Below are 72,089 nucleotides of genomic sequence, written 5' to 3' on the forward strand. Positions count from 1 at the left end.
TGACTCTTAGAGCAGCTCCAGGGAAAGCCTGTCTTCAGATCAGCCCTCTGATCATCCCTGTGGCTAAGAGAGTTGGGGTTGTTTAGAATCATAGAATCAAGAAGGCTTGAAGAGACCTCAAAGATCATCGAGTCCAACCTGTCACCCTAAACCTCATGACTATCTAAACCATGGCACCAAGTGCCACGTCCAATCCCCTCTTGAACACCTCCAGGGATGGTGACTCCACCACCTCCCTGGGCAGCCTGGAGAAGAGAAGGCTCCGGAGAGACCTTAGAGCAGCCTTCCAGGATTTGAAGGGGGCTACAGGACAGCTGGAGAGGGACTTGTTACAAAGACACGGAGTGACAGGGAGAGGGATAATGGCTTCAAACTGAAGGAAGATTGATTTAATTAGACATTAGGAAGAAATTCTTCCCCATGTGGGTGGTGAGACACTGGAACAGGTTGCCCAGAGACGTTGCGGAAACTCTTAACTCTGGAGTGTTCAAGCCAGGCTGAAAGCAGTCTGGAGCAGTCTGGTCTCAGTAGCAGGTGTGCCTGCCCAAGGCAGGAAATTGTAACTAGATGATCTTTAAGATCATTTCCAACCCAAACCGTTGTATGATCACTGTGATAAGAGTATCATCCTTGTGGCTGAGCATATTCTAGTTAGAACCTGGGCTATTGGTAGAGCTGTGGCATGTGGTTTCCAAAACAGATAATCTTGCAAAGATCATCTGAACACCCATCCTTCTGTGCCTGAATGGGCAGACAACCTCTAGTGCTTTTTAGATTTGATTCATAAGTTCACTAATTATTGTTACAAAGACAAGTAGTGGCAGGAGAATATTCAAAGTAGTCAAGCCTGAGTGTCGTGTTGGTTGCTGGTGGACATCCATTGCTCATGCCTGAGTGCATTAGATGTTGGCCATCCACAACTCCCTTTTGTTTTCACAAGACTTGGAGAGTTTAAGGCTTTTGGTATGTGTTAGAGTACACCACAGTTCAGAGCTTGGGAGCAGGGGAAAGATGCATGTTACCTGGAGACACAGGTCGTCACTCTCTGTGCAATCTAATCTCTGTTCTCCAGCCACACATACGTGTGCCCTGTGCATGCTGCATCACTGTGAGAAGGATCTACCTCATTCTCACCTTCTTTCTGCTGTGAAAGTATTTCTGGTGAAGCCTTCAGAATCCCAACCCTAAACCTTCAAACTCTGTGGGAAAATGAAGAAATGAAGGTTATGTCTGGGAATTAATGTCAAATATTAAGACATACTGGGGTAGCCAACAGATTTTTGGATGTCTTGGTCTAATCTTGGAGTTTTTCAGCCAGTTACTCTGTGAAACATCCCCTGGCGTGTTGTTTGTAACTGCGGGACAAGAAAGGAAATTTTTTCAAGCTGGTCTTAAGGATACTGAAATGAGTGTCTGTGTGACAACGTGAGTCTCCTGGAAGTGGTGGTGTTTGTGAGAATGTGTGCATCGTCCAGGCTTGCCATTGTCTTCTGGATTGGGAGAAACTTCACCAGAGTGCTGCAGAGGGGTGGGTAATTGGGCAAAACAATGGCAAGGCCACAGAAACAAGCAACTCGTGCTCTTGGGAAGCACAAGTCAAGTCATTCTTGTCATCAGACATCCCAGTCACCTGCTGGGATACCTGGGGGAAAAATTAGGGCAGCAAAACACATATTGTTTCTTTTGTTGGAAGTGCCAAGCTGAGTGGAGATGAATTGGCCATCTGTTCCACTCCCAGCCACGTTCTGGCAAGCCGTAAAGCTCGTTTTTATACGTTGCCACTTTCCATCAGTGCTAACAAAAGTCAGAGGGAATTGTTTGGTTTTTTCCTTAGAACATTCTTCCTTTTGACAATGTGCAACCAAGAGCCTTTTCCACAAAGTTTTGTTCTCCCTCTGGCCTCTCCGTGTTTGCACAAGACGTTCAGGTACCTTATCTCCAAGGGAGAGAGTAATCAGACACCTATTTAGGCTTGAAACTAAAACCCCTCAACGGACTGCCTAACAAAGAGCTCTTGTCCAAGCAAACACTGTTCATCCTGGTGTCAGACCTTTAGCTGATATAGTCCCTGTGCACACTTCATCCTGTAGGACAGTCCACGTCTCTCCATTGTGGTTGGGGTCATGGCCTTCTCCCACTGTTTTCCTTTCATGGCCCAGATGACACACTGCAGTCATTAGTTACCCTCTGATTGACTGCTGTGGGCTGCAGAGGTATCCTCTAACATACTTTGAAGCTGCAGGTTCCCCCAGTGTCTGGATTCTCAAGCTCTTCCTCAGTCTGAAAAAGTCTGTCTGATTTCATGCACTAATCATCATTACCCAAGGTGGCTTTATTGGGCTGGGAGCATGGAGTTCAGCCTGTGTGCAGGGCATCTTATATAGCATGGGATATCACATATGAGACATGAATCATCGATATTAAATAGGACCTTGCTTGGCTGAGCTCATGTTTGTGGTGTCCAAGACAGTAACAGGTAGCTCAGGCACCCGGAAATGTTTCACTGAGGTCCCGCCTTCCCCTTGGCTGCTCAGGGGTAGCGATGAGGCACAGGGGAGGGAGTCATCAAGTGCTTTGAGTTGGAAGGGAACCCCAAAGGTCATCTAGTCCAACCCCCTGCAGTCAGCAGTGACATTCCTAACTAGATCAGGTCATTCAGAGGCCCATCAAGCCTGACCTTGATTGTCTCTAGGGACAGGGCCTCCCCCTCTGGACATCCTCTTACAGTGTTCCACCACCCTCATAGCAAAGAACTTCTTCCTAACATCCAACCTAAATATACTCTTCTCTAGTTCAAAGCCGTTGCCCCTTGTTCTATCACAACAAGCCCTTGTAAAAAGCTTTCTTACATCCTACTCCCCTTCAGGTCCTAGAAGCCTGCCATAAGATCTCCCTGGAGCCTTCTCTAGTCTGAACAACCTCAACTCTCCCAGCCTATCTTCATAGGAGAGGTGCTCTAGCCCTCTGATCATCTTCCTGGCCTCCTCTGGACCTGTTCTATCAAGGCTCATGTCCTTGTGTTGAGGGCCCCAGAGTTGCTGACTGTAGTCTCTGAGAAGATGAAGCTCCTATTTGGATTTGTCTATATTCTGTCTTTTCACATACCTGTAAACAGTTTTAATAATAAATCTTTATTCTTCCCTTCCTGAATGACTGCTACTGAATGCAGGCCAGCCAGTGAATTCTCCTGTCAGGTTTCTGTATGTGCATACTTTGAAATTCCATTTTACTAAACAAAACCACACCTTTCCAAGATATTTCTGAGCTTTGAAAACTCGTTGATGAAGTCTTGCTCCCTTCAGTTTGATGTTCTTTTTGTGCTGCAGACAGTGAATGACACCAAACACCTCTGGGTCCAGAGTGATTCTTTGCTGTTGTGAAAAATAGTGATAAAATTGCATTTGACTTTTCCCTCCACGTAGTTCCCTTTGATGTAAGGAAGACCTTTTGGAATTGCCTCCTTTTCAAGAACTCCTTCAGCATCTGCAGGCTTGTGTTCTGTCAAAATCTTTGAGGAGTTCCTATTCCAGCTTCCTGCCCCGGCAGAGCTGCCCTGTGTCCTGGCTGCAGTGCTCAGGGGCGACAGCCAGGTGAGCTCTGGAGACCCACCTTCTCTAAGAGAAGTCCTTTATTTCTACCCTGATGGGAGCTTTAAGGAGGCTAAAGCCTCCCAAAAGCCTGCCTTGCTCTATCCTCTGAACCATGACAGCAGCAGAGCACGGGCTGCTGTCAGAAGGCCATAAAATTAAATAAGCAGCATCAAACAAATGTCCTGTGACAACTGTGAGGCCAATAAATTATACGATTAATAATCCCAGTCTATTTAGATACCTAATTAGCTTCTGTATGATTACTAGAGGATGAAATAGTACTCGGGTGCTGGAAAGGAGCCAGGGAATGTTTACTTACCCCTCCCACTGCTGCATGGATTGCTGCTGGCAGGTAACTAAATCCAATAATTACTAGGGATGGGGGGAGGGGGTGAAGCATGTCTGCTGTTCTCTCTCTGAATTGATGACAATTCCCCAGAAGAAGGGAGGTGAAAGAAAGACTTGGAAAGCAGAGGAATTGGAAGCTCTCTCTTTTGGGCATGGAGGGCTGGGGGAGGTGTGCTGTGGGAAGAAGGGGACTGTGCCACCTGCAGCCCAGGATCTTACAGCCTGAGGCAGCAGAGCTGGACAACCTTCAGGAGCATTTTATCTAAAGACAGCCAATCAACTCTGAAAAGAATTACAAACTGTTGTGGTTTAGCCTTTCCCCTCATACTCTTGTGGCTCTGTGGCTTCGATGATATTTACACTTGGTACCAGGGAAGGAAAGGTAATTGAGCCCCTTCAGCTTTGTTTTGTGATCTGGGTTTGTGTGTGTGTAACAAAACAAGGAGATAAACTGTGATTCGTGCTTTGCATCTACCCACAAGTTAAAAGGCAGCCTGGGACACTTGAAACTTGCTTGGCATTAGTGAACATCAACAATTCATGCCAGAGCTCTGCTGGTAATGCACCAAAACTACCCAGTTTTGTGTTTCACCCTGGAAGTTTCCTAGAGCAGATCACAAGGAGCTGAACCCAGCCAGCAGCTGGAGTGCAAATCTCTCAGCTGAAATTCAACACTGACAGCAAAATAAAGCCTGATGGGTGGTAAAGAAAATCACTGTGGAGGAGCAGGCCTCCTCTAAAAAGTTTGCTGGTGCGTAAGAGGGACATGTCCTCTGGGATCAGGGGCTTTGACATCAGGGCAGGGCTGTGAAGAGCTGCTGGTGCTGTGATCCCTCCTGTCCTCTGTGCCTCTTCTAGGAGGGAATTTCCTTTTCTGTAGCCAGGAGAGGAGTTGCATTCAGCCTGCCTTGGACCATGGTGGGCTAGTACCTACTGTGATGGGCTGTTCTCCTTGTCCCTGATCCAGGTGAACAGGAGAGCATCTTGGGCACCACATTTCCCTGAGTCCTGGTGTTACTGTGTCTCTATTTTCAGAACCTGGTTTTGCCGAAACGATCTGTGTGACAGTCCCGAGGAGCGCTTGAGGAGGCTAAGAGAGGGCTTGGGAGGAAAATATCTGGCTTGGGTTTGGCAGTGTTGCTGTCTGCTGCCAGCTGAGGTCAGGAATGCCAGAACTGAGCTGCTTCCCTGGAGGTCACATCCCTTCAGGGGCTTCGTTGCCTCTCTGCCCCTTCCTGCCCTGAGCTATCACCTGTCTGACAGGGCTTCACCCTGCCTATTTTTCTCTGCGCCTCCTAATAAGCAAACACAATGCTTGGAGTGGCCAACAAAAAAGTCAGGAAGGGACTTTTTACAAGGACCTGAAGTAATAGGATGAGAAGAAATGGCTTTGAGCTTGAGGAGGGGAGATTTAGACTGGAGATTTGGAAGAAATTCTTTACTATGAGGGTGGTGAGACACTGGAACAGGTGGCCCAGGGAGGTTGTGGATGCCCCCTCCCTGGAGGTGTTCAAGGCCAGATTGGATGAGGTTTGGAGAAACCTGGTCTAATGGAAGGTGTCCCTGCCCATGGCAGGGCAGTTGGAATTAGATGATCTCTAAGGTCCCTTCCCAAACCATTCTATGAATTTATGAATGAATACGAATGATGGGAAGGAGTTGAGGAGTGCAAAGAATTGACTCTCCTGTTCATCACTCCTCAGTGTAGGTACAGATAAATGCACATTTCCATACTTTGTAAGGAAACAAGCCCTACACATGAATTCTCTCTCTCAAATCTATCAAAAGCAGCCTTCAACTGGGGTAGTAAATCACAAGCAGACACATGGCACAGATATATTGTAGGGCCAGGATTTTTCCACTCTGTGCATTTAATTTGACTCAACAGTGTCGCTCCATTTTCTGGAGATTACTGAGTCCACACTCTCAATCATTTCTATTGCTCCCATAAGGAGAGAATTTTGCTTTATTTCTTTCTGGTGTGCTTGCACCTGCTGTGTTTTATTGTCCTCTGTAACCCTTTCAGGTTACACTCTTGCCCTGCTGCAGTATGTGAGGGGAGTTTGGTGGCTTGCATGGAAGGTGCAGCAGGAAGGGTGGGCTTGGGAGGAAGAGGAGGGGAGGCAGAGTGATCTGTGGCATTTTGTACATGGTTGCTTTTCTGTAATCTAACCCTGCAGTCCAGAAAAGTGTTTTCAAATTTTCCTTTGAAATATGTGACGAGATGCATTGCCAGTAGGTGCTGCGCTCCTCTGCTGTCAGGTGCCAGAGCCATCCTCCCAAGGTCCAGCAGCTCAAAGAGTTCTGTCTTCTGGCTGTGGCCATTTGACAGTGTGCTTGCAAATGGGATTTGTAGTTTGAAGCCAATAAGGAAGTAGGTTGGGGGCTGGTCACTGCATCAGCTTTTTCATCTTCTTTTCTGGTATTTTGTCTGCTTTGCCATCCAATGGGAAAATCATTTCGATAACTCATGTTTGACGTTGTTTCCTTGCTAATGAATCTAGAAAGCTGTGCAAACAACTTCCTGAGACTTCCTTTGAGGCCTTACCTGATGGCCCCAGCAAGAAGAGACTCTTCTGTGGGCCTTGACTTCTTTTTCAAGGTCTGAAATGTGTGAGCTTGGCTGGGTTTGATGACCCAAAGGAATTGTAACTTCATGTTCCTGTTACTCTGCTGAAAGCATCCACTGTGCCCTGGCTTTGAATCTCTGGGAGATCACCAGCTCTGGAGGTCCCTGTTTGAAATTTAGAATTATCATCTCTTGTGTGTTTCCTCAGAAGACTTCAGCACATTTGGCAAATTTACTTACTGCTCATCCATCTCAACATGTGAAAAATGGAGCCATAGAAAGCTTAGCCTAGCTGCTTTAGTTTAGAGTGTGATAGGAGCTGTAACCAAAGCAGAGCTTAGCACTTAGGAGGCTCAGTGCTCATATTTCTTCCATTTTACTGACAGATCACACTTCTTCCCACTTCTTATCAACATCTGTTCTTGGTCCTTCCCCTCCATTTGTATTGCTTTTCAGGGAAACCAAAAGTTTTACAAAAGTGAAGTTTATGCTTAATCTTTTCAGCTCAGTGTGGATGCTTAAAGGTTTTGAGAAGAGGAAGAAATGGTAAAATGGAAATGGTTTATCAGGAATTGTCAGGCACCTTCAGTCCTCCCTCCCAGCTTTCAGTGAGTTTTGTGTGCTCTTTAGAACTCTAAAATATGATCCCCACAGGTCCAGGTTTCAGAGCATTATATTCAGCATCTTGTTGCTACAAACCTTTGCTTAATGTGTCTGACATACAGCCAGTAGGGTTTGGTATGTGTTGGGAGCAAGTGCTTGCCCTACTCTGGTTCCCTGGGACTGATAGATGTGAGGGATCTCAAGCAACCTGCCCTGGACAAGCACAGCTTTTTAGCTTGAACATAGACCTCTGAGGCTGTGGTGGGGTGGGATCCCTGTTTGGGAGGATGAATCAAGACAGAGAATGGGGAATGTGCTTTTATCAGTCATGAGGAGAGGACGGGAGTTAGTGGTGAGCAGAGGAAACATATAATGGAACAGGCCGGGGAGAAAAGGAGGCCCACAGTCCAGATCCAAGATGTACAGGCAGAACCAGCAGTACCCACATGAGATGATGCTCTGGTGGTGTGGAAATTCAAAATATGCCTTGTCTGTGCTCCCCATGTTTTTGGAGCATTGCTCAGATCTTCTTGGGATCCAGAAGTGAACAGCTTGAGCGCGCTTGCTTAGGCTCAGGTTCCTGTATCTCTGTGCCACATTAGGATTCACTACTTGTCCTAGCATTTTTGGGTGGCAAGTGGTTTAATTAGCTGTGAATGTCCATCTTGTTACCTGTAGGTCCCCAGCCTTGGCTTTGTTATGGCTGCTGCAGATCACACATCAGAGCTTCTGCTTTCTGTGTTGTAGACTGATCATGGCATCACCTAAACCAGCCAGTGGTTTTCTTTAAGCTAGCTCAGCAACTGCTGTGGCTAGAAGAAGGTTAGATTGTTGGAAGACAGCATGAAAGCAGGAGCTCAGGAGCTGAAACCTGCTTTAGAAAGATGGAAATGGTGATAGTGGCTGTAGAGGTGTAAACTGGTCTCCTCTTTGCAGGTACAGCTTCCCCACAAGTGATTGTGTTGATGTAAAGAGAAGGAAACAGAGGTTTTTCTGGGGTGTGTATAATCCTTCCCTGATTTCCCTGCCTAACTTAGCATCACCTGGCCTCCAGCTTCTCCTTAGTATATCTTTTATTGAAAGTCCCTCAGTCCCAGTCTCATGCAACCTTTACTGCTGCTGATGACTTCAGTGTTGTTCCTGTAGCTCATCCCAAACCTGGTCAAATATTTCCAGAGAAGGGTTTAATTATAGAGCATTCTTCCCATGTTTTATGCCATTAGCTAAGAGTGAGTTCCCATCCAAGAACAGAAGAGCCTGCACTTGTTTGATTATCCACTGTAATGTTTGTTTTTCTTCCCCTCAGACAGAAATGGACTTGTCACAGCACATGTCACTGTAGGGGCAGGGAGGTGTGGGTGAGAGGAGCATGTTAGCACGTCACTCTATGAATGAGTTGAAACACTGTTAATAATCCTATGCTCAATCCTGAAGACCTTCCTGGAAACTCTTTCCAAGCCCCAGTTTCCTTCTTAGTATCCAATATTCCATCAGTGGGTAAGGAAAATGATGTCTGCAAAGGCGCTAATTGCTCATGTTTATCAAAAGTCCAAGAGTCTGCAAGAAGGTGGGGGAGCTTTTACAGCTAGGAAACTTCTCCTTGCCCAGTTGCTCCTGAGAACCTGGCCAAGATGATTTATGGCCCCAGTCAGCAGTGAATGCTTCACATGGGGCTGGGCTTTTCTCCTAAGCAGTTGAATGTTTAGTATAGAGATGATTAGAAGTGACTAGGCTAATACACGACTCAGAAGCTGTAATAATGAACAAAACATGGAAATAGCTGTTTATAAATTACAAAAGCTGCAACAAATTAACGAGTTAATGCTTCACAGCTTGGCTCTAGAAAAGTTAGAAGGCAAAGAGCAGACCGCTTCGGTGAAGGAGTTTAGGAGAGAGTGCTAAGCTAGCTGAAGTTTGTATATCAGTGCTTGTAGCATTGCAAGATGTTAGAGAGAAATTAACCAGTGGCAGGAGGCTGATAGTTGTGAAACTTCATCATCCATGTCTGGCATGATCAGAGTCCTTTTTCTGCCACACCAGTGCCTGACCAGTTCCCTTTAAAGGTAATAGCCACTCTGAATTCAGTTACAAAAGTAAAAGGAATAAAAACCCCAGTCCACAAAAAGTTACTCTCTAGGTTCTAGGGGGTTTGGCTGAAAGAGCTCCTGTAGGACTCACCTCTTGCTTGAGGATACAGTCCTGGACCCAGCTACTAAACTCTCCTTTGACTAATGCTGGCTTAAAAGCACTCCCTATGCAAATAAACAGAAGGAGGAAAGTGGTGACTTCTTGTTGCTGGAAAGGTCAGGAAAACTTTCAGGATTATGAAAATGCTTGACCATCAAAGGTCATTGCCAAAGGCACAATGCAGGAAATACACTTACAAGTCACTCAGACAAGTGTTAATGGGGCTTTTTAATAGCTGGGAGTGTAGCTTATTGTCTTCCAAGTAACATTTCAGTTGCTTATGATCCACATGAAATGTTTCTGTTGGGTAGTTTATAATTTCTCCAGAAGGATGTGAAGGTTGTTTGGCTAAAAGGAAGATGTTCTCCTTTGGTACTGCTGAGCCAACCTGTGGGCTAATAGGTGGTGAATGGGGTATCCAGGTTTAGAGAGTGAGCATCCTCCTTTGGAAGCAGTCAGGGTTGCCCTGTGCTGGACTCACTCATTTCTACATTCTTCCAGCTGGCTCCACAGAGCCCAACTGAGCCCAGCAGCTATGCTGGTAGCACCTCTGGAAAAGAATATTTAAGAAAGGGCAAAACCACCAGACAGGCAGAGGAGGAGCGAAAAAGAGACTGCCTGTTTTAACAGGTAATAACTTAAATTCATTTTCTCCAAGTTGAGTCTGTTTTGCCTGTGACAGTCATTGGGAAGGGATCTCTTTATCTCACCCCATGGTTCAGCTGGTGGCAGCCACATAATCACTGAAGGTAGCTTTTGATGTGCAAAGTCCTCCTGTTTTCTTCCTCATGAAAAGATCAAGTGTCCAATGGGTCATTCCAGAACTTATTCTAAATACAGAAGAAAAAAAAAAAAGATCATCATGCTTGAAACTGATGCTGGAGAGCACAGGTTAATCCAGAACTTTACAGCTTCTCTGGGTATCCCAGGGAATCCACCTCTCTGCTCCTCCACCTTTCTGTTCCTGCGCCACATGATTCCTTGTTAGTGCTCTAGAAAATGACCTTAGTAGAGGAAAGGTCCCCAAAGGATTTAATCAGTTTTCCAGTGTTTTCTGTAAGCCTTCAAGCAGGGATTTGCCTTAGTCAGCAAATTACTGGCTTAGTGACTTTGAATGCCATGATCATATTCTGGCACTGTCACCCTCCTTACCTCTAATGACAATTAAATTGTAGCTATGAACTCCTTTAGCTGCAGAAATAAATGCAGAACTTTCCAAATTGCTGGGATGGGAGAGAAAAATCTTTGGTTTTGAAGAAAGATGCAGTGCTGAGTGCTTGGCAAACTTGTTTTTGAAGCATTAAAGACATGTCAGTTTTATGTGAATTGAGACTTAAAAGATTCTAGTGACCCTGCCAGGGCACAGCAGATAACAATATCAAATACTGACTTGAGAAGCAGTTCTTGTAAAAGACAGCAAATGTGACACATAGTGAGAAGGGGTAAAATGGTACTCAGATTGCTCTTCTCCAAGGTTTTTTCCCCTCCATTTTATGCTGTGTAACCACAAGTATTATATTGTAGGACAGCATAAAAATAATGGCACTCAGACCAGGTTGCTTATCTTTTCTGGCATCACCTTCTTGCAAGCCTCTTACTCAGATTAAATAGCCACATCTGGGCAAAGAAAAGAGTCAAGTTCTGTTGCATCACAGCATAGAATCATACAATTGTCTGGGTTGGAAAAGACCTCTAAGATCATCAGGTCTAACCATTCTCTAACTCTACCAAGTCTGATGCTAAACCATATCCCTCAGCACATCTCCATGTCTTTTAAACACCTCCAGGGATGGGGATTCGTCTCCTTGGGGAGCCTGTTCCAGTGGTTGAGAACCCTTTCAGTGAAGAAGTTTATTCTAATGTCCAACGTGAACCTCCCCTGGTGCAACTCAAGGCCATTTCCTCTTGTCCTATTGCTTGTTAATAGGGAAAAGAAACCAACCCCTACCTGGCTCAAGCCTCTCTTCAGGGAGTTGTAGAGAGTAAGATCTCCCGTCAGCTTCCTTATCTCCAGTACGGTTCTATGAGCCAAATCGTGCAAATCATTGAGTGTCCCTGACTCCTGTGGGTGGCAAAATGATGCATCATGTTCAGATCCTCTTTACTCAGGCAAGAGAAGCTGACTCAGCAGAATTGTACAAGGGAGAGATGCCTTCTCCAGCCAGAACCCTTCTTGTTCCCCAGGCTGCAGCTCATAGTAGCTAATTTTGGTCAGAGCATCAGACATGCTTGTGAAGGCTGGTGGACACCATGCAAAGGGCAGGGTGGGGTTCATTTGAGACCATCTGGGGCCAAATTTGGGGCCCTACACCCTCGTCCTGCACACTGCATTCCTTGTGTGCTCTCTGTGATCACTGTTGGGAAGAACTTCTTCCTGAGCATGGGTATGCCAGTCTGGCCAAGGGAGGGCAGAGACCATATGTGTACAGAAATATCTTCGTGCTAGTCATGCTCAGAATTGGTTTCCAAACTTCTTTCATTAAGAAAGGTTTCATGGGGGCCAGTTGTGCTAAGCACCCCTCTGACATTTCCACAGGATGCAGAGGGTAATGCAAATTTTCTTCTCTTTCAATCCCCATTCTTCTTTGGTCTGAATGGGGAAGATTCATGGAATTGAGAGGTGGAAGATACCCCTTAGGTGATCTTGTCCACCCTCCTGCCAGAGAAGGACTTTTCCTAAAGTATCTTCCTAAGAATATTAATGTGTCTAGTAATAAACCAACTGGACTGGTGGAACTGTGCTGCTTCCTGGGGGAGGCTGCTCCCCAGTCTCATCACCTTTGCCCTGAGGTAACCTTCCTTGTCTCACAGCTTGTTCTGTCATTTTTATTAATGAGTTTTTGCTTTAGTGCTATGACACTTTTTTGATTCTCACCGATCTACACATCTGAGGGTCACTAGGGACCACTGTCCTTAGAGCCTGGCTCTTTGCTAATGTTAAATCAGTTTCTGCAGATTTCATGTGAGGAAAACCTACTGTGTTTGCAGCTAAAGCAAAATATCTCTTGAATTCCCTTAATACCAACTGGGAAAAGGCTTTGGTGCATGACCTCAGAGAAGCTCTGACTCATCCTGGTGCCCAGCATTTAGCTCTTGTGGGGCCCAGCAGGTCCTGCCAACTAGGCATTCTTGCTTGAATGGGCAGTCTGCATCACACTGCCTGGGAAAGTTCTGGGCTCCCTAGTTAAGAGAGATAAGAAACTACTGGAGAGACACCAGTGGAACTGGAGCATCTCTGTGAGGAGGAAAGGCTGAGAGACTTGGGGCTATTTAGCCCAGAGAAGAGCAGACAGATCATCGATCTCAATGCCCATCAGGATCTAAAGTGTAGGGGGCAAGGGGATGGGGCCAGACTTTTTGTATTGGTGCCCAGTGACAGGACAAGAGGCAACAGGTACAAACTGGAACCCAGAAGGTTCCGTCTGAAAACTCCTTTGTTGTGCTAGAGTCCTGGTGCAGACTGCCCATAGGGGTTGTGGAGTCTCCTTCTGGAGAGATTCTAAACGGACCTGGACATTCTGAGTAAGCTGTTGTGGGTGCTCTTGCTTTAGCAGCAGGGTTGGGCTGGGTGACCTCCAGAGGTCCCTACCACTCTCAGATTCTGTGAAATCTCTCTTACAGCACAACTTTTTCCTCTTGCATGTGTGCACAGGGATTACATAGGCAGCTGATCTCCTGCAAAATGTTCAGTGCCCAGTGTGCTGAGATCTGCAGTGCTTGAGGAACAAGACTTGCAGGGCACGCCTGACTAAGCTGCATGGACACAAGCTCAGTGTCAGCAGAGCTCCAGGCCTATGCGCTCAAGCATCTGCTTCCCAGCCAGCCATGCATGTCAGCATTAGAGATGACGTGAGGCACAGAGCAGAGCCCAAGTGCAAAAGCAGGGTGAGGTCCAACTGCAAAGTCCAAACTGCCGTGCCAGTGGACTGCAGAGGCTCCGGCCCTAAGTACATATTGCTGGCAGGACAACAGCAGTGAGAAAAACAATCCCCAAGCAGTAAATATGGGCAAAGCTCTCGATATAATGGAAAAATACAGATGCATCTGTATTAGAGCTGAAGACCTCTCCACAAGAGCTGTTTCTAACCCCCACATTTCCTGTTAGCGTGGCTTTCCTAGAAATGGATACCACGTCCTCCTTAAAGGACCCAACTGGGGCTTCTGGCTCTGCTGCCTTCCCCTCACCTGCTTGGATGCCCGTTTATTCCTGGAACTACAGCATCCGGAAAATAGCACTTGACAGAGCTCTCACTACATTTTTCAAGCAGTAAATGTGGTTGGAAAGCCACGCAGAAGGAGCTGTGGTGTACGAGATACTCACTGCTTTCAGTGCACATGTAATAAATGGGCTCGCTTGGGAACCAGCTCTGCAGAGTGATCTTCTGCATGTTCTTTGTCTACTATCTGCATTTTTATGGAGGGTGTTTTCTTGGTGTAGAGCAGAGCTGGAGGAGAAATTTTTAATGCGGCTCTTCTGAAAAATGCTGGTCTTTAAGTATTTCTAAAAATCTCCATTTGACAGATTTTCCTATTCTAGCAAAATATTTGGGGCTCTTTTTTAAATAGCCAGAGGCTTAAAGTACTTAAAATATTAGATTTTTTTTTAACACTTTTTGTTTCTTTCAACTGGATTTTTTTTTTAAATGAAAGCTGCAGATTTACAAGAGCACTCAGCTTTTGAAAATTATCACCATTTCAAAGTAGCTTCAGACATTTTGCCCTTCTCCCATTGACATTTGAACCATTTGGCTCATTCCAGCCAAGGTGGAGAGAGAACTTATGGAGATAACTCCCAAGTTCATCAAAACAGGCCACAGCTAGAAGTTAGACATCAGAGAGCCTGGAGAGTGAGTGAGCAGGAGACTGAGCATGAACTGTGTTCAGTTTTGGGCTGCTCACTGCAAGGACATTGAGATGCTGGAGCATGTCCAAAGAAGCTGGTGAAGGGTCTAGAGCACAGATATTGTGAGGAGTGTCTGAGGGATCTGGGGTTTAGGCTGGCGGTAAGGAGGCTGTGGAGAGACCTCTTGGCTCTATACAGCTCCCTGAAAGAAGGTTTGAGCCAGGTCCGGGTTGGTCTCTTCTCCCAAGTAATAAGCAACAGGACAAGAGGAAACACCTCAAGTTGTGCCAGGGAAGGTTTAGGTTGGACATGAACAATTTCTTTCCCAAAAGGGTTGGTAAGTCCTGGAACAGGCTGCCTAAGAAAGCGATAAGTCCTCTGGAGGGCTCTGGATGGATTTAAGTCATGTAGAAGTGGAACTGGGGGACATAGTTTAGTGGTAACCTGCCAGTCCCGGGTTGATGCTTGGACTTGATGTTCTTAAAGGTCTGTTCCAACCAAAATAACTTTATGATTTTATGGCTGTGACTGCTGCCCATAGCATGGCACAGTGGGTGGACTTCAGAGATGTATTTCTGTGAGTCTCAATCCTTCACTAATCCTTCACCACTTTGTTTCGTTTCTTGGTTTCCTTCTTGTCCTCTACTTCAATACAAAACATCAAGGTTTTCTGGACAGAGACACTTTTTCTCAGTGCACCATTACAGCACCCAGTTTCCCACACTGATTTCAAGTGACTACTACAACAAATAACTCACAGAGCACTGGCCAGATCCATTCTCCTCTGTCAGGGTTTTTCTTGGTTTGTCTTCTGTTTTCCTTTTTGCTACTGGTCATTCAGAAAGAGGCTTCCCCAGAACTGCTGTGATCACTGAAGATGACAGATCTGTCCTTGTCAGTGGTTCTTTCCCAGCTCCTTTCTGAACACTTCTCTCTGTTGTGCTGGTAACACTCAGCTGTGTGCAACTTCCCTTACATTTTGGCAGGCACTGGGAATTTCAGCAGCAATAAATTTAAATGGATAGAATTAAGGAAGAAGACAGCTTTTTGGAACAGAGAGCAAGGCTTTTTTGGTGGTTTTTTTGGGTTTTGTTGTTGTTTTTAATTTTTTTTTCCTAGATATATTATCTATAATCTCTCACCTGGGACTGCTTTTATATATAAAAAAAATAAAGTACCTTGTGCCTAAATATCTACAGACTGCACCTGGAATTGAAAGTAGATGTCAGGTCTGGTCATTTTTGTGAGTTATCTATCCCTGAAAGGAGCTCTCATGATCAAACTTTGACTCGGCATATTTACTTGGCCTTTTGTTTGCAATTAACGCAGTAGTTAGCATTCTATTTGCAGTAAACACTTGTGACATGGGAAACAGCCATTTCTTACTTCTGCCTGACAGCTAGAAGCCATCCTTCAAGGGTGCCACTAGCACGGAGCCACTTGGTGTTACCCTGCTTGGTGCCAGCAGAACTGGTGACCCCCTCTTGCACCCCAAACCAGAGTGCATGCACCACGCTGCCTTTTGTTCCTCACCATTCTTCAGATGAGCTTTCTTGACAGGGAAACCATACATATCCCTGTGCACCAGGTCAGGAAAATGCTGTTGGCAGCTTTCTAATCTCCCAGCAAAGGTGGAGATGGCACCTACTATGTCAAACAGCCACAGCTCCCTCCCAGCTCTGGCCTCATCCAGTTTATGCCAACGCCGCCACCCGTAGGTCACCTCTTGCTCCTTGGGGAGCCCCTTCACTGCTCCAGCAGATCCCACCAGTAGGAATATTTTCCAGATGTGCAGCCTGAGCTGGCCTCCCTTTGCTCCTAGCTGTGCCCATTGCTTTGAGTATGGTTTTTGCCAAAGATGCGTTTAAGCAAGTGTTGCAACCTGCTAGGACCACAAGAAATATTTTCAGTGGTTCTGAAAAGAATTAATGGCTGAAGGAGATTTTTAAAAAGCCCTTGAGAGGCATTGCTATCCATAAGGACTTGGAAGCACTTGGAGACTGGCTTCTCCTCCCATACAGGAACTCCACTCATCTGGCTCCTAAATCCGATGAGAAAGTAGAAACCTCCTTCTGGGGTTTGTCCTTACTTTGCACTCTGTGTACGACTGGATCTTCCCAATGTGACCCAGTACAAGTGCCCTGACCTCACTGAGCTCAGCTTGGTTATACCAGGGGTCTTTTATCTGTATCAAGAGTCCATTATTGGTCCCTGCAAGTGCTAGGAAGATACTGCCTGGAAAGAGACCAATGGACCAACAAATGCTTTTCCATCTGATCTAGTCTGGCTGTTTCCATGTTGTAGTGATGAGTATGGTCCAGAGCTTCAACATGATGGTGGTTGTCACCTACATGTGAACTTTCATGATGTCTTATTTTTCCTGGATTGCAGTGTATACTCTGTGCTGGGGTGGGCTGTTCTCATGGTTCAGGTGACGGACTAGGTCGAGATGTAGGTTCCTGCCCCAGTGTCTCTGTTTTTGTCTACTGATTCCCCTTTGGGTTCCCTCAAAAAGGAAACAAGAACATCACTCACTGCATTACCAGATGCATTTCAATCCTAAGCCTCTTAGGGCTGGGTGTACCTATTCCTTTGTGTTCAGAGGTCAATTGCAACATGGGTTTGACTGGGAAATCTGACCAGTTTGACCCTTCCAGTGGAGGACTGTAGAGTGCCAGTGGTGACACTGAAAGTTTGTGGGCAAAAGAGCTGCAAGGATGAAAATGACAATGTTGCTTTGAGCACAGGATAGCAAAGAAGAGACCAGTTCTACAAGTTTGTCATTGTTGCCTTGAATGCCAGAAGGGTGGGCTGAGGACCGCTGAGATCCTTGTCTCTCAGGGAAGCACTTTGCTTTGTTTGATCTTGGTTTCATCCCAAGTAATCTTTAATCACATCAGCGTATTTAATTAAGCATTATCCTAAACACTGTATTCAGTTCTTTCCTCATCTGAGGATACTGAATCTGTAACTTTACGAGAAGAAAATGGTTGTCTGGTTCTTTGGTATTAGTCCACGTTAAAACTACCCTCTGAAGAAGAGCAAAACGTGTGCTGGAATGTGAGGAGAGAGGAGCAAGGCTGTGATGCAATCCCCAGGAGCTCCACGTCGGGTCTGCAGGCTGCATCTGCAAACAGCAGCAGTGAAAACAACAGACCAGCTCTTTTTGTGATATGTGAAGTGCAATTATGAGGTGAAATATGAAGCTGGTATCTTAATATCTTAACGATACTGAATTTATTTTCAAAGTTAAGCTGTGCAGAATGAATCATTTATCAGTGGGCCATATGGAAAGGCACTTATCTAAACCCCCTCTTCAGTCCCAGGTGTGCTTCTCTGGCAAGAACAAATCACACACAGCATTTGGAAGGGAACTTAAATTCCAGATGCGCAATTCTAAAAGATGCATTTGCAAAAAATAAAATAAGGCCAAATTCTGCAATATGTTATTTTTCTGCAGCTTCAGTGAAGTTAATGAGGTTCCAGGGGGGTAACTGACACAAAATACAACTCAAGGGATCCCCCTTTTTCACTGTGTTACTGCAGTTTCATGCCAGGGTTGATATCTGAAGAGTTAGTCTGTCATGGGGAAGAGAACTCAACCAAATGTGTCTACTGCCTCAGTTCTTTATGTCCTGTTTGTAAATGTATACAACAAGGCAGCAGTGAGGAGGAAATGTTCATATTGATGTTGTTGCTGATGGAAGCCAGGGTGAAATCAATAGTTCACCTTTCAGCTGGCTTCAGGTGTGCAGCTTCTGGAGGTCTCTGGCATGAGAAAGATGATGTGGTCACCTGGCTGTGATGTCCAGTGTGTGCAGCACAGCAAGCCTCACCCACAGAAAGCCTCACCCCTTTCCTAGGGAAAGCCACAAGCACCAAGCCTAGGGGTCCAGTGCATCTCCAGCTCCCCATTGTCTTGTTGTCCAGGAAATTAGAAATCAGAAAGATGTTTAGTCTGATGAAAAAAAATCTTGAAAGTCACTTTAAAAATATCAAGAAATTATTTAGAAATCATTTCTCTCTCCCAGGAACTGGAAGTTTGGTGGAGACTGAAATTGTCTTGGGGCACAGATCCACTGCAATACTCTCTTCCACTGTACATTTTTGGTTTAGAACAACAAACTGACATGGTTTTACCAGAAAACTTGGGTGAAGCTGTTGAGTGTTCCCACAGTGCACTCCTCAAGCAGCATTTGGAAGGACTGGAGAAGAACCTGGTTAGATATTGTAGATGAGAGCTGCAGGGTAGACTACAGCTGCCAAGGGAATATTTACTCCCAGCTGCTGAGCAGAGCTCCCAGATTGATTGCATGGTGAGTGCTGTCAGAGCCCAGGTTAAGTCTCAGATCTCAGCAGCAGAAGGAACTGAGGCCAGGAAACAGGGAGCAGTGGCTGTGTCTGCAGAGCGATTTGATGCAAGAGAAGCACATCACTAGAAAAAACCCCAGTTATGTTCTGGCCCCTAAACTTGTAAGTTTAGAGGGTAAATGTGTTTAGGGGTTAATGTTAGGGCAGGATTCATCTGGCTTTCCTCAAGCCAAGTGTGTGGGTGGAAGCTACCTGTAGGACCATTTGGTGCAGACCTGCAATGGGGCTTCTAACTTTGTAGCCTGTGAGAAAGCCCCATGGCAGCACTCACAGCTGAGCTCATGCAAGCAAGAATGATGGAGAGATTTACTTTGGAGCTGTACTGTTGCTCTGACCTGCACCACTATGGTTGCTATCAATGCAGCAGGGCCAGGCTGTGTGGTCTTGTAGAAGAATTTCTAGAGTGACAATCAACAGACTCAGGCCTTTACTCTCATGTGGATGCTGAATTGCTGTGTTGAGAGTTCATAGCAGTTAAATAGCTCAAAGCCTTTTAACTTCCCTCTTGTACTGCTGAGAGAATGTAGGTTGCTCTCACTGTTGTGCTTTGGAGAATGATGGTTATGTGGAGACAGGAATAGAGCATTGAAACACTTCTAATTTATTCAGTTCTGTTTTCAAGGTGAGATAGAAAAAGCTTTACCTTTGTTGGAGAGGTTTAATTAAAACAATCCAAAGCAGCTCATATGAGGATAAAAGAATTTATACATGAGGCTCATGGCAATATTCAGAAGTGGTACTGTGGGGAGTTTTTTTTATATAGGTGTCTGACTTGCTGGATCATTACTGGCCTTATTCTGATGCTGGAGACTTTATGGAGTGGCATAAGCCCAAGTGAGAGGATACCAGAGGAGCAGGATGCCAGACAGCAACTGTTGACTGGTGCCTGCAACCTGGTGCCTCCTGGAGACAAACCTGCCTTGGTCACAATCAGAAACCATACACAGATGGACTGCCCTGATTTTGGTGTTCACTTCATCTTCATCCCTGTGTCAGTTTAATCACCACTGAACAGCTCAGTTAGGAGTTCAAAAGGCAGGAGCAAATTCCTGCAGGAAGGCTGAGGAATAACTTGTATCTTGAGATGCTCTGAAATACCTGCCAGGTGGCTCTGATGATGGGATTGCCTTCAGGAGCCAAATACTAAGCTAAGCGATTCAGAGAAGCCTGATGTGCTCTGTATATCCTAATGACACCAGAATATAATGGAAATTGAATGTCTGACTGCCTTTCAGTCATTTGAAAGTCCCAGTCCTGTTATAGTTATGAGACTGCACTGTGCTCACAGAGGCACCAAGTAGGCTCTCCATGAGTTCCTTCCCATCCAGAGCTGTCTAGCAACAACCATGCAGGGTTACCTACCAAAGAACAAGCTTGGCTCTTGGCACAGCTCATTAGTTTTGGCACTACGCAAACCTAATTTGAGCCTGAACTGTTTGAAGGTGATAGGGGCTCAGAGGGTGAGTCAGTGCTAGCTTGGTGGGCTCTGCTGCATGCTGCAAAGGGTGGACACAGTCAGTGTGTAGCAGAGGTAAAGCTATCAGGCCTGATGATGAGCTTCACAGCAATGAGGTGACATCAGCATCAGTAGAAGTAAGGAGGAGAGAGTTAGCAGGGTTATAGCTGGATTATCTCTCCCAAAGCAGATGTGGAATGGAGATCACCCCATGACCCCACAGCTCAAAGGGCTGCTTCCTTTCATGGCCATGTCTCAGCACCCAGACAGTCCTGACTGCTGTTGGTCTTTCACTTGCGTTTTAAGTTTCCCCAGTTCAGAAAAAAAATTCCTTTCCTGAGCCAGTTGAAAAATTCTCCACTTTTTCTCTTTGTTTGGTTTTTTTTGTTTCTGACACATAGTGTAGCCTGGAGACTGTGAGTGACTGATTCCTAAAGAAAAATATCTCTGTTGCCCAGGCCCGTAATTTATAGAATGGCTTTTCTGACCAGTTGTGTTTTCCATTTAATATATTTTCTGTTTTTCAAATCTGCCCCTTTGAAGCGGAAATGCACCGCTCCTCGGAGCTGGGATGGGGGAACGCTGCTGAGAGCTCAATTTAAAGGTCAGGGGCCTAGGGGCCGAGGTGTTCCTTTGCTTTCTGCTCCAAAATAGGCTGAAGACAAAGGTGAGGAAGCCATAAGATCATAAACAGCACCGCGTGCAATCCCAGGGCTGTGTCTCAGGCTGTACATCACCACGGTGGGCTCATTAATGTTCACTCAAAACGTTTCTGAACCACCATTTCCCAAAAATCATCTGTTCCCGTGTACAAAAACAGATGAGGTCAGCCTTGCCATTTCCCTGCAGTGCTTTCCCCTGGAAGAAGCTAGCAGCGGGGCAGGCGGCCAGCTGACATCCTATGGCAGGGGCTCTCTGGACACGCTTGGCTCTGTGTTATCTGTGAGTTAAGAGCTGTGCCATGTCATGCTGCTTGACACTGCCAGGGCTGTTGTGTGAGAACCAGGTGCAGGAGGGTTGCGAAGCCATGTGTGACAGCCTGTGACCTGTACTCCTACTCACAGCCATGGCTCAGCTCCTCTTCATGCCTAATGTGTGGTGAGAACAGCTGAAAATCAAAGGTGATGCTGCTATAGATATCTTGGATGTCATGAATGCCCAAGGCAAGATACTGGAGGTTTGATTTTCTGATGAATTTAGATGCACCCAACAAAGGATGTAAAACTCAAAGAATCCTCTTTGTTTTGATGGGCTGTTTATTATTTATGCCTCTTCTACATGTGTCACTGTAGCAAGGCTTTCTGTGACTTTATGCTAAAACAAAGGCACTCTATCCCTCTTAGGATGTTCACATCAGCTTCAATCCATGTTGCAGGAGAGAGCACCTAATCACTTGAGCTTGGATCTGTGTTGCAGGAGAGGGCATTTACAACCAGACTTGATAGTACTATGTGGCAAAATAGATTCTTCCTTGGAAAGCTTTACCATGTGTGCAGAAATATTGGAGTCACCAAGTCCGAAGGATAGCAGCTGCCAGCGACCTGACTGCAGTGTGTGTGGAGATGAGGTTCTCCACATGCTGGCTCTTGCTGGTATGAGCTCTTGTGCAGCCTGTTTCTGCTTCTTTATCTGGTGATGGTGTTACAGACAAGCCAGCATGTTTTCAGGACCTGAAACTAGGAAAAAACCCTTTACTGAAAGAGTGGTCAAGCATTGAAACAGGCTGCCCAGGGAGGTGGTGGAGTCTCCATCCCTGGAGGTGTTCAAACACCGTGTAGGCATGGCACTTAGGATCACAGTTCAACAGCTGTGGTGGAGTTAGGTCAACAATTGGACTCAATGATCTTAAAGGTGTTTTCCAATCAAAGCAATTCCGTGATTCTATGATTTTAATGTTCCCTAAAAGCCTAAGCAAGACTTAGGTCTGAGAATGAGGCCTAGGGGCTAACTGGGAGGTGGGAAGTTGCCCTGAGAAACCATCTTTCAGTAAAGGCAGGGAGGTTGGCTGAAGCATCTCACCATTAGCACAGGGGCTGTTAATTAATTTCTGCACTGAATGCTCACAATTAATAAACCTGAGATGTAGTTGGGAAATAGAGCTGATAAGGAACTTATTTTATTTTCCTGTATGAAAAGTGGAGATGGAAGCAGGGCTCTCTTCTGTCACTGAGGTTACATATTTTTATGAAGGAAAATGTTTCATTGTAATTAACATTCTCAGATAAAAAGATTGCATCTGAATATTTAAGATATAGTTGTACAGTCCACCTGGGAGGTATTCAATATGATGCTGGGTTTCTGTTAGGAGTGAGTGCCTGACTCTTGAATTAAAGAATTGCTTTGTTTGGAAAAGGTCTTTAAGAACATCAAGTCCAGCCATCAACTTGACACCACCATGGCCATTAAACCATGTCCTGAAGTGTCATGTCTACAGGATTTTTCAACACCTCCAGAGATGGTGACTCCACCACTTCCCTGAGCAGCCTGTTCCAGTGCCTGACTGAAGTAGCTTGTTGCACTGGAACATGATTTTCCAGTTTCTTTTTTAATTTGTGTATCAATACTTAGTCTGCCCTGCTGAATTTCAGCTTCGCAAGATTGAATTGCACTGCAGGTGATCTGTTCACATCTGTGACACCAAAAAAGCAAAGATGTGATGTCACACAGCAGCAGTTTAGGGAAGTCTGGGGCATGAACCTTGAACCTGAAGTCTGAAGAACAGCTAAGATTTAAATATCCACAACAGGCAAATTGCATAGTACAGTTTTTATTTTCCTGTAATTTCATATTAGTTTATACTCTTGAAAGAAAACAAACTTAGGTTGGTAGGCAAATATCCATAGAGTTGCAAATGGACTCATTCTGCTGCTTCAAATGTTCTTACTAGAATGCTTTCAGATTTAATGATTTTGTTCATATTATTTAATCCTTTATCAGTAAAAAAATGCCCCAAAAGCGGTTAGAGTCAGTCACAGGGGGTTTTGCTGACTTTAGAAGTTTTTAGATCATGTCCATAGTATAGTACAAATACAAAGATGGAAAAGTGAAAGAAAAGCAAAAAAACCAAACCAAAACAACAAAAACAAAAATTTTTTTTTTTGCCCAGAGTATAACCTTGGAGGGCTTGAGCTAAATCTCTCAGGAGTAGGACATTCAGTGAGATGGAAGGTGCAACATTAACACATTTATAATAATCTTGCATCAACACAATGCACTTTGAGTCTTCCCCATGAATAATGACATTCTGTTCTCATTAAAGCCTTGCACTGAATGTCTCCCATTACACTGGAACGAGGGACAAGTCTCCTGCTTAGACTCCAGTGTCCTAATGAGTCTGAAATCCGCAGTCAGCCTTGCTGGTCCTGACCATAGGCTGCTGGCAGCCACCCTACTGCTTGCTGACCTCTGTAAGGTCACTGTGGTGGTGGTCACATGGGCTTGATATAAAACACAGACCTCAGGCTCTGAAGCTATGAGGAAGTTGCTGTTAGCAGTGTTACAACCAGGTATCTGTTATGGTTATGTCTCTGAGCTGAGTATGTGACCCACAGATGAGGCTATCTGCTGATGGTTAGGGTCACTGTTCCCTGCTGAAACAGCAATGGTTTTGGTCAAGAGCTGTTGTCTGCCTGCTCCCTTGACCTGCCTGCTTTTCCCAAGTCTTTGTATGATCAGGATTTCCTCTGCTGCTTTGAGCCTTATGGCTGGTCCTTGTGATGTGTGTTGCAACACACATGGTTGTTTTCCAGTTCATGGAATTGGTACCTGGCAGGAAGGGATCCTTGTGAGTGAGCGGAGCACATCAAAACATCAACTGGAAGGTGTTTTCTGTGTAATTTTGCAAACATTCCAGTGCTCAACAGGGCCAGTAAGACTTCTGAGCAGGGCCTGTTGTGCCAGAACAAGGGGTGATGGTTAGAACTAAAAGAGGGACTTTTAGACTAGATACAAGGAAGAAATGTTTTACACTGAGGGTGATGACACACTGGCCCAGGTTGCCCAGAGAGGTGGAAGATGCCCCATCCATGGAACCATTCCAGGTCAGGTTGTCTGGGGCTCTGAGCAACCTGCTCTATTTGAAGATGTCCCTGCTGACTGCAGGGAGTTGGGCTAGATGAGCTTTAAAGGTCCCTTCCCACCCAAACCATTCTATGATTCTGTAATGGTGGAAAAGCTACTTAATTTTCTGTACTACTTTTATTTAATTTATTTGGAACTTAATTTTACTTTGACAACTACACCTCTTCTTTTTCTTTTTCTCTAACTTATGTTGACATTTCTTTCCCTATGTCCTGCAGGAGCATCACCACCCTCTGGCTTGCCCTTCCCAAAGTTTCCTCTGAAAAGGCATTTACACCTTGTTCATGTGCTCTCAGTATAATTTGCTCTTCTCAACATATCATCAGCTGAATGGGATGTATGATTTGATGTTTCTTTTTTCCCCCCTCTCGCTTTCAATTTTCTCTTTCTCATTTAATTTTTTTCTCAAAGAGAGGAAAATTAATTCTGGTATTGACTTAATTGAAAAAGGAAGCGTAAGCCTAATGATTTAGTAGGAGTCAGAAGCCCAGCTGAAGCTAACTCCCTGCCCCTTCTCTTCTGCTGTGAACTTGTCACTAATATTGTGTTGTATTCTTAAATATAATTTATGAATTATCATTGAAATCTAGAAGGGCTTGCAGTGGCTGGAACTCAGCAAGAAGGAGAAGTTTATGGCCCCTAACAAGAACAAACAGGACCAGAAAATCCTTCATGTTCTCCCAACTAACCATAGAAACAGACATTTTTTTTTTTTTTCTCTTTTAAATAATCTCAAGGAAAAGTTAGCGAAACATAAATTAGAAGCACTGCAGCTGATTTATTTTTCTGAATAAAAAGGACATTCAGTAGCAGGTCATTTGTTTTTGTTTTCTTTCAAAGAGTAAATGGAAACATATTCTTACCTCACTTTTCTCACAAGTACAGTAGATTTCCTAAGCTTGTGTCAAGGTTTTATTGCCAGGAAAAAGTGGTTGAGTATTCAGCATTTGCAATGAGGGCATCACCAGCCATGGAATACAGCTGGCAAGGCCCAGACTCTCATTTGCTCAGTGCAGGGCTGATTTGGTTAATGGTCTTTGAGTGGCGTTTTGCTGGACTGTTAACTACCAACCATTTTGCACCCATAACCTTCCTCTCCAGGTATTTCTTGGACAAAGTGTATTTCTGAATGATGAACATGCTGAGAAACCATGTCACTTCTGGAGGGAATAGGGAGTTTTATTTAAACACAAGCACTCAGTGAGATCAGCTGTACCAGATGGGACCGTGGGTCTGCTGAGCTTGGTTTCTGCTCTCTGGTAGTATCAGCTCTTTCAAAGGAAGTACATGTCAGGAGTTTTTTCTGAGTATTAACAGAAGCACTGAGCATTCATTCCTCTGACAAATTGCAAAGTCAGTATGATCAAGTGGATTACAAATAAGACTGGAAACTCCTGAGTTCTTGCTCTGGCTCCATCCATGACTTTCTTCTGTGACCTTAAGCAAATCATTTGAACTTCCCTGAGCCAGATTCATTGCTTCTGTAATTCCATTTGATAGAGTAAATGAGGAAGTGTATGGCCCTATATATCTTAATTTTCCTATCTGTAAACGTGGGTGAGTGCTTTTGGTATGTAATTATTACCCAGGGGTTCTGAGATGTTTCAAATCTTTGCAGTGCTTTGATGTCAGTGAGCCTATTTGTTGATATGTGGAGGATCTGCACAGTAAGAAGTTTTACAAAAGTTTTAAGCTTTCATCCGAGAGTGGGTGGAGAAGCATTGTATGTATATTATATATGTTTAATCTTGTTTCTTTTAAAGTGCAAGTTTAAGTTTAATCTTCTTCCCTTTAAGTGTTAAAATTTGCATATCATTTTTGTCCAACCTTTACCCGTGTTCTGCTGAAAGACCTAACAACTTCTAGAACTTGGTCTGCCTGGGTGAAAAAAAACAGAAAAAAAAACCCAAAAGTTTTGCTTCAGTATGGAAAAGCCCCTCAGGAAGTCAGTTCAGCTGCAACACTCTGGTTATCTGCGCAGCTATGATGGATGAATGGTGATGATTGTAGAATCACAGGACTTGGGTTGGAAGGGCCCTTAAAGATCACCTAGTTCCAGCCCCCTTGCCCCCCCTTATCATAGAATCATAGAATTCGCAAATTGCAGTGGGTTAGAAGGGATGCTCAAAGGTCATCTTGTCTAACCCCCTTTCACTAGGCAGGGCCACTTCCAACTAGATCGTGCTGCTCAGGGCCACATCAACTCTGATCTTGAATGTCTCCAGGGATGGGACCTGAACCACATCCCTGGGAAGCCTGTTTCAATATTTTACCACTCTCTTTATAAAGAACTTCTTCCTTGTATCCAACATAAATGCCTCCTGCTCCAGTTTTTAACCGTTGCCACTCATCCTGTTGCATCATTGAATCATTAGGGTTAGTAAAGACCTCTTCTAAAATGTTGTTTTAAAAAAAGGTTCTCAAAAACCTTATTCCATGATGGTAAGGGTGATGGCCACGATGTACTCTAAATGCACTAAGTTCTTTGTAGGCTTATTGCAAGCTAATTTTAATTATTCTTATCTCTGTTTTGCAGTGGGGAGGTGATTAATGTTGATTTGTAGCTAGAAACATCTTGCTATGTGTGTTATCCTGGTTTGGATGCAAGTGTTTAGTTGGGTGTACCTGTACCAGTAGGCCAACTCTATATGGCAGTTGGGTGACGGGTGCCCAGTGGAGGCTGCCTGGGTCCTTCAGGGCTGTTGGTGCTCCTATGACATTGGGAAACTGAAAATAGAGGTTGCCATAGCATGTGCTGGCTATTGTGCCAGTGAGTGAAACCTGTCTTGCTGTGACTGTGTATATCCTATGCAGGCAATTTCCTTACAGAAACATAAAACACACATGGTGGATTGAGTTATCACAACTTCTCTTTATGTATGTGGAAAAAAGCTGTTGAGAAATGTCCTGAAGCCCATTGTTTAGGAAAAAAAAAACCTCTTCTGACAAGATTTTTTTACTTAAAAAGGCCAGTGTTTGCAGCTATTGTACCCAATAGCTCTGTGTAGATGTGACTTCTTAAAGCTTGTGGCAGCAGAACTCTTTGCTAGGGGTCTGGAGAGCATGACCTGGGCATGCTTCTGGTAGTAATGGGGCTGGTGCAGTAAGAGGTGCCTTGGTGCAGTGACTGAAGAGACAAACACAGTCTCACAAGGCTTTGGTTCTCTCTCAGGCTTTCCAGTCAATACACTTAACAAGAATTATTTTTTCTTTCTTTTATCTCTACCATTTGCCTGGCATGGGAAGTATCTCGGTCACCAGTAGCATGGTGGTTATTCCAAGGAAGCTTTGAACTCAATGCAGCAATCTAGACAAAGAAACAATAATAACCCATGGCTATGCCACTGACTGTGTTGCTGCTGCAGTGATGGAGACCCTTCCTCAACCAAGCCTTTCAGAGGTCTCTTCCAGGTCTTGGAGCACACAGTCACATTGCTGTGAGATGCAGAAGCCAGGGTGCTGTGTTTCTTGTGCTGAAAGTCAGAAGTGGAAAAGAGACCTATTAGGTCATTCATTTTGTTGGCTCTTGACAGAATTCCTCCGAATGCTGTGCTCTCACAGGAGCCTGATCCTGTCTAGTTTGGAATAATTCAAGCCCTGGTGCTTCTGCTACCTTTTACTTGGAAAAACCATTTCAGTGTCTAACAGACCTCCTGGATAGGAAACTCAGACTCAGCTGAGCCCAGTAATGGCAGCGGATAATTCCTTGAATCATCTGAAACAGTTCCACCTCTGTCTTGGGTGGCTGTGCAACCAAAAATCCCTCGAGCTTGCTAACCCCAGCTCTCTAGTCGCTGTTTTAGCCCAGCTCCTTTGTTCTTCAAGCTTTTCTTGTCAGTCTGTCTGCCCTGACCCAGAGATTCCTCCAGAGATGTCAGGAGTGCAGAAGGGGAGTGGTCCTCAGTTACACAGAGGACTTTTTTATACCTTGCAGACTGGTCCTTTAAAAATGAGTTTATTGTCCTATTTCTTTAATATCCCTTTATAAAAGGAATTTTCTTACAAAGTATATCAAGCTCCACTTCATTAAAATCCCAGTTTAAATCCCCGCTACCTGGATTCATGTGAATATCGACAAATCTGGGTTTTAATTTTTTTTCTTTTCCTCCCTTCTTTTTTTTTTTAAATTTACTTTTCCATTTTTCCTTTCTCCTTATTTTTCTCCCTTCCCCCTTCTTTTTTTTTTTCTCCTTTTTTTCCTTTCTTTTTTCTCCCCCTATACATACGTATTCCAATTCTTCATTGCTGTAAAGGAAAGTTTTAAACAGAAGAACAAAAATATTAGGTCTTGAAAGCTCAGATACCATTAGAATAAATCATAATAAAAATGCTGGGGTTTATTCATTTTCCTTTCCTGTATTTCATCAGTCACAATCAGTCTGGTTCATGAGCTCTCAAAGCTGGCAGCAGTTCCTTTTGGTTTTGCTGTGGTGGGGCATCAGCACATGATGCTGCAGCTCTGTTCTTTCCAGCTGATGCTGAATTGTTGATGAGCTCAATCAGTAGTAAGTTCCTGGTAAACATAGGGGATAACAAACCTGGTGTGTTTGGTCAGAAGTTCATTTTCTTCTCTGTGTAAGGCCTTGAGAAGGCATCTCTTTAGTAATCCTGCTCCCATTTCTGCTTAATGTGTTCCTATGGACTTTGCTCCTGGACCTGTGGCACAGAAAACTCTTCAGAAGTTCTGTCATGGAGCTGTCCTGGGTGGATGAGTCTTGTGTGTGGCTTTCCTTCCTGGTAAAGCCATACATGCTCCGAGGGGACCACATTCACTCAGCAGAGCAGAGCTGCAACAGAACCTTCCCAGCTGCCGCTTCAGGGCAGGGTCTGAGTGCTGGTTAGTGGTGCATCTTCCAGAGAAGAGAGAGTAAAGTGGCACCTAATACAGGTGACATCAGAGTTTCCTAATAAGGGCAGTTTTATAAAGCTTTTACAAGAGCATTTGTGGCTTTAGGCATGATACAGGGAGGTGTAAGGAGGCAGAAGGCTTGGCATGGTTTTAAATGCTGCACTGGACCCAAGGCTGTGAACAGATTGAGTCCTTTGCCTTTCCAAAGGCTCTGTAGGAACACTCGGAAGTTATTTCATTTCCCAGGTTTTAATTTTCCTTCTCAGCCTAGATTCATACTGGAGACTTGTCTGATGCTCCAATGTAGTGATGTTCTTACTGTCTCTTGTCCTGGGCCAGGCACACCTTCTGCTCAGGACTCAAGGCATCCCTATGGCATTCATTAACACTGTGCAAAGAGTTACCTCTGACCCTTCTGCCACAGAGGCTTGTGAAGAACAGTATTGTCTAAAAAAACATTGACTTATAGGATGATCACTTACAGATAAATTGTATGAGAGTCCTTCATCCCATCAGAGCCCAAAAGCAAAGTAGCAAGACCTGGGTAGAAACATCAGGACCATGTTCTGTTTCTGTCTTAACTGTTCTGAATCACTTTCTCATTGATAATATCTGTAGTGAGCCTTATAATTATTCAATAAAGTGTTTCTGCTATCAGATGGAGCATTGGACCCAGCTGCCTGGATTGACTGTGGAGTCTCCTTCTCTGGAAAGGTTCCAAACCCTCTGGATGTTGTGATCCTGGGCAACCTGCTATAAGTGACCACGCTTTTAGCAGGAGTTAGACTCCAGATGATCTCCAGAGGTCCCTTCCAACCCCACCTGGGATGGTGGTATTCTGTGAATCTGAAGAAACCAGCTCTGTGTAAAAGGGCTTTGCAAAGACCTTTGCAGCATTTAATCCCCAATTAAAGTTGCTAGAACCAAGCTGTGATTTCCAACACAGAAGGAAAGCTGCAGCTGTGATTTCAGTGGGACATGGATGTTGCCTGCACCGGGTCTCAAGTTAGCAGTTTGCCTTCTGACCCTTAATGAAAAGTCACCTGCTAGCCTGCAAGAGTTAAAGCAAGGAGATCTGCAGGCTGCTGAGCGTGCAAAGCCCTCGGTGCACCATACAGCTGGTGAGAGCGAAGGGCAAGGTGAGCAGGAGCCAGCTCTGAGCTGGTGGAGGTGGGCAGGCAGATGGCTGAACCCTGCACCCCAACATGCACGTGTGCACAGGGAGAATGACGACGTGATGATTCTAGTCCAAAACTATGTAGTCTTGGAAGCAATGTGGGTTTCTTTCATGCATCTTTTATCTGAGAGTTGGCACGCTGTGTTGTGCATAGAAATTAAGGAGATGACTTGGGGCTCTCTTCTGTCGTCACTTGCATCCTGTGTAACTCAATATTTTGTTTATTTATGGGAAAAATTCTTTTCTGCAGCTCCATAAAGATTGTGTGAGAGCAAAGGCAGCATGGGAAGGAGAGGGCCAGCCCTCTCCACCCCAGAGTGAGAGCACTGATAAAATAAAACCTGGCACCCAGGCTGCAGCTGACTGAAAACATCTTTCATTTGTGCATTAAAGCTGATGGAAGCCTGGCCTCAGCTTTCCAAGCCTGCCCTCAGCACCATCCAGCTGGCCAGAAAAACAAGGGCCATAGCAAAATAAACCCTGTGTGTGAATAACTCACGTCTGTCAGAAGCCAATAGGGAGGAAAATGTCCTACTCCTATCTGATGATCACAACGCGGCTCCGCCCTGTCCCTTGTCTTTAAGTGGCCCCCTGTAAAACAAGAGAAGTGTTTGGGTGGGTACAAGAGATAAACCTCATCACTTCTGCACTCCATTTGTGCACCAAAATGCATGTGGGAATAGTCCCCAGGTCTGTGACTGCAGCGTTGCAGGGGTGTTTGGATTATCTTGCTGTGACCTGTCCTGTCCATTCTGCAGCTGAGAGCGTCTCTGCCAGGTATGTTCCTTTCATGAGGACAAGTTCTGCACTGAGCATTTTAGGGCAGAAAAACCTACTTAAGGATGCCAAATTATTCCAGGTGGTTAGGTTATGTTTCTAGGCACAAGGCTGGACTGGTTGATGGTCTTTGGGTGTCGTTTTGCCAGAGTAGTAATGACAGAGTCACTCTGCAATTCCTGCTAAGCATCAGAGGGTTCAGATATAACCTTGAGGCGATAAAATGATTTGGCTTCAGCATTCTTCAAATATGACAATATTTGTTTAAAGTCGCAGTTGGAATGTAAACTCCTTTCTTCTTTCTTATAAGCTTTTAAACTGTAAATCTTGGAAATTGGAGTCTTGGTTTGTGTGTACCCCCTTAAAGCAAAGGTTGATGCCTCATGGGTACATAGATGAAGCATGGTGGTCCTTCAGGACAGCACAGTGAGGTTTCTAGGCTGGCCTCCCTGTGATGGGCAGGTACAAATAGCAGTGAAATAGTGCAAGGATTACATGGGTCTAAAAGTGCATCAGCATTAGAGGCTCTGGCTCCATCAGCACTGAACATGAAGTGAGGGCTGAGGTTATAATCAGGGTTTACTAACAGGGAGCAACTGCTGGAGCACAGATCTGTGTGCTTCATCTGGGTTAATGCAAAATATATGTAAATAAAGGAAAAGGTATGCTGTGGGACAGTCTGCAGAGCACAGCACTCCTGGGCTGGTGCCAGAGGAGCAGCACACTGTGCTGATGTGGTGGTCAGACGTACAAACAGCCAGAGCACAAGGGAGCAAGCAGGAGTTCTGGAGCAAGTTTCTATGCTGTAAGCAATACCAACAGCTTGCATCATCATGGAGGTTTCCAGCCTTCTTAGCCCTCTCAGTGAGGCAAATGACAAAACCAGATCCTTGGTTTTACTGGGAGGTTGTTTTGAGTTATTGCTGTAGTGGTGCAGGAGGGAGTGGGTAATAATTTACACAACTACAGTTACCTCTGTATTTCTTCACTACCATTCAAAGCATGAAAGGATTTTTAGGGAAGACGTGCCATTTATCAAGGATGTTTCCAAACCAGAGTTGATGTAAGCATGCAGATGGCTTGAACTGTGAGGACCATACACTAACCTGTGGCCTCTGTCACCTGCTGACTTACACAGATGTAACCACCTTCTTTATACTTCCATCCTTGTTTTTTGCCCTATAACCTGTCTCTCCATGAGGCTGCCCAGAGTGGTTGTGGAGTTGTCTTCTCTGGAGACTTTCAAAACCCACCTGGATAGCGCAATCCTGGGCAACCTGATTTAGGTGAACTTGTGTTAGCAGGAGGATTGGACTTGATGATCTCCATAGGCCCCTTTCAACCCCTACCATTCTATGATTCTATAAAATGCTAACTCCAAGAGGAACGGAGAAACAGGGCAAAAAACTTCTCAAACATGCAGAGTAGATTCCAATATAGTGTTGGAACTGTTCCCTAGGGAGCACAGGATGAAATAGTACCCACTAGATGTGGTGCATGGAACAGCAACAAGGTGCTGCAGTGTCAGGGAGATGAATGTACAGTACAGCCCCATGGAAGTCACTCGTGCCCTGTGGGATTGTGTTGGGCATGACAGCTTGCCTGGCTCCAGGGGACAGCTCTAGTCAGAGAAAATATCTCCTGAACTGCAACCAAGGGCTTTGCAGCTCTAGCAAAGGCTTTATGAGAAGCAGCAGCTCCTAGATTTCATTTGCTGCCTTCTACAGTTTTCCTTTTCACACAAAAAACTCTGGAAGCCTAAGCCTCTCTTTCTGTGGTTTTTTGTTTGTCCGTTTTTTGCATCTGCAAATAAGAATATTTCAGTGCAAGCCCCAGATGCTGTGGTCTGGATGTGGTGCTAATACCTCATATGCAAGCTCTGGATGAGCTGCCTTCTGCTTGCTTTTATTTCACTACAGGCAGGACTTGTGAGGGCAAGTTCCCTGTCCCACCAAGCTCCTGTAACCAAGATGGAGCAATGGGATGCACCAAAGTAGGTGGAGCTATCTGAACCCCAAAAGGATGCGGAAGCTTTGTGCTTCAAGGCAATGGCTGGCATATCCCCAGGTACCCAGGCTCTCTTTCTTGGCAGCCCTGGGGGCAAGGAAAAACCAGATGAGCTCCCTCCCTTAGTCTGCATTCTTTGTCTTACCCCTAGTCCTGGCTTGCTCACACTACTGAGCCTGCAAGCGGCAAGACCACGCAAGTTAAACACCCTAATTATGCAGAGAGAAAGTTCTTCAACAAAGTGAATTACAGCAGTGAGATCATTTCTCTTTCTGAAAAAGCTCCTTGACAGAGCCAAATGAGGAGCACTGGCAATATGACCACGAGGGCTCTTTTTTGGGGGTAAAGGCACCAAGACCTCTCAGGGTTTGGAACAAGCCCTGAAAGATCATGCTGGCTTCCTCCCCAAAGAAACTTTACCCAGCTTCTCCAACACCAAAGCAGATTTTTGTACAAGCTGATGGTTACATTTTTCTTCCTTCTCCTAACTCCCTGATTTTCACAGGAAAAAAAAAAAAAAGACAAAAAGAAAATAATGCTTTTTCTTATTTATTTGGGGGTTTCTACACTGTGGATGTATTGAGTACTTGGAAAAAATCCTCTCTGGGGTCTTTGCACGTAAAGCTTGTGTGATTCTGAAGAGCAGAAGCCACTAGTAAGGAAGCAGAGGGATTGTCTATCATCCATCATAGTACTCATCACAACTTGTGTGATAAAGAACATTGCTTGGGGTTTTCAACCAATTTGTCTGCTGTTCACTGTTTACTCAAGAATCTGGGTTAAAACCCTATGTGGTAAAATAATTGACTGAAGAACCATAATGTAACCAGAAAATGAATCAGGAGGAATTATTTTACAAACCCACCACTTAACTGCAAGCTAGTGGCAACCCACAGTGGCCCTCTTCATCTGCTTATCTTCATTATGGCATTAGAGATACCGTCTGGTCTGCCAGGCTCTTCTTAACCCCACAGTCACAAACATCCTCTCTTTCTTTTCTCCTTTTTCCTCAAGAGAAATGTAGCTTTCTGCTAAAGTCTTAACCTCCCTATTACGGAAAGTAAATAATAAATTTGTGCCAATGAATAAATATAAGTCTCGATAAGCCTGTAGCTCAAAGGTCTGTAGCAGCTTCCATCCCTCAGACTGGAGAGCTGGGCAAAGAGGAACGTAATGAGGTTCAGCAAGGATAAGTGCAGAGTCCTGCATCTGGGAAGGAATAATAAACTGCACCAGTACAGGTTAGGAGTTGATCTGCTAGAGAGCAGCCCTGTGGAGAAGGACCTTGCAGTCTTGGTGGATAACAAGTTATCCATGGGACAGCAATGTGCCCTTGTGGCCAAGAAGGCCAATGGGATCCTGGGGTGCATTAAGAAGAGTGTGTCCAGCAGATTGAGGGAGGTTCTCCTCATCCTCTAGTCTGCCCTGGTGAGACCTCACCTGGAATATTGCATCCAGTTTTGGGCTCCCCATTTCAAGAAGTGCAGGGATCTACTCCAGAGAGTCCAATGGAGGGCTACCAGTCTGATTAAGGGACTGGAGTACTGCCCTATGAGGAGAGGCCGAGAGATGTGAGGCTGTTTAGTCTGGAGATGAGAAGACTGAGAGGGGATTTAATAAATCATAAATACCTGAGGGCTGAGTGTCAAGAGGGAGGGGACAGGCTCTGCTCAGTTGCACCCTGTGATAAGACAAGGGGTAACAGATATAAGCTACAGCACAGGAGGTTCCACCTCAACATTGAGGAGGAACTTCACTGTGAGGGTCACTGAGCACTGGAACACGCTCCTGAGAGAGGTTGTGGAGTCTCCTTCTCTGGAGACTTTCAAGACCCATCTGGATCCCTTCCTGTGCCACCTGTGATAGATTCTATGGTGTTGCTCTGGCAGGGGGGTTGGACTTGATGATCTCTGGAGGTCCCTTCCCACACCTAACTTCCTGTGATCCTGTGAATGTACATTTGAAATCAGAAATTATTGTGAAAATGGAGGTGTTGACTAAATTTAGGCAGGCAGGTTCAACCTAACTGTATCTAAATTATATTAGTATGCTGCCTTTCACTGATATTGTCTTAGGTATGTTATTAAGTGACTCACCAGTACCACAAACAGTGTTAAAAACAAATGCACCTTTTTTTTTTTTTTTTTTTTACATCACTAATCATTTTCTTTACCCTTAATTACACCAGTGTTTTCATATTAGTTCTTCTTCTAGCCTGCTCCCTTAAGTGTTTGGGAGGGCCAAGCCACACATGTGTACCAATGTCCAGCTATCTCCTCTCTTATGCAGCCACCCTTACAAGCAACCACATCTCAATTTCATAGATTTATAGATTCATAGAATGGTTTAGGTTGGCAGAAACCTTGAAGATCATAAAGTTCCGAGTCCCTGGCCATGGCAGGGACACCTTCCACTAGACCAAGTTGCTCAAGATCTCATCCAGCTTGGCCTTGAATTCTGCTGTGAGCCCATTCCAAACAGTTACAGCTAAATCCATGTGACATTGTGACAAATTCAGGTGTTTTGAATCCAGAATTAATGCTGAAGGTCCCGCTGTCATGTCGACATATGCTTAGGAGAAATGACAAATACATCATGAAAGAACAAGTATCAAGGATCAGTTAGTATGATTCATCACTTTCTACAAGCTTAGGATCTGACTGAGACTTGGATCAACACTGAGAGTAAGTGTCGCCCTGGGAACATACCCCTCCCCCTGACAGTCCAATACTTTTGTCAGCAAAGGGAATGAGAGAAGAAAATGATGTGAAATTGCACAAGTGTTGGGTTTTCTGGAGCTGCTCAGGGAAGATCTGCCATTTGCTAAGCAGTAAAACCCGTTTGCTAATCTGTTGCCATCTGCCTTTATTACTTCAGCCCACTCAGCTAGACACTGCAGCAGCCACTTTATTGTGTGTGTTGCATCAACTTCAAATCATCCACTGAGCAACTGGGTGCTTCATTTGGTCTTTATTTTTAATAGAGACTGAGGGCACCCCACCCTGCTGTACTTATGGATCCTGTGCATTTAGCTTTTTTTTTTTTTTTTTTGGCAGATCTTGCCACATTTTGAATGTTTTTTAACCTTCTATAGCTCATTTAGTTGCCAATTTACTGTAGGTGTCTTAATGTAAATCACCACACTGCTGCCCTCCTGAGCTGGAGATCAACTAAAACAATAGCACCCAGAGGTGTGAATTTTCCCCCTTTATCTTAATAGACTCTTGACTTCAAAGTCTACTTGTGACCACTTAAAGGCTTAGTGTTAACCTCTCCTGCTACAGTATGTCCTACAAATGCACTTGTTGTCCAGCCCCATATGGACATACCAGATGTTCTTGCCACTGGAGTGGACATTCCAGAGGAAATTGCTGCTGGAGGCACAGTCCAGTGGCAGGACAGAGGTAAGAAACTGGTCCTGTCCAGCTGAAGCCAGTACTGGCATTCTTTTTGATCTGCAGATGCTGACTTTATAAGCTGTCTCCAGCAATTCCTCGTGTGAGCTACCACTTCTAACCATTTTTCCAGATTCCATAGGGATGCTGCTAAAATTGCTGAGCAATTTTTGCTCATCTGCATCCAATATTGAGAACTTTAACAAGTCATGGGTTTGTTTTTTTTTTTTTTCCTTCCCCTGGGCAGAGAGAGGAGAGGATTTGCAGACATATTTTCCTCTCATTTTCTTAGAAATGAAGACAAACATTGACTTATGTTTGTGCAAGGCTGTCTGTTTAAAACAGATCTAAAAGGACTTTGAAACATGTAGGTAAAAAGAACCTTTTCTAAACGATACTAGAAGTAGAAATCACACCCCCTTCTCTCTGTTCTGCTCCTGTTTGGCCCTATCTATGCAAAGCACACTTGTTTAGCTTCCTTGTCAGGTGCCAAATGAGAGCAAGTTACTTTACCACATATTTCTGCTTCAGAACTAACTATTCCCAAGAAAAATTCTGGTTATCATACTGAAAATTACTGCAGATTCCACCCCCTGCCCCAGCTCTGTCTTTTCACAGCTTCCATCTGCATCATCCCAGACACTTGTTAGTTATTTCCAACTTGCTCCTTCCAGTCCTTAAAGGGGGTCTTCAGGAAAGCTGAGGAGGGATGTTGTGTTAGGGAGTATAGGGACAGGACAAGGGATGATAATTTTCAACTGAAAGAGGGGAGATTTAGGCTAGGTGGAAAGATGAAATTCTTTACAGTGAGTGTGATGAGACATTGGAACAGGTTGCCCAGAGAAGTTGTGGATGCCTCATCCCTGCAAGTGTTCAAGGCCAGAGTGGATGGGGCTTTGAGCAATGTGGTCTAGTGGAAGGTGTCCCTGCTTATATCAGGTGGTTGGAACTAGATGATCTTTGAGGTTCCTTCAAACCCAAACCATTCTGTGATTCTTTTCTATCTCCTCCTTATCCAAGATCTTACTGATAAACGGAAAGAAGACTGAAAACCTGTGGAGTAGCCTCTCCTTCACTTTGGGGTATCTTTTCTTCTCCCACTTTAAAACTCTTCTGCTTCTTTCATGTCTCAGAAATAGGAGCTCTGGTTTAAGGCCCTCTTCTAAGCTTTCATTGTACCTCCACAATACAGTTTTATTTCTTGGTCTACTTTGGGCAAAGGGAGAGGTTACTGTGTCCCATTTTTCACCTCTCTCCCCTCCTCTAGTTTTCTATGCATATTTACATTCAAGGCTCCTTAGATATTTTGAGTTCCTTCCCATCCTGTCTATTCAGTTTCTAGCTTCTCGCTGTACAGTCTTATGTCTTTAGGGGCTACTTTCTAGCTGAAACTCAGAGGTCCATAATCACACTTCATGACCCACCATTGAACTTGGACCTTGATCTCTTTGTATTCTCTCTCTAGGTCTCCCTATTTTCATCTGTTATGTGGTTTCTCTCTGCAGAACATCTTCCCGATGGAGGTATTGCTCTATATACTCAGCTGAACTTTGATCTATCCATACTGCAGGGATCTTCTCTGCTTGTTTTCAGAGGACGCTGCACCTCTCACACCTACTCTGACTGTAAAGAGTTGCTTTTATTAAGTGCTTACAAAATTCCTAGAAAAGTTTATCAGTGCACTGTATGACAGGTTATAGCAATGAGTAGTAGCAACCATATCGTTCCCTTGGACTTTCTGATCTGTATTCACTTCCTGGCTATGGTCTTATGTGTAGTTGTCCCCAAAATAAGTCAAACCAAGTCTTGGAAGCTCTCATTTCATTTAGTGTCAGCAAAGCACAGTGCAGCTGTTGCCCATGATGAGGACAGACGTGGGGCACAGGATCACAGAAGGTATGGTGGGTTTTCTCTTGTTCCCCCAGAAATGTTTGTACTTAATGCTTTCCATGCCCCCACATGCATGGAGAGAATTGAGGTGATCTTGCATGAGAGGGATGTGGTGGGTACAGCCATGGTGACACATGGCTGCCCCCAGCTTCCTCTCTCAACAGTGCTGTGTGGGGGGAGGAGAGCACACCAGCATCAGGAATGCATGGGGTTAGTATTTATAAACTTGGGGGGTTCACTGGATCCCTGAACTGAAAGCCCATTCTTCAGAAAGCATCAGGCTCTCTAGGTGCTTGGGTAGCCATGGGGTTCTGGTACCCTGCATGACTGGGCTCCCATAGAAGCATTGTCTTGTTTTAATTCTCTTAACACTTCTTGTGATTTATTGTGGTAGAAAGGCAGAGGGATCATAGTCTGAGTGTTGTAAAGCTAATTGCATCTAGAAGTCTGGTAATTAGGAAATAGCCTTGATCTGGAGTTGTTTTCAGAGAAACGGGCCAGCAGGTCAAGAGATTCTTCCCCTTTGCTCTTGCGAGACCTCGCCTCGAACACTGCATCCAGTTCTGCTGTCCCCACTTCACAAGAAAGACATAGAACTGTTGGAACAAGTCCAGAGGAGGGCCTCAAGGATGATCCAAGGGCTGGAGCACCTCTGCTATGAGGGTAGCCTGAGAGAGCTGGGGTTGCTTAACCTGAAGAAGAAAAGACTCTGGATGGACCTTCTAATACCTGAAGGGATCCTACAGGAAGGTTGGAGAGGGACTTTTCATAAGGGTGTCTAGAGACAGGACAAGAGGGAATGGTTTTAAGCTGAGGGAGGATAGGTTTAGACTGGATCTTAGGAAGAAATTCTTTGGTATGAGGGTGGTGAGACTCTGGAATAGGTTGCCCAGAGTGGTGTGGATGCCTTCTCCCTGGAGGTGTTTAAGGCCAGACTGGATGAGGCCTTGAGCAACTAAGTCTGGTTGAGTGGCATCCGTGCCCATGGCACAGGGGTTGGAGTATATGATCTCTGACTTCCCTTCCAACCTAAGCCATTCTATGATTCTGTGAACCCCACCAGGTCCTTTTCTCTGCTTCTTTTCGGGCTTCTCACACCATCAGACAGCAGTGGCAGAAAGCCTCAGGTGTGCACAGCAACATTCCCAGCTAGAACTGCCTCGTATTCCTGAAATTGTTTCCTTAGGAGCTGGCTGGTTGGGCAATTTCTTCCTTCTTTTTTTTTTGACAGTTATTATGGTCTCTGTTCTGTGTTTATAATAATGTGTGTTTACTAATAGTGTGGTGGCAGGCACTGCCAAGCTGCTCCTGCTAGCAATAAAACAAGGGAAAATTGATAGTTATGGAGACTTGGGGGCTGGCCGGGCTGCAGCTCTTGATTTTTATTGTAGCTGACTGCAAACTTCTCAGACATGAGAGAATCTGTATCTCATTGTGGAGAGCTGGTTTCCATTTCAATCTGGGTCCCATTATTGGGGTTTGGTTTACATTCTGTAAGGTTAGCCATGTGCGGATTCACACAAACAAATACGGAATTTATGTCTGTAGCTTTCACTTGTGGTATTTAAACCTCCACCTATTTGAAATGTCTCTGGAAGGGGATGAGAGGAACTACAATGTTCCTCTTTCTAATGGATGGATGTGTTGTGTAGCAACAAGCAGTCTAATAAAAATAGTTGGAATTAATTTCCAGTCTCTACTGAGCCACCAGTGCAGGAGTGAGCTGTGTTAGGGAAAAAGCATTGCAGAGGATGTGAATCACTGCTGCTCACGTTGGATATCTCTTGTGGATTCATGGAGGACCCTGTCTCCAAGGCTGTCATCAGCCCAGCATGCTTCCCTAGCATCAGCTACTACTTGGAGACAACTTCACACTGTCCAGTGAGGTTTTCAAGTTCAGGGTGTTTCATGTTTGGAGAGCTTTCACAGTGCTTCCCAGTCAGTGTAAGAGGAAAAGATTAATTCCCAGGGAACCTCTTGGTCTCTGGGTGCAAACCACTTCTATTTAAGCAGAGATTTTACCCTGGATCAACATAGATCAAATCTATGTTGATAGAGAAGGTATGTTAGAACCCTAACCACGCATGAGAGTATCAGGTGTTGGAGTGGGGGCTTCTTTTAAAAAGTGTCTGTGTGTCAGTGGACAATTGACTTCTTTTGGAGGACTGGATTTATGTCAAGGAGGTGACTTGGAAGAGATGAAACATTTCTTGGGAGGATGCTTAGGAGAAAGGCAGGTGGCACTCTCTGCCTCTGAGATGGAGCATTGCTTGACACTGCAGACAAGGACTAGGAGAGTTGTGGTGAAATTAAAGGGCATCCTTCTGGCTTTCATTTCTATGCATAGGATCTGCTTGTCCTCAGGAGACTCCAAGTCTGTCTCTTCAGCTCTAATCAATGGAGATCTTGATGATTTGCCAAGTGGAATCCTACAGTTTCTCCTCTCCTCCTTGGTTTTACTTTTTTCTTTCACATTCCATGCAAGCAGTAGTTGTGTAATTCCTGTCTTCAGCATTTTGTTTTCCACTGTGACTGCTAACCCAAAACACTTGTAGAAGAAATGGTGACTTGACCTTTTGACTGACAAAGCAGGGTTATGACAATGTCTGATTAAAGGAGACCACCTAGGAAAATACTTTTTTCTCTGAAGGAAAAAATAATCTATTTGCATTTTGCAGTAACAGGGGAGTTGGTTCTCTTCCCCTCAATCTCATACCAGTACCAGCCCAGCCTGTGCAGCCATACCAGTACAGCCATTTGTGCTGCAGACAGCGAAACAGGTTTGATGGTGTTTTCATGTGTAAACTCTCCTTCTTCACCAGAAGAGCACAGAATCTTAAAATCATTAAGGTTGGAAAAGACCTTTCAAGTCATCAAGTCCAACCATTAACCCAGCACTGCAAGGTCACTACTAAACCATGTCCCTCAACACCACACCTGTGTGTTTTTTTGAATACTTCCAGGAACAGTGACTCCACCAATTCTCCCTGGGCTGCCTTGTCCAGGGCTTAACCCAGTCTTTCAGCAAAGAACTTTTCCTGATATTCAACCTAACCCTCCACTGGTGGAGGCCATTGCTTCTCGTCCTATTGCATGTTGCCTGGGAGAAGAGACTCATGTCAGGGACATTTATATCATCTCCTAGCAGTTAATCTACATCATTCACATGATAGAACCTGATTCCTTTCCTGCTAGAAGTTATGCCAATTACATATTATTCAATTAAGAGGTTGGTACTCTGAGCCTCTCATCGTTAGGGGGAAGAGGAGAATGGTGTTTTGGAAGTTGTGGGCTGCCCTGCAGTACAGCTGTGTTAAAGTGCATCTTATACACATGGAAGTTTTAACAAGCTTAATGAATTTAAGCTGACTTCTTGAGAAGTGAACTGTGCAACTCTATAGTCTCTAGACAAAGTTAGATTACAGGAACATGTAAACATCATACATCTGATTTGTCCTTTTCCAGTCCTACATTTTCTCAATTTCATGGGTGCAGAATGTGTGCTCAGCTTTCCATTCCCATACAGTTTCCATTCAAACCCACTTCATAACCACACTGAACAAATGGAAGATGAAATAAGACTGTTGGGAAAGTTTCCTCTACTCTGCCCTGGTGAGACCACACCTGGAATACTGTGTTCCAGTTTTGGGTTCCTCAGTTTGAGGGAGGGATCTGCTGGAGAGAGTCCAATGGAGAACTGTGAGGATGACTGGGGGACTTCAACATCTCTCCTATGAATAAAAACTGTGAGACTTGGGGCTGTTTAGCCTTGAGAAGAGAAGGCTGAGGAGGAATCTTATGAATGTCTATAAATATCTGAGGGTTGGGTGTCAAGATGAAGGTGCTGGGCTCTTTTTAGTGGTGCCCAGTGACAGGACAAGGCACAGTGGGTACAAACTGGAACCCAGGAGGTTCCACCTGAGCATGAGGAGACACTTCTTTACTGTGAGGGTGCTGCAGCCTTGGGACAAGTTGCCCAGAGAGGTTGTGGAGTCTCCTTCTCTGGAGACTTTCAAAACCCACCTGGATGCATTCCTGTGTGACCTTCCCTAGGTGATCCCACTGCTGCTGGGTTGGACTCAATGATTTCTGTAGATCCCTTCTAATCCCTAACATTCTCTTTGATTCATGGTTTATAGACATGTAGGATACTAACCTCAATAATAAAAATTAATATGAAAGCCCTTTCTAGTTAGGGAAGAAAATAATGACTCAGCCCCAGAGTGAATGAAACACAGCTTATGGAAGGCAGAAGAATGAGTGTCAAAATGAGTTCAAAGGTGGCAGTTGCCCTTAATTTTGAATGCTGACTGTGGTGAATTGGTCCTCCTGAGGTCATACTGAACAAAGAATACAACCTGGGGTTGTCATCTTGTGCCAAGACTGCAGTGAGAACCCTGCTCGAGAAGTATGCTGCTTCTGCAGTGTTCAAGGCATGCTGCTTAGAGCCCTGAATTTTGTTCTACTTCTCAAGCAAGACACATCTGTGTTTTTAATATTAACATTAGGTTTGAAATACTGTCCAGATCCTCGGTAACTATAAGCTGGCATACCTCCTTTGGTGACAGTGGAGGGACGTGCTGGCACTTTGGATCCTGACACTTTGCTTGCTCCTGGTGTATAAATCGACCATAGTATGAGCTGCTCGCAGGAAACCCAGCTTCTCTGGCAGCTGGACTGGCCATGCCCACCAACATCTGTTCCAGAGATGTGTTTATTACCTCTGGATTTTGCCTGTATGTTGGATTCAGAGATGTATTGAGCCATCATATGAGAAAATCTTTCCATGTGGGGATAGTTTCTGCTCTCTTTCCTGCTGCCTTCTCCCTCACTGCTTTATGACCCCTCTCCCGATGAAGTAGTTCTCATAATGTTCTGACAAGAGGTGCTCCCCTGAGGCCGTGACTCATCTCTTCATGACTGCTGGCATCTTCTGCTGGCAACCCAGGGAGCCTGATGGAGGCAAGCACTCCTGCAGCCCTCTCCCACAAAGCCATAGAATGAAGAGAGTTAATGGGAGGGAATAGGTTCTATGTTTGGGATAAAAATTAAAACTTTAGCTTGCTGCTAGAAATTTATTACACACAGACTGTGTTCTTACTGCAGAACCTCATAAATAATATTTCCTTTAAGACTTCCAAGGATAGAGTGAGGAATTTTAAGGACCAGACTGAAGGAAGCATATTTGTATCATCACCATCTTTGATTTACTGCTCTTTGCAAACTGGTGGAAGATTGTAGGTTCAGGAACTACTTATAAATGCAATGTATTGAATTTGGATATGTTTAAAACCCCAGATTTTTCATTATTTTAGCTCTAAGCTTGTCCCTGACACCTTGGGACACTCTGAGGGTTCAGTTTTCAGTACATAGGTAACACGAATGCATGAGAGATGTAAATTAAAAGGAAACAGATTTCTGGTGATAAAAGTCACCGTAGTGGAAGAGTGATTTACATCAGCTGACTTCACTGCCCAGCTTTTGGAGAGTAAGAGACAGCAGCTTGGACTCCTGAGCTCTCCTAAAGCAATGGGGTAGATCTTCAACTCATAGAGGGGAGGCAGATCAGATGTTGTGGATGCCCCCTCCCTGGAGGTGTTTAAGGCCAGGTTGGAAGAGGTTTTGAGCAATGTGGTCTAATGGAAGGTGTCCCTGCCCATGGCAGAGGAGGTTGAAACTAGATGATTTTTAGGCCTTTTCCAACTCAAACCATTCTTTGAATCTATGAATGTAAACCACTGCATAGTAATTAGCCTTTTGTTAAATTTTCTCTCCCTTGTCCCCCTGAGGAAGAGAGAGTGACAGAATAACTATGATGGGAACCTTGTGTCTATACAGGTACCCAGCCAAGGCCCACCTGCCACAGGTACCTTGATGAAGGAGATGTGGAAACTCTCAGGGAGTGTCTTTAGGGGGCTGAGACTGCAGAGCAACAGGGCTTTCATAAAAGTGCAATTCTGGTGAAGAGATCAGTGGCTATTTGAAAGCATGTGATGTTGTAAGACAGTTACAGGAGGTTTAATTTGCTGAAGATGGAAGGGAAGATGGAGATGATTAATTTGCTGAAGATGGAGGGAAATAATCCACTTCTCTAAACCTCTTTCTCATTGAGAAATAAAGAGATTTTCATGAGAACCAGAGGCAATGGGATCCTGTGTTCCTGTTAAATAATTCTGTGAAGCCAAGTCAAAACTCATGTGAGAATAAGGAAAACATGAGTAGTTTAATAGGGCACAGCTTGATGTCCCAGTGACTTTGAGATTGTTGGCCTGTGGAGGAAATGAGAGTTGTCAGACTGTCCCCAAAGCACTGCAAGGTGGGTCAGGGGCTAACTCCGCAGTTAGAGCCAGCAGAGTTTGTTGTGGACCACACAAAGAGACTCTGGAACCTATTTTCTAGCACACTAGTGGTGACCAAATATTAACTGCTCTCATACTGAAATCCTGACTAGCATGGAGAGAGCAGGATGTGCTGTTGGACACAGGATGACTTAGGTGAAGCATTGGATATGCTGAGAGACTGAGAGCATATGGAGAATATGTGTTTGGTGTTTCATTTTGTATTTTCTAGCAGCAATGGGCAAGAAGTTACTGAAATTAAAGTAGTAGGTTGGGAACAATGAAAGCACAAGAAGGGGGAAGGGAGCATTTTCTGCTTCCTTTTACTGTTAAGCATCAATTAATGGCTTTTATTAATGCACACCCTTTCAACATACTGTAATGCAAGCACTGCAAACTGCAGTCTATGTCAAGGTTGCCCTTCATTGGAGGACATTTCTGTGCAGCATGTAGGTACAACAGCCTTATGGATGCCATTGAGCTACCAGTAGTAAAATCGTGTTGCTATCTCTGGAAGCACACCTACAACAGGGAGAGAGCTACTGGGTCTTACTTTGTGTTGTGTATTTTGCCCCAAAGCCTGGGTCCCATCCACTGTGCTGGGATTGCTCTCCAGCCAGTCGGAGCAGAAGTGGTTCAAATGTGTGTCCACCTGAAGAGCAAGTCATGGTAGGCTGGAAAAATATAAATGCAGGAATTCCAGCTTGTAGCTTGACACAGAGTTGTTTCCCAGCAGCTTGGTCTGGGAAGGATTACGTCTGGAAAGCAACCTGCCATGAGGATACAGCTGAATGTTGTGCAGTTTCCCAAGGTACTGAAGACAAAACTTCAGCCAAGATATTCAGTAAAACTCTTCAGGTTTTGTTCTCACACATGTTCTTCATTACCACAACGCATCAGGTGCTGAGGTTTTATTCCTAACCATCACCAGGAGCATGGGCTCCCCTTGCCAGGCTGCTAACAGTTACTCAGTTCATATTCAGGAGAGAGTCACCTATGGAATGGTGACCTTTATTTGCTTGACCCTCTATGTCCTCATCTGCATATCCTAGAGCAGAGACTGCCCCAGTTTCTGAGTTACCAGATCCCTTCTATAACCCAGTTGGATCTACTTGGCTGATGCCATACAACCACATGGTGAATGAAAACATGTTCTAGATGTCCCTTTGGAAAATATGCATCCAAGATAGCTGCTTGGATTCTGAAATGTCACAAACATTGGTTTGCTGTGGTTAGTGCAAACAAGGGGCTGGATAAAGCATCACTGTTGTAACCAAGAGAACTGGGAAAAGGCTCTGGAAAAGAAGATCCACTGGGATCCAGGAGCATTAGACTCATAAACATAAGGTGTGTTGGCTGAAGCAAAGCTTAAAATCAATGTTGTGGGGTTTGCTTTCACACAGTGGAATGGCATTTATGTCCATGGTTGTTGCTGGGAGAGCTCAGGATAAATCCCTGTCTGGATTGTTTGTCTCTGTGTCAAGAGCCTGGCAGTAGGGTTTAGGAAACATGGGTCTGTGTCTCATAGAGCTTTTTGCCTGTGAATATGAAACCAAACTATGCTTTTATTGAGCATTTGAGTTAATATAAAAGTAACCCAATAGAAGCATAAGCAGCATCACAATGGACTTGTGGTTGGGGAACAGGAGGAGGAAAGGGGAACAACTAATATTTGCAGTTCTTGCCATAACTCTCAGATGTTCCTTTTGATGACATATGTGAAATGTAGTGGCAACCTCTGTCTAAATGCATCAAAATTAGTTGGGAGAGACCTGGCTAAGTGTCACACACTGCTCAATTGCAAACCTACCAGTCTGTACATCTGTTCCAAAGTGTGCCATGAGGAGGACCAAATGGAAGCTCCAACCTCTGTGGGTGGGTGGGTGGCTTTCCTTTTGCAGGCTGTGACATACCTGGGCCATCAACACTGCAGCACTCCGTGTTTCATCTGATAATCTAGCTGCTATGTGGCACTTTGACATGTGGTAGCACATATGAGGGTTTGGCTGACTCTGAGCAAGCTGGCATTTTTGAGTATCATCTCTTCTCAGGGGTTTTTAGAGTGTCTTTTTACTCAGATATGTGCTTTTCATTAGTGGCTCTGCTTCCCAGAGGCCAACTGCAACCCCTGGACAGAGCATCCCAGCAGTTTGTGGGATGTGACCTTATTCTATAGTGTAGATTTGCTGCAGCTCCATGTAGAGTCTGTGAATAGATAGGATAAATGTCTTGCAGCACCCTCCGTCATGTTCTGGAGGCAGGTCACACTGTTCAGTTGGTTACAACTCAGCATCTCTTCTCCCTTATCCGTCTTGTACTGCTCCTCTTCATGCTGTCCTCCTGAAAACTGTAACAATTACTATTTATAGCACAGCCTCCCACTCAAACCAAAATGAGGATTGCCTTCTGCTGTCACTGTGAATGTCTGATATATAGCCTAGGGAGGCTTCTCAGATGGGCCATGCTGTGGTGGGACAGTGTTCCCACACCCACCACTAACTAACTCTTCAAGAAGTTACAGGTGTAAGGAGTCACCAAGTTACCTCCAAAACACATCAAAACTTAGGTAACTCTGCCCTGGAGAAGGTCATTTTTGTTTATGGATTTCTCTCAAATTAAATTTCCGCTGCCATTTTCAGAACTAAATGTTACTGTGATAGGTACAAACATGGAAAAAGAGGATATGCTCTAGTCTTCAAAATTCTGCCTTGGGTGTCCCTGGAAAAAAGTCAAGCCAGGCTAGAAGCATGCTTCCTATTTGCCTACATCAAAAATATTCCTGGATGAGAGACAGTCATTGCTGCTTCACAGAGACCTTGTGTTTAAGAAGGTGGCATTCCTCTTGGCAGTGGAATGACATTTCAGGTGCTGGATGACTTCCACAGAAACCTAGTGAGGAAGAGTCTACAGGTACCAGGCAGAAGGCTTCTGGGATAAAGGGAAAGAGCTCTTTCACTTTGCAGGCTTGTCAGAACCAAAACAACTCCTTGGGATATTTGGTCTATCTGCATAGGTTGGTACCTTCTTTTTCTACCTAGGAACTGGACTGTAGGTGATATGTTTTTATGGTGTTGTAGGTCTGGTAAGTCAGGGTTTTGGTTGGTTTGGTTGGTTGGTTGGCTTTTTGTTTGGTTTGGATTTTTTTGGATAGAAGGGAGGAGCTGTCAGGAGCAAGGATGAAGGAAATGGGAAACCATTTTGCCTTTGTCATAGCTTTGGCTAGAAAGAGATAATATACCTAGAGGCTTGAGGGGTCAATTGTTGGTGCTTTCCTGGAAGTTCCTGGTGTCTTGCAGCTCTGGTAGATAAAGCCCAGCAGCACAAGTTAAGAGGGTCAGGAAGCACTTGACTTCACAACATGTAACATCACTTGTGGCCAAGGGGAAACCTCAGAGCTTGGAATAAGTCTGTTTGGTATTTTCAGTCTTTCTCACAAGGAAACAAGAAGAACTTTTAAAAGGAAGCTGAATCCTCTGGTAATTGAAATGAGACCAAATCCATGCTTTGTATTGTGTGACAGCCCTCCTAGATGATCTGCTATTAAATACACAGGAAATGTGGAGCTTCTTGCTTTATACCCATCTCTTACCTGGTTTTAATCATCTTTGTCTACATCAGTGCTAAAAGGCAAATAGCCTGAAAGCAGAACTGTGCTTTCATTAGTGCAGGTGCTCCCTGAAGCTCATGGCAGACACATGGTGATTTGTAGCAAACTTAAGGACCCAAGAGTATGAGGATCCCACCCTGGATCAGTCCAGTGGTCTGCCTGGTCCCCATCTCTAACAGTAAGGAAATCTTTGATGAGAAAGAACATCTGAAGCTTTGTTTCTTCTCACAAATTGAACACTCAGCCAATTTTTTTTTCTTTTAAGCTCTTGAAGGATCCTTCTAAGCGTTTGCCCAGTGCCAAAGAAAGCAGAGCAGTGTTTTCCATCAATCTGCAAGATGTCCAATGGAGTTCAGTCGGACTATCTACCTGCCCAAATTAACAGGCATAACAGTTTCCAGTATTAGAGCCTCCAGAAAAGTTCATGCTCCACAACCTTGGAGATCATATGATGGCTGGAAGGGAATTTTGACTTCTTTGCTATTTTGGAAACACCTGGAGAATAAATTTAGTAAATGTGAAATGTCCCAAACTTTACCTCTTCCCCAAGACAAAGGGAACTTGAATCCCCAAGTTTAAAGCCCTGCTGTAATTTTACAGACTCTGCAGTGAGGTGAAGTTATTGCTAACAGGAATATGTCCCCTTCTAGGCATGTAGTCTCAGCAAGGCAGTGCTGGGTACATTGAGTAATTTATTTGCGAGAGATTGTCTTCTGCCAAGTTCTTATGCCTCAGGTGTGTTGGACTTTCCTAGATAGCACAGAGGACAGAGGATTGAGTCTGCATGTGCTGGGAGACACAGAGGCACCAGATGATGAACATCCAAGTCGGGCAGTGAGGGAACCTGAATTAGAATAGTGCTTGCTGCTCCTGCTTATGTTTCTCTAGAGCTTCATGGGCTTACTCAAAACTTACACTCAAGAACCAAGCTACTTTCTAGGTCAGCTTCCCTGGGCTGCCTTCTATGAGTTATCTTTAAATCATACATCTTTGGGCATCCTGAAATAACATTAGCTGTATCCAGAGAGCCTTTTGGCCCTTCAGGCCTCCTAGACGTCTCAGTGAGGGACAGCAGAGGTTATACTTTTTGGAGGAATGACTCATGTGCTTGCCATGGGCAGAGTATCAACTATTCCATGGACTAAGATCCCCTGCAAGCTGGCCAAGCAGAAAAATTGGCTTTAACTATAAAGGTAGCTGGTAGCTTGCCCTTCACTTGGAGGTAAGAGGAGTTGGAGAGCTGCCAGTGTGGGAGTGTACTTCAAAAATCAGGACTGAAATGAGGGAAATGTTAAAATGGAGAGAAAATGCCAGTTAAAGAGCCTGTTATAAACACCTCTGAAGGCTCCCCAGTGTAAGTGCTAATACTGAGCAGCAGATCTTTCAGCCAGCTAACAAAAGGAGGGAAGCTTGTCAGCTACTCTGGAGAAAAGTTTATTAAGAAACATAGTTTTTAACATTCAATTACATCATATTGTTTCCAAAACACAGAAATTTATTTGTAGGTTTAACAAGCAGTTTAATAACATGGATGTACCTGCAATTTTGCTTCTGGCAGAATTGTGTCCTCAGTCTAATCTCAGGATTTGCTTCTTTTGATGTAGCTTCCTCCAATTGCTCTGCCATTAGATCTGCTTCTTACAGAAAACTTTCCCTGGTAGATCCCACAACACTGGCGTAATGTCAGGGTCTTCTGCCATGCTGTACAAGTGGAAGAATGGAGAGGGAGATTGGAAGATCAGGTGAAATGACCTTCAGAAGCAGCTCCTTAGAAAGCTAGCAAAGCTCTGTTATTTCAGTTTCTGAGGCTATATCCTTTCTGCCAGCCTTACCCTGGGACACAGGGTCACAGAAAGTCAAATGCTTTGATCGTTCCCATTACCTACATATTGGTTCTCCCTTACCTTCCCAGCTCCCAGATTTGGGGACAGACATGTGCCATGCCATGGCCAGTATCTGAAAGCTCATCAGCTGTGTGGTTTAGACACAAGTCCTACTGCTGTGGCTGAGGCTGGCTTATCAGGGAGGGAGACCTGAATACACAGAGGATCTTGCTCTGATCCTACAAGCAGCATGGGCACAGAAAGGTCGAGCCATCTGCCTCTAGCATCTTCAGCTTTGTGTTCCTGAGGTGAAGTTCAGTGTAGTCTGAATAACAAAAGATTTCCTCACTGATTGTGCCACTCATCACCAGTGGGATTCCCTTGAGCTGTGTATTTGAGGTGTGAGACTTCCATGGGACCAGACCTACTGCCATTTTCTGTGGGCAGGGTTCTTGCTAGCACCTGACATAGGTGAATGTGTTTCATTCCTTCAAACAATCCCTTTTGGAAAAGGATACGACCTGTCCTTTGGGCACAATAAATACCATTTGGGACTTGTTTCCATCATAATTGTTTTCTAGAACAAATTCATCCCTTTTTGTAGAAGTCATCATAGCTTCTCTGCCTTTTCTTCATATGCAGTTTCTTGGGTTTTTCTCAGCTTTTAGCCGTTTTTAGCCTTCCACCTGCCTGGTTTACTTCAAGGCATATTTTGAATGTTCCAGAAGTAATGACTTTAACAGTGTATCCCTCCTGTAAGCAGCAGTTTGCCACAGTAAGACACCCAGAGACCAGGTTTTAACTGGCCTTGACTGAAGGCTAAAAATGATTCACTCCTGTCAACGCTGGGCAACACAACAAACAGCTCTCCAGCAAATCACTTAAGCAGAAATATGTTGGCATGTTTCTATAGCAACTAAGGAAAAATATTTCACACAAAAGTCCATCTGCTGCAACATAGAGAGAGATCTGGCCAAGGATCCCATTATAAATTAATCTTCATTTGCAAATTTTATGTTTGGGAGCCTCATGCAGCCTCTTGCACAAAAAGGCAGGACTGAAGTGAGAGGAGAGACAATTGATTTTTAGGTAGGGGCTGTCAATTAATCACCAAACTGGTCATTAATTTGGGAGGCAGTGATTGTCTGAGGATGAAAAATCACAGTGCACTTGAGAGGTATTAATCTTCATTGCTGTTTACCAATCAGGCTGCATCACACCATCTTGTAGGCAGCCTATTTGGAAACACACTTGAGTTTTTCAAAGGAGGATGGGAAGAAGCATCCAAAATTTTTTTTTTTTTTTCTCTTCAAACCATTTTGGTTTGATTTACTTGTAAAGAGTTACTCAAATTTATTCAACCATATAAAATTCTTTGTAGAAGCCATCAAAGTGGTGGTGGTGGGGGGGAAAGCAGTGTGATAATTTGGACTGTGATGCATTTTATTTAACATGATGTCAACACTTCAAAGCCCATTGGAGCTGTGCTCAGGAGATCTGAAACATTTTACAGGGTGCTTGCTCTCTGTGCTACAAACCATCTCCAACTATAGATTCTCTTGCACAATCCTTGCATGCTGCTGCCAGTGCTTCTTTCTCCTTTACTGGCTGCTTTTTGTGTCTCCTTTGGCACTTTTTACAGAATCCCCAAATATGAACTAAAAAAAAAAAAAAAATCAGAAAAACTAAAAAGCCAACAAGAACTTTCTTCCAGCTAGGGAGCATATTAGATCAGTGTTCTAGAAGGTGTGCCAGGTCTCCAGGGCTGTGACCAGGGGAGGGGAAGTCCAGCCTGAGGAGGCTCTGTGATAGATTCATAGAATGTTTTAAGTTGGAGGGGACTTTAAAGATCATGTAGTTCCAACCCCCTGCCAGGGGCAGGGACACCTTCCACTAGACCAGGTTATTCAAGGCCTCATCCAGCCTGGCCTTGAGCAGCTCCAGAGAGGAGGGCAGACATGTCCCCTCTCAGGAACCTCTGTGTCTCACCACCCTCACTATGAAGAATTTCTTTCTTATATCCAGTCTAAATCCTATTATCTGGTTTAAATCTTCCTTGATAGGCAGAAAACAGGTGTTGCAGCTCATCCTCAGTCTGCTTTCAGATACCTCACACTGATCAGTTGGAAAACAAGAGAACAGCTTCCTTGGCAGTCAGATAGGTCCAAACAAAAAATGAAAAGCAACTGAATTCCTAACATTTTTCATATTCTATTGTTACAAGTATTTCCTCTGAGATTTTTGTGTTGCATAATGGTTACTATTGGTGTTAAGATGTTTGAGAAGAAGGAAATAGGGCCCTTTTTTTTTTTTTTTTTTTTTTTTTGGGCTAGGGTTGCAATTCTGTCCCTCCACGGTTGCTGGTCTCCTGTTTTGTTCACAGAAGCTGGAAAAATATCTGAGCTCTACCAAATACTCTGACTTGGTCTGAAATTTTGATCCATGAATGGAACAGGTTGGACCTGTTGAGTTTTAACACTGAAGTAAAAAAGATTTGCAGCTTCAGGGTAAGAAATATGAAAGAGTCTGCTAAGCACATTCACTAACAAAAATGTTGCAGTCTACTAGGTGAGTGGGTCAGGAAAATTTGACTCAACTGGACCAGGTCTGGCCAGTTTCAAGCTCTAGAAGAAGGAAAATGTCTTTCAAATGCAAACACATTACAGCATTTTGTATGGATGGAGTTCCAGAGTTCCAGGCACTCTTTAAGAATCTTTGTACATTGGTCTATGGACAACAAGGGAAAGGTTTTGAATTTTGAATTCAAACGACACTGTTATAGCTAATGTGAAGCTCAGCTGTATCCACAGCAGTGTCCAGCCACACACAGTCATTTAAATCCCAATTCATTCAGGGTACCATTCCCAAGAGATGAAATATTTTGCAAAATTCATACTGGGAAAGAAGTTCAGAATCTGGTTGAGGCTTAAAACAAGCTCCCATTCCCCTTAATTCAGATTAAGCCTGAAAAATCTGAACTAACTATCCAGTGAGATTTGGAGAAGTGTTGTTAAATTCCTTCATCCTAAAATCTGGTTTAGCCAAGCTTCATTAAATAATTGGTGTGATACTTTGTTTATAAATACTTCCCACATAATTTCTGTTATCATTTTTCTACATTTTTTAGTAGTAGTAATAGTATTCTTAGTAAAATGTGTGTGGGGGTTATTATTTGTGGGAAATTTTGTGTGGACACAGTGATTGCACTGAGCCTTGAATATATGCAACCCTTGACTGGAAGGGATTGAGCCACGGTGAGCTTGTCAGTGAATGTGTTTTTTGTGTCTCTCTGCTGGCACCAACAAGTCATACAGCTGAAATGAGAAAGCACAGCTAACCTGGAGTAGTACTGATGTGTAGAAGCTAACATTTTATCCCTGAGCTGTAGCAAATCCATGAGGTATCAGCAATGATCACAGTTTTGCTGTGCAACTATTGAGCATATAAATTCAGTCTTCTCTCAAGTCCATCCCAGGTCTGCCCTCAGGTAGGGTGGGCTACATGTTTTGGGGATCTCAAGTTGTCCTGTATCTGTTATCTTGATAGAAAGGCTACTTGACTGCTTGGGTAAAGAAGGGTGACATCCTCTGCAGTCCGTGGGATCTCAGCCCACAAGTCAAAGTGGAGCTTGGTCATTACTGCATAACTACAACCAGCACTTTGGGAGAATATAGAACTTGTTGAATTTTAATCTCAATTTGGCATGTTGGAAAGGGAATTAGGTGCCTCTTTGACTTTTAAATGATCTGAAGAGGAATGTACTTGATACAGGTGGTAAGAATTATTCTTGGAGTCCTCAGATATTCCAGGCACACATCTATTTTCATTCCTCATAAACGTATCCCTGGTGAGAGGGGTGGGGACATCAGTCCAGAGGAAAGCCATTTTCCACAATAGTGAAGGATCTGATACAAGCCTTCTGCAGATTAAGCAGAACAATCTCCAGAGGTTTTGCCAAACAAATTTTTCAGATTTCTTGAGGATTCTAGTCATGGCCTGTGATCTGAAACATTTGCCAAGAATTCAGCAGAAAGAGGAAAAATACCCCAACTCTGAAGTTCTGAACAGGGAGGTGGTTTGTGGGTTTCATGGGATTGCATCAGAAGTCTGATCTTCCCGGCAAAAGATATTCTCATTGCAAACAATGAATCCCCTAAAAACCACAAGTGCCATGAAGTCAAGCAACATGTGGTTTGGAAATGAGCAGGCCAATTTGTCAACTCAGTTTCATTCAAAGAGAAGGAAATAATGAGTGGAAAAACATTGAGATAAAAAAGCAAAACCTCGGGATCCTTGCTACGGATTGATCCTCCCAAAGCAGAACAGAACCTTGTTTTTACTCAGTGGAACTCCCCTCTATTTGTGATGAAAGGGTACTGCTAGGTGATCTGAATAATACATGTGGTTGTTTTTAGACTGGCACAGGGAGTGTTTTTCTAGGTAATACAGTCTTTTGTGGGAATTTCAATCTTGTTTTAGAATCCAGTCAAAATATTGTGGTGAATTTCTAGCAGATAGTCTCAATAAACAAATACTGTGGAGAGGTGAATCTAAGGAGTGACTGCACTTGGCTGCTGGTGTTCAGACAAGGCTGAGCATTCTGAAGCATCTGTCCCAATATTACCATGTCGTTCTCATTGGTCACAGTATATAAAATTATTCTTTGAGGCAAAGATTTGTTTCTTTTCTCACTATTGCTAAACACGTCCAACACCCTTTCTCAAGAGCAGCGTTAAAATAGTTTGGAAACGATTTACCAGTTTTACTTAGTTAATTTGCGGATTCTTTGTTCTTCAGGAGGTAAAAGATGGGACTTAAAATATTCCAAGCTGCAGAAAAAATCATCACCCCCACCTAGACAGTACTTTCTGCAGGTCTGCTGAGTGAAATCTTGCCTTCATGAAGATATGGAAACATAAAGAATATTTAGGTACAAAATAAGTTGTTTTTGTTTTTAATGAAAAGTGGAGTGAATTTCTCAGTGGCTTTGCTGGGATGGAACCAGGAAAACAGCTTTTTATTCTGAAGATCAGCTGAGTGATGCAAGTCATGTTATTCTGCATGTACAATGATGATGATTTAAGTCTGGGAGTTCTTTTTGCTGTCTCTGAAACTGAATCCTTAAAAGTCCTTCTTGCTGAAAAGTCAAACTGTTCCTAAGTAAGCAAAGATATCATGGAGGTGAGCAGCACGCTGCAGTGTCTGCTCCTGCTTGCTTTAACTCACAGAATTCCTCTTTCTTGTTTTTTGATACTTGCTGGTGGTTGCCAATTTCATTTCAAAATGTTTTCATCTCGGTGTAAGCAGCAGGCAATCTCCACCCACATCTTCATTATTGCCTTTAAGAAATTCCACAAAACTTGTAGCAACAGCTTTCAAAATCTGCAGAGAGCTTCATTAACATCAGAGAAGAAACAGATTTTAAGTAATCATCTTCTTGTTAAGAGTTTGCTTGCTTGCACTGTCGTCTTGGTGCACACTATCTCCACTTGGGATTTTGTGGTTCCAGTTAAGAGCTCAACCATGTGTGCTCTGGCCAAGCCCATGTCCTAGCACTGCCAGTTCACCAGCAGAGATGTCATCTTTGAAAGCCATAACCTTTGTTAAAGCTACTGATTTCAGCTCCAGGTTTATTAAACATAAATCAAAAGAGAAACTCCATGTCCTGCAAGCCAATATGTTGAAGGTATCAGGAAGACAGTTTAATTTTCCATGGAAAGAACCAACCTAAGCCATCAGTTCATGAACAAAGATAGATCTACAGAGCATTCTCCTTTGCTGTTTCAAAATAGAAACAGCATGGAAAAAGGGATTTATGGCAAGAGAATAGTGAGTATCACTGAGTAACACACAATTGCACCCAAAATCCCTTTCCCCTTTAATAAAATAACTAAAGAAAACAAATATGTAATCCATTAAGTAGCAGGCTAGATGGTGACTTTCATGCCAGCACTGGCTTGTTCCCACTGGGTTACTCCAAATGTCTGAAGCCCCCATGTTTTGAATTTGGTGCAAACTCCCACGCAGGTTGGCTTTTGACTGGCTTACTGAAGAGCAGACCTGGGAAACTGGAGCTAAAAGGTGAGGTTCTCCTGTAATAAATCTTTTTGCTCTATCTATCAGATGTGGAGAGAAGAAGTAAGCACTGCTCTTGGGTCTTAGAAACCCAGGACAGAATTTGTAGTAGCTATAAAAATTAACTATTGAACTCCTGTGGAAATCTAATAAAGAAGCAGAAATGGATGTAGCCCAGTTTCTCTATACATAAGGTCTGTGTTATTTAGTTCCAACTTAAACAATATCCCACCCAGTTTCTGAGCAGTCCAGAGAACATGGTGATGACTCAGTGGAGGGTAACCAGAGTTCATCAGACTTTGGTTCAGTAGTGGTGTGGAGATGAAGACAAGCAAAATGTGGAAAGTACAGTGATTTGTACATGAATATGGACTTAGATATAGATAGGAGAGAAAAGAAGGAACTCACATTGTGTTTGGGTTGCCCACTGAATGCTGACTTATAGTTAGAATCATAGAATTGTCAGGGTTGGAAGGCACCTCAAGGATCATCTAGTTCCAACACCCCCTGCCATAAGCAGGGACACCTCACACTAGATCAGGTTCCTCAAAGCCCCATCCAACCTGGCCTTAAAAACTTCCAGGGATGGGGCTTCTACCACCTCCCCAGGCAACCTGTCCAGTGTCTCACCACCCTCATGGTGAGTTACACTCAGCTGAATGACAGTGGAGAGCAGGATTCTCCTCAATGTGTGTTGTGTTTTTGTGTTGTCCTTTTTCTATCAAGCGAGGCTGTTGACAGAACTGGGAGCTTACTGTATTTCATTTTATCCCTTCAGATGCAGTAAAATTCCAAAATGAAAACAGTGCTCTCATCTCTGCAGTGCCAGAACCTCTATCAGAGGGTATGGGTTGGGCTTATGTGGGAATAGAGGAGAATAACAAACAAACAGCCTGGCCTTGAGATCCCAGGCCGTGCTGCAAACACAAGTAGTTAAGGAAACTATGTACTCCAGTATCAACTGGACAATTTGGTCTGCAGCAGCTGAGACAATAAGAGATAGGGAGCACTTGGTGCTGCTGGTTGTCTCTGCGAGCAGTCACACCACAGTCACCACCACCCATCTGGCTGCTGTTGAAAAAAGGCGGGTTTTCCAAAAGTGGGAAATTAGTTTGGGAAACACTGATCCTAATAAAAAGGCCAAATAAGATCATGTTACTGAAATCTTTGGTTACCTGCCACACCAGGTTTCTTTTTTAGGGACTGTGTCTCTATGCCATGATTCATGGAGGCTGAATTTGTGCCTCAAATCCTCCTCTCTTTCCATATTTCCAATCCCTTTTTACACTCATACTCCTTCCTTCCCACACCTGTTTCCAGAACCAAGCGTTATCCCGGCAGAGCCAGAGGCATCCGGTTGACTAAAATTCCGGTTATGAACAATCTCGAATGGAACAGACGGGATCCATCCTTTTTTCCACAGGGTGTAAGTCATGTCTAGAAAGGGATGAAACTCCAAGTTAGGGTTTGTTCAGAAGATAAAAGGGATGGGCTCAGCCCAGTTAAATTTGAGATGGCTCGAGAAGTGTCTGAGCCACATCGCCGTAATTCATGCAGTATGATAAGTCAGCACAGTGTGTAATATCCTTCACTCAGGCACCTGCAAGTGCTTTGTGTTGAGTCCAGTAATCCCAAAGGCTGCTCTCAGATAGCTGGGTTTCATCCCTTTCCTTTTTCTCCAAGAGAAATTTGGATTGGCTCCCTCTTTAATTTAAACCATTTGTCCTTTACAACTGCTTTTACAGGCTGAAGTCTCTGGTTTCACAAGACTTTTAAATCATAGTTACCTGGTAGAAGTACACATGCAGCAGACACATGGCCCACTGTGGCCCTAGTACATCTATGGCTCAACCACTTGTCCCAGTTCTTCCAGTGTCAGCTGTCTCATTCATATTCTTTTCACTTTCCTGACTTAGTTTTTGTTCATAATGTCTTTTCACAAACTGAGTAGAGAAGCCCTAGACAACAAACATCTTACCAAACCCCAAATTGTTAGGTATGGATGAGACTGTGGACTTGGAAGAACTGGGTGGCGGTTACCCCACAGCCAGCAAATGCTGGGCTGTTAACTGAGCTTATGTGAGTGAATGTGACAGGCTTCATTTATTTTCCTTTTGTCAGCTGTTTGTGAACTATTGATTCAGGATAAGACTTTCACTGACCTTTTTCATTTATTCCTTATCTGTTGTATCCTTGTGATTCCCATAGTCATGAAATAATTTTCTTAAATGTACTTTTTTTTGTCCTATAGTAAGACTCAGGACTTTCAAGGTGTTGTGCAAAGACCTTATAATCCAAAGAGAGAAGACAATTCTCTTTATTCCATTTACATAACGTTAAGCACCCTCAGAGTGCAGCTTGTTGAAAGGAGGCATTGGCAGAGCCAGAAACGAACCCCAGGTCTTGTGTCCCGCAAGCCAGCTCTTCACTCACACCCCTCCCTCCCAGAGCATGTTGTGTTTGTATCCCTTTCCAGTTTTCCACTTAGAAAGATAAAAGGGTGGGATTCACTTTCCTTCACTGTAGAAATGTGAAAGTTAAGAAACTAGTTTGAACTAGTGGTTTGGTTTCCCTCCAAAGCTGGCACCTCCAGGAACTGATTCAGCCAATCTCAGGGTATGTGGGTTAAATCGCCTCCTGCAGGGCACTCACTGATGTCTGTGACTACCCAGAGAACTGAAGACACGGACTAAAACTATACTTCTCTCTCCTAATTCATGATGCTAGTGATATGACCATTAGAGACAACTGTCTGCCCATTCCCACAGAGAGCAGGACCAGAGCAGTGGTTGTCCTGCTAGTGAGGCTGCACCTTGAATACTGGGTGCAGTTTTGGTGCCCTCACAAAAATAAGGACATTGAGGTACTGGAATATGTCCAGAGAAGGTTAATGAAGCTGGTGAAAAGTCTGGAGAACAGGTCTGGTGAGGAGCAGCTGAGAGAACTGGGGTTGTTTAGTCTGGAGGAAAGGGGCTGAGGGGAGACCTCATTGCTCTCTCAATTCCCTGAAAGGAGGTTGGAACCAGGTTTCTAAGTCAGACTCCTGAATTAAAAGAAATGCCTTAAACATTTTGTATCATTACCTAAAAGATTTCCCATCCCTTAAACCTCTTTAATATTGGGAAAATAGCCAAGCCCAGAGTTCTGGCATGAATATCAAGCCTTTGTTAATTTCTGCCTATTGCTATAAACACTAAGGTGGTGGATGGAAACAGGAGGTGATTGAAATCCATAAGTGAGTCTGGGACCAGCACAGCAAGTCCATGTAAACATAGGCACAGGCCAGGGAGCATGGTTGCAAGACTAGGTTGGAAAACCAAGACACATCTTTCACAGCCTCATTACATCACAGTCATGGGCAAAGTATGGTAAAAGATAATGAAAAAACCTCACATTGCAATGAACTGATTTAGTTAAAAACTCTTCTGTGTGGTGTGTGACATGAATTGCTCAGTCATGGGATGAGCTTTATGCTGCAGTGTCTCTAGTGTGACTCCACTTTGTTTTGTCCTTTTACTCTACGCTGCTATGAAGGCCACCTTAGGAGTCTCCTGAAAGACCCTGGATCTACAGTAGTTTATTATCTTCTCTAAGCCTTTGGCTGTAGAGATCCAGGAGTGTTCCAGAAAATTTTCTGTCAATAACACATATGGTGTTACTATAATGACACCCTGAACTACCTTCCCTCAGCTTGCTTTTCCACCAAGGAGCATCTTTCTCCTCTTTTCCCCTCTTTGTTTACTGTAAAACTCCAGGTCAAAGGACGTCTAACAGCTTTGAGGTTAAAAGTTTATAAAGGCAGAGCTCTGCACTGACGCAAGCCAAACAAAACTTGCTTTTAAGTAACAAATGCTACCTACACCAGGGAAACATTTAAGCAGTGCCTGTCTCCTGTCCAGTGATTAACTGCTTTTTGTCAGTGTGACTGGTTGCCTTGTCATCATTTGAACACACAAAACCATGGCAATGGTGAAATACTATAGTTGTATCAATGTATTGATATGAATGTCTGCCTATGTTACACTGGCCTTTTGTCTGGGAAAACAAGATAATCAGAGCTTCATTGGAGAGTAAAAGAAAATCGTACTGAGCAGTACTTAGCAGCATCTTTGGCTTGAATCATCTTCTAGTATTTATTTGGATGTATTTAGGGATGCTCACTGACATGAGCTGCACATTCTTGATTCCTTCCTTCTGACAAAAAATGAGGGAAACATCCATAAAACAATGACAAAGATGTGCAAAAGTTTTGCCAAGGATCACTGCAATTCAACCTTTTCAAGATCCTTTCTAGGCTGCAATCTGGCAGGAAACATTTCAGCTTCTGATTAGTAATCCATACAGCTATGAGCAGGGAGGACAATACAAGTGCCAAATGATGGCCACTCAAAACCCAACATTTTTAGGCAATCTCAGGAATCTCCCTTGTCCCTTCTGCCAGCAATCTGAATGATGTTCAGCATCTGCAGCTTCTATTGAATATAAATGCGAGTCCCTAAGTGTGAGGAGAGGGCTTCGATGGCTTTATCAGCTCAGCTGCTGGTGGTAGTTGGCCAAGACTTTGATTCATTTTCTGCTTGTAGCTCTGTTTGCATCCACAACTATCATCTTTTCTACCCCAGGCAGGAATATATAGGACAAAGCACCAGCAGCCATATATAGATTTAAAATTTAAAATCAATCATCTCTTCATATTCTAATAGGAAAATAACAAAGGGGAAAACTGAGTTATTGGTGAATATCAAGTGGATCAAATATCTTTATTTTATTTTACTGCTGAGCTCAGAGCTAACAAAGCATCTCAGGAGCTTTGGACATAAAAGTAAAGTTGGATGTTCTCAAGGAAGAGAAGACAGAAAATATTTAGCAGTTGTCAACTGATCAGTAGGACAAGGGAGGTGATTCTGTCCCTCTACTCTGCTCTTGTGAGACCCCACCTGGAATACTGCATCCAGTTCTGCTGCCCCAAACAGAAGAGGGACATGGAACTGCTGGAGTGGGTCCAGAGGAGGCCACAGAGATGATCAGAGGGCTAGAGAACCTCCACTGTGGGGACAGCCTGGAAAAGAGAAGGCTCCAGGAATGCCTATTAATGGCCTTCTGATACTTGAAGGGGGGCCTCCAGGAAAGCCAGGAAGGGACTTTTTACAAAGGTTTGTAGTGATAGGATGAAAGGGAATGATGGAAGCTTGAGGAAGGAAGACTTAAACTGGAAATTAGGAAGAAATTCTTAGTGGTGAGGGTGGTGAGGCCCTGGAACATGTTGCCCAGGGACGCTGTGGATACTCCCTCCCTGGAGGTGTTCAGGGTCAGGTTGGATGAGACCTTGAGCAACCTGGGCTAGTGGGAGGTGTCCCTGCCTATGGCAGGGGGCTGGAAGGCCCCTTCCAGCCTAAACCATTCTATGAATTTCTGAACTTACTGCAATTGTTGACTGAGAGGAGATCTAGACAAATACTCATGAAATAAAAGTGCTGTTGCTGATTGTGAGCTCAATCTCTTTGGCAGGCAAGAGTAGCACTTCCAGATTGTTTTCATAGATATTTAGGGCATAGACAAGCTCTTGACTGTCTGTCTGGTCCTAGATTCTCCTTTTCATTTGTTCATTATTGAATCAACCAGATGAAAACATGGCAAGTTGTTTTTGCTGGTGGACCTGTTTTCCCTCCTGTCACTAAAACTTTATCTGCACCCAGACTGCACTGAAAAGTGCTCCTGACACTAACTTCAGCATCCAAGGATGATCAGAAGTCTTCTTTCTAGTGAATTAATTTTCAAATCCTTGGTCTTTACCTTTTGCCTGAGTCTTCACTTTCCTGAGGGACTTTGATGTTTTGATGCTTAAATCCACCCTTCATAAAACCACCTAGCAGAATTCTTTCAAACGTACCGAACGCTGTCTTTCTTTTCTGCTGCTTCTCCAGTTTATTTTTCAGAGTGGAAAAAAAGAGTTGGATCATTTTTATTGGAATCATCTTAGCATTAAATGCTCCAATTAAATAATCTTCCAGTGTCAATACACAAAGGGTAAAATTCTGGCTTCAGGGGAATTAATGCCTTTGATTGTGGTGAGATCAGTTGTTGTTTTTCCTTGGTCTCTCTAACCTCCCCTCACAGGGTTTATAGTCATAAGACGAGGGAAGATCTGACTGTAGGGTTGTAAAGAGCTCTTCTAATGTGCACCACTTAGCGGGAAAGTTTTGATAGATAATTTTTGTTGCTGAACTACTTTATTCCCAACTAAGCTTCACAGATTGCATCAGGTTGAAAGGGACTCTCAAAGGTCATCCTGTCCAACCCCTTTGTAGTCAACAGGGACTAGATCAGGCTGCCCAGGGCCACACTGAGTCTGATCTTGAACATCTTCAGGGACAGGGCCTCAACCACATCTCTGGGCAACCTGTTCCATTATTTCAACACTCTCACTGAGAAGAACTTCCTCCTGATGTCCAACCTAAATCTACCCTGCTCCAGTTTTAAACCATTGCCCCTCATCCTATTGCTACAAGTGCTTCTAACCAGTCCCTCCCCAGCCTTCCTGTAGGTCCCCTTCAGATATTTAAATGTAGCTCTAAGGCCTTCCCATGAACAGCCCCAACTCTCCCAGCCTGTCTTCATAAGAGAAGTGCTCCAGTCTTCTAATCATCTTGGTGACCTTCCTCTGGACCTGTTCCAGCAGATCCATGTCTCTCTTGTGTTGGGGCCCCAGAGCTGGACACAGCACTGCAGCTGAGGTCTCACCAGAGTAGAGGGGCAGAATCACCACTCTCCATCCTCTGGCCATTGTTCTTTTGATGCAGCCCAGGATGCCATTTCCCTTTTGGGCTGCAAGTGCCCATTGCTGACTCAAGTCCAGCTTCTCATCCACCAGTACCTTCACTCTACAGTCTCATGTTTTGCTGGGTATTTGGCACCATGACAAGCTTGCTGCATTTTTCAGTCACTCCACTCCTTTTAGTAACTTATCCAGTGGCTGCAGATTGCCACCTTTCCCATAACACAAGCGGCTTTTATCACTGTCCTTAGCAACTTTCCTTCCTGTTCCTGTCAGCCAGGCTTCAACAAGGAAAGGCTGAAAGATCTAGGGCTGTTTAGCCTGGAGAAGAGCAGTCTGAGAGGGGATCTTGTCAATACTCAGAAAGAGCTAAAGATCAGGGGCAAAAGGATGGTGCCAGACTCTTTTCAGTAGTGCCCAGAGATAGGACAAGGGGCACTGAGCACAAACTGGAACCCAGGAAGTTCCACCTGAACATGAGGAAAAGATTCTTTGTGTGAGAGTGACAGGGTACTGCACCAGGCTGCCCAGAGAGGTGTTTCTCTGGAGAGATTCCACTTGGACATTGTGATCGTGTGCTGTGGATGACCCTGGGAAGGTCAGGAAGGGAGGGAGGGCTTTAGGACTCCATCAGCACTTAGATGTTACTGAAAATTGATATTATTCTTAGTTGTAACATCAGATGTCACAGCTGCTCCCCAGAGTTCCCCAGGCTAAATCCAGACATTTAGTTGAAAGATTCAGATGCAGAAAATGCATCCATGTAAAGATGCAAATTGAGAAAGTGTTAAAGAAACTTTTGTTTCTTGGTAGGAACATATCCATCTTTCCATGTTTTCATGCCACAGCCACAGGTTCTTAGGTGTCTAATCTGCTCCTGGATTTATGTTCAACAATTGAGACCCAGAATATGTTTTAATCTTTTTGAGTGCTTAGGAAAAATACATTCAGTGCACCCTTACCAGCTCTGCTTGTTCCAAGACTGTAAAATACCGGGATTGAGGTATATTTCTTAATTTTGTTTATATTTATATATATATATATATATATATTTAATGTCATCCTTGAGTAACTGAGTATATCTGGCAGATAGAGGTGTGAAGCATGGAAAGGGGAAGAGTTGCATTGGTTGTGGAAAACACAGGGTCACTACCCCACATTTTCAGAGCAGGGGAACACAGATAACCAATACTTAAACAGTTTGGAAATTCATTCCATCTTGCTTCAGGGCTAGGTAATGGACAGAAAAGAGGTGATGGACAGAAAAAAAGCTGACAAGAGGTGGCAGGGAGGAACAAAGAGTAAGAGGATTTAGACAAAGCACTCCTGGGTATCAGATCTCAGTCTAGATGAATGGTGCGTTCTGTGGGGTCTTGGGGATGGGCTAAAGGCAAATTAGAGATGGTGGCTTAGATAAGATGTGTACAGAGAGTTTGTTCATCAGGACACAGGATTTTTAAAGTCTTGAATGTGTTGTATTGGAAAAGGGATGTGCTAAGAAATAAGAACTCATGGTAACCCTCAGAGAAGAGGAGGGGGAAAACCCATGCTTGGCAGCGTGCAGTCAAGTGAGTAGAAAAAGAGGAAACAAGAAAGAGGAAACAAAAAGGGGAAGGAAAAGGGAAAGCAGAGGGGAAAGCAGGCCATGCTTAATTCAGTAATAATGAAATAGATGATTCCTGGGGAGATCAAACTCACTTTGAATGCCTGAAAAGGACCCCACTATGCATTTTAACATGGGAGGACTGGAACTTCAGCTATTCTCTGTCTTTGATAAAAGAAAAAAAAATGACAAGCTAGTGGCAGATTTCAAGTTTCCTACTCAGGAATAAATGGAAACAACTGTTTCTTAGCATGCTATATTTTCAGTTAATAAACCGTGTGAGGTCCATACCAGTCCTAAAGTCTCATCACCACTGGGGAGCCCCTAATTTCAGTGTTGGATCAGGGCACCTGCAGTGTGTGCTGTTCACTGGGGAGCTGCTGGGGACTGGAGGAAGCCTTTGATAGGGCCGGGTGGGATCCTCACAGGCTCTGTGAGCCGAGTCCTCTGGGTCGGTTCACAGACGCGAGGGATGGACTGGGTTTGCTTGGAAGTTCAAGCTCAATGAACTGAGACTCTTGAGAACAATTCCTCTGGCTGCAGCCACTGTTCTGGGAAGCCCTCTGAAGCTCTCCTTCCTAAGCAACCCCCCACCTTCACCCCTGTCTCCTTCTCTTAATACGTTCACAAGTATTCCTGACAAAAGAGCAATTACAACCTGACAGAGACAACTCACAAAGAGAGTGGGGATGACCCCTAGGAGAGGTTTACACGACTCAACACATGGCCAGTCACCGACAAAGCCAGCCCCGCTCCCATTTGATCACAGAAGAGCCTCCCAGACTGGCATGCTTGACCAAAAACTGGCTGGGTGACTCATTCGTCTGGCGGCTCTGTGATTCATGAGCCTCCAGGAGGAAGGGAGGAGGGAGGAGAATGCTTTTCAGATCTGCAGTTAAATGCGAGAGAAACACATTCCCCAAAAAGCAGACACTCGACTGTGTCCAATTGGTGCCTGAATACTCACACAAAGCCAGGGCAGGAGTCCTGGTGTGACGCACGGCGAGGCTCCCAGGGCAAGCCACGCCGCGGGCTGCACCTTTCCCAAGTCCGTGGTTTGGAAGATCTCGAGTGCATAAACAGGAACAGTTCCTTACATCTTATCCTTGTCTGCTCCGTCCGTTCTGGCACTGGGATTTCCCCCAGGAACGTCCTACTCGGGTGTGCTTTGGAGCTGATATCAAGGGCTTTGACCTAATATTCGGGTCAAAAACTTCAAATTACTTTTAGCCAGCTGAAATGTAAGATTCTGATCTACACATTGGGAAAAAAATCTTTGCAGAAAGGGTTACCAAGCATTGGAATAGGCTGCCTAGGGAGGTGATGGAAGTGTTCAAAAGATGTGTGGATGTAGTGCTGAGGGACATGGTTTAGTGGCAGTAGCTTAGCAGTAGCGGTGGGATGTGACCTCTAGGTGAGTAGTTGGACTTCATCTTAAAGGTCTCTTCTAATCTCAATAGTTCTATGATTAACAATTTGGGTTCCCTCTCTTACCAATGAAGCAAGTGTAGTCATAGGCAAGTATCACACCTACTGAGTTGTTCACAGAAGGTAGGATGAATCTTCCACTGGAATCACTTCTTTCCCCATGTCCTGTAGAAGGGCCTCTCCAACTGGTGTGGATAACAGCTTTACACTTAGGAGACAAGGGCCATATGAGGGGAATTCTACCCTGGCTGTCCATAAGGGGCATTCCTTGAGGGCCATCTCCAACGCTCATGGAAGCTGCAATGTGCTCACGGAGATGCTCATTCTTCCCAGGGCCGTTTCTCTGAGACAGCCATTGCAAGGGATGGTGTTTCTTGTAGCTTCAGATGTGTGGATCAAACTGCTCAATTATTTAGCAGCTGTTGCCAGATGGATTTAAAAACAGTTAACAAGCGCTAAAAATAGACAGCTTGCTCTCTTGGATTTTGCCAAGAAATGTCTGTTTGCTGTTCACTCGCCAGCACAGTTTGTGCCTTGTGCTTGTTGTGGCCATTGCAGCCTTACGTGGTGCCAGGGCCTTGAGGCATTTCTCCTTTGGCCTCCTGTGTCAGGGCAGAGCCACCCTGGGCAAGGGGCTGAAACACTGTTGTTGTTTTATTGCATGACTGGTGGTGGTATTGATATCCTAGGTGACAGACATGCCGTGTGACCTCCTGTCAGTAGTGGGATTTCCTTGTCCCACCTCACGATGAGGTGATGATGGCAGCAGTCATTAAAGTGTTGGCATCAAAGGAGCTTTGGAGTGTAGTTCTCTGAGTGCTCTAAAATAGCTTTGAAAGACCCTGCATCCTGGGGTGCATCAAGAAAAGCGTGGCCAGCAGGTCAAGGGAGGTTCTCCTCTCATTCTGCCCTGGTGAGGCCTCATCTGGACTACTGTGTCCAGTTCTGGCCTTCCCAGTTCAAGAAGGACAGGGAACTGCTTGAAATGGTACAGCAAAGGGCTGCAAGGTGATCAGAGGTCTGGAACATCTGTCTTATGAAGAAAGGCTGAGGCACTCAGGGCTTTTTAGCCTAGGAATCTCATCAATGCTTATGAATACTTAAAGGATAGGAGACAGGAGGATACAACCAGTCTTTTTTCAGTGGTGCCCAGTGGTAGGATGAGAGATAGTGGGCACAAACTTGAACCCAGGAAGTTCCATCTAAGCATGAGAAAGAACTTTTTTGTTTGGAGGGTGGCAGAGCACTGGAACGGGCTACCCAGAGAGGTGGCGGAGTCTCTTTCTCTGGAGTCATTCAAAGTCTACCTTGATCCTGACCTGTGCAACCTGTTCTGGCAGGGAGGTTGGACTGGGTGATCTCCAGAGGTCCCATCTAGCCTCTGTCATTCTATGATTCTGTGTGATCCAGGTTTTTAGTCTTCCTTTCCATGGTGTGGCAGGTGGGAAAATACTGCCTGGGACAGGGGAAAGCTGTATGAAAACTGTGCTGAGGTCTCTGGTTCATACAATGCCACCTGCAGCTATAGGGTCACCTGCATTGCCCTGTCTTAGTGTCTTAGAGGAGAGTGGAGGACATGGCCACTCACAGCCCTGTGATAGACTTTGAAACAAAAATGCAAGCTTGGAGGCTGTGATTTAACTTCAATGAGTTGGGGTCAAAACAAATCCTCACCTCTCTGTGCTGGTGAAGCCCTTCCCTCCTTGCTCTTTGCTTCAAACAGCAGTGAGACATTTTGGGACGTGCAGTGCTGTGCTGCTTCTGAAGCTCATAGCTCCACGTTGTTGAGGTAAGAGCATCCTATGGCCATATTTCAGGGCTCCACCACCAGAGCCTGGCTGACAGGCAAGACCTTGGCCACTGAATATTTGTTTATCTCTGTGGCACAGGATGTGCTGCGTCCACAGTCAAAGGGAGAGTTTGTTTCCTTTCTGAGTTTGCCATCACCCATAAAAACAGCTACTTTGCATTTAGCCACAGGTTTATGAGCCTCTCCTGCCAGCCTAGCTCTCATGCTTCGTTTGGTGGGACTTGCAGCCCTCAGCCAGCTCAGGGGAATAGTGCAGATGATGGAGCACATTTAACTGAGTTTCTCTTTCTAAAAAATGTTACACTAGGCAAAGGATTTGGACCCGAATGAAAGTGGTGGATCTAATTTTAGGCAGTACCTATGAATGAAACTTGAAACGAGCTGTTCAGGAAATACCTTCTTCTGCACCAGTGCCAAGGAGAGTATGTGATTTAATGCTAAATTAGCCACTGCCTATGAACAGGTTACTGCGAGAATGTGTTTTCCTACTTGAAACTAAATTAAAAAGAAAAAAAGTAATCTTAATGTCTACACATATGTCCTCCTCCTTCTGCAAAAGCTGCCAATCTTTCACCTCCAAGGAGTGAGACCCTTCTCTGTTGCAGTGCCATGTGTTACCTTTTGCTACATGTTTGTCACTCTGGCTCCATGCTGCAGAGCTGTTTGTTTTGATCTGGTGTCTGGGGATGGCCAAGAGTGAATGGCACATAGGAGATATTATGAGCAAACTGAAAGCCTGTCCTGGGGCTCTTGTCCAGATGAGCAGCCTTGCAAGAGGCCAAATCTCTTCCCAAGTATGCTTTGTTATATATGGTCCAAACATTCCTCTTATCATGAAGGCAGAAGAGCAAATTGCTCCTTCAGATACCAAGCAAGAATCCTGTCTCATATTCCTTTTATCATACAGCTTTTCGTGTCCATGATTTGGGATGCCAGACACCTAAGGGATTAGCTGAGAGATAAATCAAGGATTTATCAATCAAAGATAAATGTATTAATCAGGATGGGTCAAAATAGGTCTGTACCTTCCTATGCACTCTTTGCAGACAAGCATCAAGATGTGGGAACCTTTCTTAATAAGTGGACTGCACCCAGCACAGTAAATGGGTGCAGTAAAATCAGGAAGTAATTGCTAACAAAAGGGTATCAGGAGGTCTAAACCACACCACTGCATCAAAGAATAATTTGCAGGCATTTTAAGCCACCTGCTTCTATATAACCCTTAACAGAATTCTCAGTCATCAGCAGTGGAAGCTTTAGTTAGTAAAACAGCAACATTTTGTAATGTTTTTTTTTTCTTGAATAATATGTGTCTTGCTGTTCTGCTTCTGGGGCTTTTGGTTTAATGATGCCAACTATGGTTGTCAGATGGCTCATACTGGAGAAACTTAGGTTACCAAAGGTTAGATTCATACTTAAAGAAATCAAACAACTGAGATATCAGCTGAGATGTTCATAGCCTATAATACAGCAGATATAAGAGACACTGATGAAAAAGACAACAGGATGTCTCTGAACTTCCTCGTTAGCCTCCAGTTCCAGTAAGATCTCTTGATTTCCAAGGTCTCCAGGACAGACATCCCAGATTGGGAAGGGAAAGTAGCATTAGGTAAGTGGGAATGCAGAGTTTCAGCTTGGCCTTCAAGAGGTATATTTTACCTTTTATCTCCTGACAGCAGGAAACTCACAGGCAGGAGACATCAAAACTCTTGTTGATTGACTGTTACACAACCACAGGTCTCTCCCAGTGACCAGAGACTTTCATTCAGGCCCTCTGTTCTCATACTGGATGGCTGAAGCAAGCTAGCAGGGCTGTGCAGGGAGCTCACTGTGCTCACCAGGGGATGAAATTCTGAGCTCATCATTGGATGCACACCTCAACCTGTGAGACGAGTACTGGCTGCCTCTACACCTCACCTTCCTGGGATGCTTTCACCCAGTCTTTGCTGCCTTGAAGTATTTCTGCTAACCAAGGGTAGCCTGGAGATGTTTGTGACTATTTAAGCAAACTCGTCGCTGCCTACTTCTGTCTTTCTGAGCAGTAGCAGCAGCTTCTGTGCAGGTCAGGCAGGGCTGACTGTCACAGACATCTGCTGGGGGCTCAAAGCACAGCTGGATCAGGCTACAGAGGGGAGCTGCAAATGCCCTCTGTTCTGCTGTTGTGATGGACATGGCCATGCCAGAGCTTTGGGTAGACATTCAGCTACAGAAAAGTTTTCATCTGTGGTGATATCTTGGATACTTTTGTCTTTGTGGGTAGAACTGGTAGAGAGGAAAAAAATGCCACAGGTCAGGTCTCTGAGCTGAATCAATATGAATTCCATGAAGCTATTGTGATTTGTACCACCAGAGGATCTAGTGCACTTGGGCATCATCAGATGAAAAGTACAGTATGAAAAACTGTGTGTGGTGGTGGTGATTGCATTTCCAGAGAGCTCTTTTTTCCTGCTTGTGCCTTTTTTGTTTTCCAACATCCTTTTGGCTTTGTGTCTGATCCCTCAGTCATGATCTATTTTTATATCTCAGTAAATCTTTGTGGTAAGGCTCTAACACCACCTGTTTACAGTGCAGATAGAAAACAAGGGAGATCAGATATGTTGCTTGTATTCATAGGTAGTAAATGCCTGCCTGCCTGCCCTGTGTTTGTGCTTGATTGATTGCTCTGAGCCTTTTCCGAACGTACATATGGAAAGCTGCACCGCCAGAACAATTCAGGCTTACTTAAAAAGACAATGGGATTCTTAGAAGTATCCAGAAAGACTTTTCCTTTGGTTGGCAGGGAATATATGATGACCAGAGCAGGAAGGAGTGAACCTGCCTAGCTAAGTAAGAAAAGGTCAACGCTGAGTATGTGTCAGCTGTTTGAAAGGAACTGGGGCAGTTTCTGAGGTTATGAAATAAGTAGATATTTTCACGCAACCCTGGTCCTGTTGAAGACACAGGAGGTTATTGACTAATGTCAGTGGAGTGAAGATTTCACTTGGGCTCTTTCCCCTTCTCCTGTCCAAGCCAGTGCCATACTTCAGAAGCCATGTCTTTTTTAAACACCTACATGTGGTTAAGCTGCTCTTGGGAAGAGCTGACCTTGTTTCACACCCAAATAAAAAAGGAAAAGGTAGTGGAAAACATTCAGCCCTTTACAAGTCTTAGCAAGTTTCTCAGACTGGACCCAGGTACTTCCCTGAAGGCATGTCAAACACCGAGATTTAAGCTGGGATTTCCAAAGGACACGTGTATTGGTCATGGCCAGACTCAGTGGAGATAACATTCATCTTGAGTTACTTTTAGAACCTTATCTCTGCACTTTTCTGCTGTTAAGTAAGAACTAAGTGTACATCTTGAGATTTGCTAGCTATAAAATCCACAACTGCCATGAGCTGTTGCTTCTCCGACCCTTCCATAATAAAATTCCGGGAAGTGACACTTTTTAATAACAAGCAAACCTGCCTTAACAAGACAAAAGTCTTGTGCTAGAAATCCAACTTTCCACTGGCAGCACTTCTGGTTAATACTGGAAATTCTAAAGATCTGATTAAACATTTCTGGAATTTCTGGGAATGCAGTGGGATGCTGCATGGACTAGTTCTTCATAAAATTTTCAACAGAATAGCTTCTGTTTGGGGTTTAAAGGAGCCCCTCCGAACAATCCATCTCCCTTGTTTCTTAATGTGGTTCCTTACATTTCCTAAGCTGGCTCGTTAAATGAGTTATGCTCTCCTTTGCAAAATGCATAGACACAAATAAACCGCATATATGAGGAAGGAATGTTCCTCTGACCCACAAAACAAATTAAATACGTTGATCCAAAATCACCCCTGGGGTAGCGCTGGTGAATTCAGACGAAAGGCATGAATTGAGTTTGTTAAAGCAGCGTTTCTGATAGGGACTGGAAATAGCAGTCCAGTGAGGTTTTGCCGTAGTCAAATGATTGTTTATTAGTGATGAGTGAATCGCAAAACGTCTGGCGTGTGTGTTGATCTTAGAAAAAGGACTGAAAAAGTCTGAAACCTGAGCAGGTCTCTCTGAATCTGTGTGTCAGCAGAACTGCCTGGAAGTCAGTCTGAGCCTGGGTTCTCATTCACACATACCCCTGAAACGTCCAGATTTATATGGTGGGATATAGTTGTATCTCAGCAAGCACTAAGAAATCAGGGATCCTGAATTGAACTGGTGAATAAACAAGAACAAACTCGTTCCTAAATCTTACATGATTGTGATCTTTTGGAGGTAGTCACACAAATCCCTCAACAGTTCCAGAAGGGAATACAAAAGTGGGGGAAACAAAATTAGCTCCCAGTTCAAACTGAAGAAACAAACAACGCAAGTGGTTTCCAGACTTGTGTTTTGTTTTCTTCTGAAACTCTCTGTGAAACCACAAGTTGCCTTTCAAATGGTTCTGTATAGAAATCAGCTTTGGGGTCAGAGTAGCAGGATTTTATTTAGTCTTTGTAGAACATTTTGGGGGTAGATACTCTCGTCACATTCTGA

Source organism: Indicator indicator, chromosome 18 (genome assembly GCF_027791375.1).
Source record: "Indicator indicator isolate 239-I01 chromosome 18, UM_Iind_1.1, whole genome shotgun sequence".
In the NCBI taxonomy this organism is placed as follows: Eukaryota; Metazoa; Chordata; class Aves; order Piciformes; family Indicatoridae; genus Indicator; species Indicator indicator.